The following is a 72,089-nucleotide window of genomic DNA, read 5'->3' as shown; positions in this document are numbered from 1 at the left end:
TAATTCTTTTGTATTGTAATAATAATAATTACCATTATTATTATTATGGTATTTGTTAACCACTTACTATGTGCCAGAAAAATTAAAATAAATAACGGTATTTGTAAGTGCTTACTATGTTCCAGGCCATGTACTAAATGCCGGAACGGATACAAGCAAATTGGGCTAGACCCAATCCCTGGCCCACGCGAGACTCACAGTCTTAATCCCCATTTTACAGATGAGGTAACTGAAGACCAGAGAAGTGAAGTGACTTGCCCAAGGTCACACAGCAGACAAGTGGCAGAGCAGGGGTTAGAACCCATGACCTCCCTGGTATTAATTTACTGTTGGACAGTGGGAGAGGGCAGAAATTTGGTGGTAAACGTCACCCGAGTCCAGGACTCATCATTGTCATCGACTAGTGAAAATCCGTTGACCGGCCGCAGAGGAAATTACCAACTCCTGCTTCTCCGATTTCTCAGGGGATGAACCGCATGGTCTAGTGGATAGAGCATGAGCCTGGGAGTCAGAAGGACCTGGGTTCTAATCGATCTTATTTATTGAGCACTTACCGTGTGCACAGCACTCTACTGAGCGCTTGGATAGTACAATTCAGCAACAGAGACAATCCCCGATCACAACGGGCTCACAGTTTAGAAGGAGGGAGACGGACATCAAAACAAGTAAGCGGGCATCGATAGCATCAATATAACTTAATAGAATTATAGATTTATACACATTAATACAATAAGTAGAATTATAAATATGTACATATATACACACAAGTGCTGTGGGGTGGGGGGTAGAGCAGAGAGAGCGAGTGGGGGTGATGGGGTGGGGGAGCAGAGAAAATGAGGGCTTAGTCAGGGAAGGCCTCCTGGAGGAGGTGAGCTTTGAAGGGGAGTAGGGCTTTGAAGTGGGGAAGTATGTTAATTTGGCGGATTTGAGTAGAGAGTGCATTCCAGGCCAGAGGTCGGACATGGGCCGGGGTCGGCCGCGGGACAGGCGAGAACGAGGTCGCACAGCAGACAAGTGACAGAACCAGGATTAGAACCCAGATCCGTCTGCCTCCAAGGCCCAGGCGCTACCATAGACCATGCTGCCATTCTTATCCTCATTATTATTATCGTTATATTAATTGATGCATTTGTTAAGCACTGGGAAACGTATGCCACCAAAGCAGACACAGTTTCTGTCCTAACTGGGGTTCACAGAGAGAAAATTGATTTCACCCCCCCCATTTTACAGTTGGGGTAATAGAGGCTTAGCAAAGTCAGTGGACTTGCCTAAGGTCAAACAATAGGCAAGGGCAGAGCTGGGATTAGAACCCAGGTTTCCCGAATCCTAGTCCCGCATTCTTTCCACTAGACCCGAAAGATGTGCTATCTAGAGATGTTAGCCCCAGTGCAGAGATCGTGGACAGCGTTTAATTAGATTGCAGCAGTGCCTCATGAATATTTTGCTATTACTCTTTTATTTATGGATTTTGCCATTTTCCTCTTTCAAGTCTGTGAATATTACATGGGCTGCCCACACAATCTTAGATTTGATTCACCTTTTAAAGTCTAGAAGCTGCATTAGGAGTTTCTGGTTTGTTTGTTTTTTTTTTTTAGTCCTTTGATTGTGCTTGTTGGTATTTATTGACCTTTGTTGTGTCAGAGCACTGTACTAAGTAATTGGGAGAGTAATAATAATAATAATAATTATAATGGTATTCGTTAAGCGCTTACTATGTGCCGAGTACTGTTCTATGCACTGGGGCAGATACAAGGTAATCAGGTTGTCCCACGTGGGGCTCATAGTCTAAATCCCCTTTTTACAGATGAGGTAACTGTGGCACAGAGAGGTAAAGTGACTGGCCCAACGTCACACAGCTGATAAGTGGCAGAGCCGCGATTAGAACCCACGACCTCTGACTCTCAAGCCCGGGCTCTTTCCACTAAATCACGCTGCCTCTCTGATTATGGTACATGTACTATGTGCCAAGCACTAATCTAAGCATTTCAGTAGATACAAATTAATCAAGTTGGACACAGTACCTGTCCCACATGGGGCTCGCAGTCTAAGCAAGAGAAAGTAGGATTGAATCCCCATTTTACGGATAAGATAACTGAGGCCCAGAGAAGATTGATTGAATGAATAAATGAATGATCTCGGGCAAGTCACTTCACTTCTCTCTGCCCCATTTACCTCATCTGTAAAATGGGGATTAAGACTGTAAGCTCCATGCAGGACAGGGACTGTGTCCAATCTGACAACTTTATGTACCCCAGTGCTTAGCATAGTATCTGTCACATCGTAAGCACTTAACAAATACCATAAACAAGTACTTGGTAAGTACTTTCCATTTGTCAAGTCTTGTACTCAGCAAACATACTCTTCCATACTCCAAGATAATCAGGTTGAACACAGTCCCCAGTCCACCTGGGGCTGACAGTCTAACTCAGAGGAAGTAGAATTTTATTCTCATTTTACAGATGAGGAACCTGAAACCCAGAGAGGTTAAGCGACTTGCCCAGGATCACCCAGCAGGCAAATAAGAAAGCCAAGATTAGAACCAGATCCTCTGACTCCCAAGCCTGTGCTCTTTCAACTGGACCACTTTGTTTCCAGTATGTATCGCTCTATATAGTGAGCCACAGAGTTATTCTCACTAGGGTGGCCAGTTAATCTGATTTCACAGTGGCCAGTCCAATATGCAGCTGTTCTGGCCCCTCCTTACTTGTGCTATGGCCTGGGGTGTTGTTTTTTTCCTTTATTCCTTTGGTCTTTTTTAACTTTTTTCAGGGCCATTCATTCATTCAGTAGTACTTATTGAGTGCTTACTATGTGCAGAGCACTGTACTAAGGGCCTGGAACGTACAATTTGGCAACAGATAGAGACAATCCCTGCCCAATAATGGGCTCAGAGTCTAAACGGGGGAGACAGACAGCAAAGCGAAACAGAACAAAACAAGTAGTCTGATGAAGATATCATCAAGATAAATAGAATCACAGATATATATATACGCATCATTAACAAAATAAATAGAGTAATAAATAATATATACAAATATGCACAGTGCTGAGGGGAGGGGACGGGAAAGAGCGGAGGGTGGGAGAAGGGGGGATGGGGAGGGGAGGAGGAGCAGAGGGGAAAGGGAGGGCTCAGTCTGGGAAGGCCTCCCGGAGGAGGTGAGCTCTCAGTAAGGCTTTGAAGAGGGGAAGAGAGTTAGTTTGGCAGCGGTGAGGAAGGAGGGCATTCCGGGACAGCGGTAGGACATGGGCCAGGGGTCGACGGCGGGACAGGTGTGAACGGGGGACTGTAAGGAGGTGAGTGGTGGAGGAGCGGAGTATACGAGGTGGGCAGTAGAAAGAGAGAAGGGAGGTGAGGTAGGAGGGGACAAGGTGATGAAGAACTTTGAAGCCAAGAGTGAGGAGTTTTTGTTTCATGTGGGGGTTGATAGGCAACCACTGGAAGTTTTTGAGGAGGGGAGTGATCTGCCCAGAGCGTTCCAACTGTATTAAGCGCTTACTGGGTGCAGAGCACTGTACTAAGCACTTGGGAGAACACGATACAATAACAGACACATTCTCTGCCCACAACGAGCTCACAGTCTCCTTGTTGACCTCCCTGACTCCTGCCTATTCCCACTCATTCCACACTTCACTGCCTGGTCATTTTCTACAAAATTGTTTAATCCACGTTTCCCCACTCCTCAAGAACCTCCACTGGTTGCCCATCCATTTTTACCCCAAATTCTTTGTGAATAAGAAGATGGTAGAAAGGGAACATAGCTCAGGGAATCGGAATTTGGATGATTTTACCTACATGCAAGAACTCAGTTCACTGCCTAAGAATCACCATCTTTCGCTTCTTCTGGTTTGTCAGACTCTGGAGTTTAGGCACCTTATTAATATTATTAGTAGTAATAATAATGACAATAATGACATTTGATAAGTGCTGAACTAAGGGCTGGGGTAGATACAAGATAATCAGGTTAAACAGAGTCCCAGTCCCACATCGGGGTCACTGCCTTAATCCCTGTTTTGCACATGAGGTAACTGAGGCACAGAGAAGTAAAATGACTTGCCCAAGGTCCCACAGCAGACAAGTGACGGAGTTGGGATTAGAACCCAGGTCCTCTGACTCTCAGGCCCGTGTTTGCTTCACTGGACCTCGCTGCTTTTTTTAGGAACTAAAGCAGCAAAGCCTGGAGGTTTTTGCAATTTTTAAGAGGGGTGGTGAAGGAGGGGTGGTAGAAAGGTGAGAAAGCTTTCAGAGAGGCTGGATCCACATGTCTACTGTGTGATCTTGGAAAAGTCACTTAACTTCTCTGTGCCTCAGTTACCTCATCTGTAAAATGGTATTAAGACTGTGAGCCCCATGAGGGACAGGGATTGCGTCCAACCTAATTAGTTTAGAAGAGCGCTTGACACATAGCGTGGCTCAGTGGAAAGAGCCTGGGCTTCGGAGTCAGAGGTCATGGGTTCGACTCCCGGCTCTGCCACTTGTCAGCTGTGTGACTGTGGGTGAGTCACTTACCTTCTCTATGCCTCAGTTACCTCATCTGTAAAATGGGGATTAACTGTGAGCCTCACATGGGACAACCCGATTACCCTGTATCTACCCCAGCGCTTAGAACAGTGCTCTGCACATAGTAAGTGCTTAACAAATACCGACATTATTAACAAATACCACGATTATTATTATGTGTCGTTTTCATTGTTATTATTATTATCCCAGCACCTGCTTTGTCATGGGAGCGAGGGGCTTCAGCGACAGGAGTTTCTCTGCTGGTTCCCAGCCCTCAGGAGGCTAGCTCTCCGTGCACTCTCTATTTGTGTCGTGGAAATTTCTGGAGTATTCTCCAACTCCAGAGGGGCCTATCTGCAGCTTAAAACCACAGAGGTAATTTGCAGGGTGAATGGAGAGACAGTCAGTTCCCACAGACTCCACGGAGAGGAATCTAACCCTAAGTCCTCACAGATGAGCTCATTCCTCCCCCACGGGAGAGACGCCATGGAGGTGTAGACCAGGAGTTCGGATCCAAAATTAGTTGCGATAATTTTCAGTTGCTCCTGCCAAGGAGAGTCACTCCTTCTGAAGCCCATCAGTCAATCAGTTGTATTCATTCTTTCATTCAATCGTATTTATTGAGCTCTTTCCGCGTACAGAGCACTGAACTCAACACCGGGGAGGGTACAATATAGCAATAAACAGACACGTTCCCTGCCCCTAGTGAGCGTGTTGAGCTCCTACTGTGTGCGGGGCACAGTCCTAAGCATTTGGGAGAGTCCAACAGAGAAGCGGAGTGACTCAGTGGAAAGAGCCGGGCCTGGGGAGTCAGAGGTCATGGGTTCGAATCCCGGCTCTGCCACTTGGCAGCTCTGTGACTGTGGGCAAGTCACTTCACTTCTGTGGGCCTCAGTGACCTCATCTGTAAAATGGGGATGAAGACTGTGAGCCTCACGTGGGACCACTTGATTACCCTGTATCTCCCCCAGCGCTTAGAACAGTGCTCTGCACGTAGTAAGCGCTTAACAAATACCAACATTATTATTATTAGAACAGATTTGGTAGCCGTGTTCTCTCCAGGATCTGGAGGTCCCGGTGGATTTCTCCTGTTGGTTAATCCAGTTGAAGGGAAGCGCGCTTTTAAAAACCATCCCCCTCCTTCATGGTAAAGTGAAGCTGCTGTTGGCCCAGTGCCCGTGGAGTGTTTTTTAATTTTTTTTTCCATTAATCTGGGCAGAACAGAAGTTTGCAGATGCAGACATAAAGTTGGTCCAATGGGTTTTGGGGCATTAACACATTTGAGGCAGACACAGCAGGAACACGTTCCAGTTCAGAGATGGAAAGGATTTTCATAAGCTTATTTAGCTTCGAGAGGCTTGACTGTGCTGTCTGGCTCACACCAAAAGCTTCTCCTTCCCCACCGAGTATTTTATTCTAAAATAGCAGAACAGAATAAAGACTCGATACAGAAGCATCATGGCTTACTGGAAAGAGCATGGGACTGGTGGATGACCTTGGGCAAGTCACTTTAATTCTCTGTGCCTCAGTTTTCTCAACAGTAAAATGAGAGTTAAACCTCTGTTTTCCTTCCCTCTTAGACTGTAAGTTCCTTGTTGAACAGAGACTGTGTCTGATCCAACTGTATTATGTCTACACCGGTGCTTAGCTCAATGCTTAGCATATAGTAAGCACTTTACACATACCATTATCATTAGTGACTATGATTGATAATTAATGATTAATAACAGAAAAAAGAATTTTGAAATAAAGTGTTACATTTTAGACCAGTTAAAAATTGCTAATTATCCATTCACTAATTCCGGCATACATTTAGAAGCACAACCCGTTAGCTCATTGGAATTTGTATTCACATTTTGTAATTCAATCCAGCAATCATTAAATCATATTTATTGAATGCTTACTGTGTAAAGAGCACTGTACCAAGTGTTTCGGAGAATACGGTATAACAGAGTTGGTTCCCTGCCCACAATGAGTTTACAATCTAGAGGGGAAACAGACATTAATATAAAGAAATGAATTTAGGGGATGTACCTAAATGCTGTGGGGCTGAGGGGTGAATAAATGGTGCAAATCCAAGTGCAGGTTTGACACAGAAGGGAGCGGGAGAAGAGGAAGGGAAGGCCTAGTCAGGGAAAGAATCTTGGAGGGGATGTGCTTTGAATAAGGCTTTAAATTTGGGGAGAGTGATTGTAGGATATGAAGGGGACGGATGTTCCGGGCCGGAGGCAGGATGTGAGTAAAATGTCGGCGGCGAGATAGACAAGAGCAAGATACAGTGTGAATGTTGCCATTAGAGGAGCATAGGTGCAAACTGGGTTGTAGTAGGAAAGAAGTAAAGTGAGGTAGGAGGGGGCAAGGTGACTGAGTGCTTTAAATTCTATGGGAAGGAGTTTCTGTTTGATACAGAGGTGGATGGGCAACCACTAGAGGTTCTTGAGAAGTGGGGAAACAGGGATTGAATAGTTTTGTAGGAAAATGATCCAGGCAGCAGAGTGAAGTATGGACTGGAGCGAGGAGAGACAGGAGTCAGAGAGGTCAGCAAAGGGGCTGATACAGTAATCACGGTGGGATAGGAAAAGTGCTGGGATTAACAAGGTAGCAGTTTGGATGAAGAGAAAAGGATGGATTTTAGTGAAGTTGTGAAGGTTGAACTGAGAGGAAATAGTGACAGATGGAATATGTGGGTTGAATGAGAGAGATGATTCGAGGATAACGCCGAGATTATGGGCTCGTGAGATGGGAGGGATGGTGATGCTGTCTATAGTGATGGGGAGTCAGGGGGAGGAAAGATTTTGGGTGGGAAGATAAGGAGTTCAGATTTGGATATGCTCTGTTTGAGGTATTAGCGAGACATCCAAATAAAGCTGTTCTGACGGCAGGAGGAAATGTGAGACTGCATAGAATGAGAGTGATCATGTAGAATTGGAAACCATCCACATAAAGATAATAGTTGAAGCCATGGGAGTGAATGAGTTCTTCAAGGGAGTGGGTGTAGATGGAGAGTGGAAGGGGACCCAGAACTGAACTCTGAGGGACATCCACAGTTAGGGGGTGAGAGACAAAGGAGGAGCCCACTAAAGAGGCTGAGAATGAGTAGCCAGAGAGATAGGAGAAGAACCAACAGAAGATGGTATCAGTAAAGCCAAGGTTAGATAATATTTCCAGGAAAAGGGGGTGGTTGACATTGTCAAAGTTAGCTGAGAGGTTGAGGAGGATTAGAATGGAGTAGAAGCCATTGGCTCTGATAAGGAAATCTTCTGTGACCTTTGAGGGGGAAGTTTCCATGAAGGGGATGGAAGCCAGATTGGAGGGAGTCAAGGAGAGAATTGGAGGAGAGGACCTGGAGACAGCAGGAGTTGTCAACTCACACAAGAGAAGCAGTGTGGCTCAGTGGAAAGAGCCTGGGCTTTGGAGTCAGAGGTCATGGGTCCGACGCCCGGCTCTGCCACTTGAAAGCTGTGTTACCGTGGGCAAGTCACTTAACTTCTCTGTGCCTCAGTTTTCTCATCTGTAAAATGGGGATAAAGACTGTGAGCCTCACGAGGGACAACCTGATGACCCTGTATCAACCCCAGCGCTTAGAACAGTGCTCTGCACAGAGTAAGCGCTTAACAAATACCAACATTATTATTATTATCACAAGGGATTTGGAGAAGAATGGTAGGAAGGAGATGGGGCAATACCTGGAGGGAGCCTGGGGTCAAGGGAGGGATTTTTTAGGATGGGGAGACTGGAGCATGTTTGAAGGCAGTGCAGTAAAAGCAATTAGAGGGTGAACAGTTGAAGATGACTGTCAGGGTCAGGGAGGGAAGAAGGGAGTGGGCAACTACCTTGAAAAGGTGAAAAGGGATGGGGTCAGATGTAGAGGTGGAAGTGGTAGATTTTGACTGAAGGCAGATAACTGCTTTTGAGATACTGCTGGGAAAGATGGGAAGGTTGCAGAAGGGGCAAGAGGAGGGAGGGATTGGAGAGAATCCGGGCGATTTCAGGGACATCACTCCTGATACTTCAAATTTTCTCAATAGAGTAGATGGCCAGATCGTTAGGGGCAAGAGATGGGGGAGGCTGGTGGAAAGGGGGTTTGAGGAGGGAGTTAAATGTCTGGAACAACTGGAGAGGCCAATGGCCATGGGAGTCAATAAAGATGGAGAAATCATTTGGCTGGGCAGAGGAGAGGGCAGAATTAAAACACGCAAGGATGAACTTGAGGTGACCGAGGTCGGCCTGATATCTGGATTCCTGCCATCAGCTCTCTGAAGCTCACGCAGAGAATCGAAGGAAGTGGACCGTGGAGGTTATGCAGAGCTTAGGGTAAACGGTATGATACTGAGGAAGGGATAGTGCATTAGTGAGTTGAGTTCTATAGAGAGGGAGGTGTTGAGGGTGTCAATTTGGTCATCAAGGGAAGGTGGTTTGGGTAGGGAGACTAAATAGAGCATGACAACTTGTCCTCAAAGTTGACAAGAGATTCCAACTATAATATCCCCTATCAAAAATGAAATAAAATTATCATTGCCCCCCGCCATAGAGGGTACATTTGAATATTTGCTTATTCATAAATTATCACATTTGATATCATTTGACATAAACTAATTTTCATTACGATCACAAGCACTAAAGAATTCCCACAAGGGAAACTTCATCTCGCTCATGACTAACTTGGCCCTGAGTAAACGCACTGTTCTGAAAAAGTTAGATCTACATATTAAAACCCTTTTTATATCTGTTGAAAAATGCATATCCTTTTTTATTTCGAATGTAGTATTTATAAGTTCTGTGAGCAGTGAGATTTCTTAGAAGAATGTTAAAATGAAACCAGCATTTGGGCATAAACCTTCCTGTGTTGGTTAAACATGACAATCTCTTCCCAGTTAGTGGAAAAACTAGTTTCTATCCAGAAAGTGCTTTGATATGTGGCTTCTAGACACTTGCGGCTTGACTTACATTCAGAGAAAAAATGTTTTCCTAAAGATCTGCCAGAAAGTAATACAATTGCCTGGGTTTATTTCTACCAAAAAATAGTCTACTAAGAGAAGAAGTGAGGATATTTATTAAGCACCTACTGAGTGTCATGCCCTGGATTTAGCACTTGTGAAAGTACAACAGAAGACAAGTTCCCCGCTCCCAGGGATTCTAACTCCAAACCACGTGCTGCTAATTGACAAGAGAAGCATTTCCAGGGTTGGAAAATAGGTTCCTTTGCAGGAAGGTTAAAGAAATCAGTGGGGTTCATCTTAGAGTAGAAACATATTTCCTTTCTTTGCTATTACTAAAACTTTCCATTCTCTTCTCTTGGAACAGAATAGGTGAAAGGTTACCTTCGTAACTCTTCAAGTTTATGAAGGTTTCTTCGGGGAGGAACATGACTGCTTATTTTGAGTTCACGGAGCACTTTATGGGCAAAGATTTTGGAAGAGCTACTAAACAGGGAGATTTTGCCGCAAAATGGGCTACTAAAGGAGGTTAGATATTTTCCATCCATGGTGTGTTTCAGGAAAGTGTCCTTGCTTCAGATTGATTGCGCTAATCCCAATCTCTTCTGTGTTATCTATGTACTTGGATATCATCCTTTAAGCACTTGATATCCACACTGACCCTCAGTCCCACAGCACATATGTATCCATAATTTATTTTAGAGTCTGTCTTCCCCTTTAGACTGGAAGCAGCATGGCTCAGTGGAAAGAGCTTGGGCTTCGGAGTCAGAGGTCATGAGTTCGACTCTCAGCTCTGCCACTTGTCAGCTGTGTGACTGTGGGCGAGTCACCTCACTTCTCTGTGCCTCAGTTTCCTCATCTGTAAAATGGGGATTAACTGTGAGCCTCTCGTGGGACAACCTGATTGCCCTGTATCTACCCCAGCGCTTAGAACAGTGCTCTGCACACAGTAAGCACTTAACAAATACCAACGTTATTATTATTATTAAGCTCCTCGTGGGCAGGGATCTCTTTTGTTTTTTCTTCAGTGGTATTTGGTAAGTGTTTTACTGTGAGCCAGGCACTGTATTGAGCGTTGGGATTCATTCATTCATAGATATAAGCTAATCAAGTTGGCCCCAGTTCCTGTCCCACATGAAATGGGAAGCAGCGTGGCTCAGTGGAAAGAGCCCGGGCTTTGGAGTCAGAAGTCGTGGGTTCTAATCCTAGCTCTGCCGCTTGCCAGCTGTGTGACTTTGGGCAAGTCACTTAACTTCTCTGTACCTCAGTTACCTCATGTGTAAAACGGGGATTAAAACTGTGAGCCCCACATGGGACCACCTGATCACCTTATATCCCCCAGCGCTTAGAACGGTGCTTTGCTCATAGTAAGCGCTTAACAAATACCACCATTTTTTATTTTATTTTATTTACGTGACTCACAGTCTTAATCCCCATTTCACATATGAGGTAAATGAGGCACAGAGAAGTGAAGCGACTTACCCAAGGTCACACCACAGACAAGTGACTGAGCCGGAATTAGAAGCCAGGTCCTTCTAACTCCCAGGCTTGTGCTCTGTCCACTAGGCCACGATCGCTCTACCAACTCATCGTACTGCCACTTGAGAAGCAGTATGACCTAGTAGAAAGAGTGCCTGGGAGAGTACCGTAACCTGAAGTGATTGAACTTGCAGCGGATGTACTATGAAATGGAATAGAGGAATATCCCGACTGCTATGTGGAGAGAGACAAAATGGAAGATGAGTGGGGACCACCAACTTCTTGCCCACGTCCTCCCTTGAAATTCCCTGCCTCTTCATATCTGACGGTCCAACATCCTCTCCACCACCAATACCCTCCTAAAATCACATCTCCCACAGATCTTCCCTACCTGTGCCCTCATTTCTCCTACCTACCTGTATTCCCTTCACTCTGTACTTCTTAAGTACTTGATACCCTAGCCCTACAGTACATGTGTCTTGCCTTATGCCATCAAGTCGTCTTCGACCCATAGCGACTCGATGGACACATCTCTCCCAGAACACCCCGCCGCCATCCCCCACCGTTCTGGTAGTGGATCCATAGAGTTTTCTTGGTAAAAATCCGGAAGTGGTTTACCATTGCCTCCTTCCGCACAGTAAACTTGAGTCTTCGCTCTTGATCCTCTCCCATGCCGCTGCTGCCCAGCACAGGTAGGTTTTGACTTGTAGCAGATCACCTTCCACTCGCTAGCCGCTGGCCAAGCTAGAAATGGAATGGGTAGGCCTCTGCTTTACTCTCCCTTCCCTAGCCAAAACTGGTAAAGTACTGGAAACTCTCCAGGTGTGATCCTGAGAGGGGAGTACTTATGTGCATGTCCTTATATTCTACAATTCTTCCTATCAGTAATTTATTTGATTGTCTCTCGCCCGCTGGAAAATGTAAGCTCCTTGTGGGCAGGATTTGCATCTCTCAACTCTACTGTATTGCACTTTCCTAAATGCTTAGTATACTTTTCTGCACCCGGTAAATGCTCAGTTAATAAATGAATTGATTGGAAGGGGAGAAGAGGGATAAAGGTGGGAACAGAGGGGGGGAAACGAAGATGAAACTCATCCTCTGCCTTCCACTGTTGGTTTCCACCATCTTCTCTCACACTGGCCAATTTTTTTTTCTTTTAAAAGGGCCTGCATCCCAGTATACTTTGGTCTTTGGAGTGAGAAATGTGCCAGGAAAACCCTAAAATGGGTGAGAGCAGACATTTATATTTTTAAGTTTATCCTGCTGAAATCAGATCATCTGGTCACTTTGTAGCCGTCTGCTTGGGGTGTTTTATACCCACATCGCAGCTACTCAATTATTCAATAAATACTATTTATTGAGTACTTACTTTTGCAGCACACTGTACTAAGTGCTTATTCATTCAATCATATTTATTAAGCACTTACTGTGTGCAAAGCACTGTATTAAGCACCTGGGAAAGTAAAATCCAACAATAAACAGTGATAATCCCCGCCGACAACAAGCTCACAGAGGGAGGGAGATAGACATCAAGTTACAGATATGTATGTAAGTACTGTGGGGCTGGGAGGGAGGAAGAGCAAAAGGAGAAAGTTAGGGTGATGCGGAAAGGAGTAGGAGATGAGGAAAAGTGGGGCTTAGTCTGGGAAGGCCCCTTGGAGGAGAAGGGCTTCAATAAGGTTTATGAGTGGGGGAGAGTCACTGTTTATCGGATTTGAGGAAGGAGGACATTCCAGGCCAGAGGCAGGAGGTGGACCAAGGGTTGGTGGTGTTATAGGCAACGGGGAAGTGTTAAAAGATCTGTCCAATTGATATAACAGACCAGGGACGCAGATGGGATTTGAACCCAGGTGTCTTGACTCCTAGGCCTATGCTCTTTCCTCTAGGCAGTTTTGCTTGAAGAACGGGATGTGGAGCAGCGTGGGATCGAGAAGCAGCATGGCTCAGTGGAAAGAGTCCGGGCTTGGGAGTCAGAGGTCAGGAGTTCAAATTCCGGCTCAGCCGCTTGTCAGCTGTGTGACTTTGGGCAAATCACTCACTTCTCGGGGCCTCAGTTACCTCATCTGTGAAATGGGGATGAAGACTGTGAGCCCCATGTGGGACAACCTGTTCACCTTGTATCCTCTCCAGTGCTTAGAACAGTGCTTTGCACATAGTAAGTGCTTAACAAATGACATCATTATTATTATTATGTGGACCAGACAATCCCAGAAGAGGTCATTTCCAGCCCACTGTTTCTTGGACTCTCAAATTCCCAAAACTCAGTAACGACCACTGATCCATCTACTAGAAGAAACATAAATGGACAAGTTGAAGAATAGGTAGTAGGCCTAAAAATACAATCTTTCACTTTTCTGTGGCAGTTTTAATTTTTTCCATGTGGACAGAGACAAGTGTCTCTCCGCACCTCCTCCCCCGGTCCCCCGACCCTGGTCCAGGACGTATATGAACCCTTACTTTCACCAGAGAGAAGGGAAGTTTGAGAAACAGGTCTTATTCGTGTGATGGAAAGCTGGAGCCCCTATTTCCCTAGACGTGGGACCTCCCACTGCAGAGACAAGGTCATTTTCTCAGGAGCGAGTATGCGCTGAGGGATTCGATAGTCATTTACTTAGGACATTATGGACAAAAAAGGTTTTTGATATGGGAGGGGAGGGAAGAGAAAACTCCAAGGAGAGATTTAGAATAAAACTGAACCAGCAAAAGAAAGCACCTTAGCCGGGTCCCGGCACTGAACTGAAATTACGAACTAAGATAATGATCCTCTGTAAAACGAAGGCGAGATGTGAGAGCACCCGAGGTCGGCGGTTCATTTTCTAAATATTCATTTCCTTCTGACATTTTCACTGGGTTTGGGGGGTGTTTATAGATTGGCTCGACGACTAGCTACTTACCTGCTTTTTGATCTGAAGACACTGACGCCGCTCTCAAAATTTAGCGGCCCAATTAGATGGGACCAAAACTATCCCCCTTGTGAAGGCGGCCAAGGCGTGTAGAGGGCAGCAGCTCTCCTTGTCACGTCCGGACCCGACTGAAAGCGATCCATCTCCCCAGAATGTGTCCCAGTCTTCTTGCCGGAGGCCTCTCCGTGCTCTCCTTAAATGTACCAATTATTCCCTGACTTCCTAAGTGAGAACATATGGGAGCTGTTTGCCAGATGAGCATTTCTGCTTTAAAAACACAGTACGAGGGCTGAGGCACCATTTGCTGAAATCTAGGTCTAGATCAGTCTTAGCAGTCAGTGTGTCTAATACAACACACCTCACTGAGATACAGTAGGTGGAAAACCTTGCGGGGCTGTGACCCCTTCCCTCTGACCATTTTCAATTCCTTCCATATCTTCCCCATTCCTTGAAAACCTCCAGGGGTTGGTTGCCCAACCACCTCCGCATCCAACAGAAAGTCCTTACCGTGGGTTTTGAAGCACTTAGTCAGGTCTCCCCTTCATACTTTAGTCAGTCCATTGTATTTATTGAGTAATTACTATGTGCAGAGCACCACCCTGAGCGCTTGGGAGAGTACAGTATAACAACAGAGAAGCGGCACGGCCTAGTGGATAGAGCCCGGGCCTGGGAGTCAGAAAGACCTGTGTTCTAATCCTGGCTCCTCCCCTTGTCCGCTGTGTGACCTAGGACAAGTCACTTTGCTTCTCTGTGGTGCCCTCACCTCATCCGTAAAGTGGGAGTCGAGACCGTGAGCCTGCTTTGCTTGTATCCACCCCAGCGCCTAGGTCACTGAAATCACATGGTGAGCACTTCCCAGATACCACACTTATCATCATAATTATTACAATATAACAGATACATTCCCTACCCAAATCGAGCTTACAGTTTACAGTCTACCTTACTTCACTGGCCTCCTAATACAACCCAACTGAGGCACTCTGCTCACATTTCCCACTTCTAATGCCAACCTACTCACTGTACTACTTCTATTACTAGTAGCAATTCTAATCATCATCATCATATCACTATCTGTTAAGGGCTTACCATGTGCCGGGCACTGTGCTAAACTCCGGGATTGATGCGCTCAATAAATTATTGGTATTTATCATTTATTACGTGCAGAACACTGTACTAAGCATTTGGGAGAGTACAGTGCAACAGAATTAAGGGCATGTTCCTTATCCATAAGGAGCCTACAGTTTAATAATAATGTCGGTATTTGTTAAGCGCTTACTATGGGCCGAGCCCTGTTCTAAGCGCTGGGGTAGACAGAGGGGGATCAGGTTGTCCCACGTGGGGCTCACAGTCTTAATCCCCATTTTACAGATGAGGTCACTGAGGCACCGAGAAGTTAAGTGACTTGCCCACAGTCACACAGCTGACAAGTGATTAGACCGTAAGCCCGTCGAACGGCAGGGACCGTCTCTATCTGTTGCCGACTTGTTCATCCCAAGCGCTTAGTACAGTGCTCTGCACATAGTAAGCGCTCAATAAATACTATTGAATGAATGAAGTGGCCGAGCTGGGATTCGAACCCATGACCTCTGACAGTTTAGAGGGGAGACACGCATTAATATAATATAAATTAATAATGTCTACTATATAATGTAAAGATATGCGGTCAGTCAGTGAATCATATTTATTGAGTGCTTACTATGTGCAGAACACTGTAATAAGCACTTGGGAGAGTACAGTAAAATAAGAAACAGACACATTCCTTGTCCACAATGAGCTTACAGTCTAGAGAAGGAGACAGGGATTCCTATGATATAAATTAATAATGTCTACTATAAAATTTAAAGATACACAGTCAGTCAGTGAATCGTATTTATTGAGTGCTTACCGTGTGCAGAGCACTGTAATAAGCACTTGGGAGAGTACAATAAAACAAGAAACAGACACATCCCCTGCCCACAATGAGCTTACAGTCTAGAGAGGGAGACAGGCATTAATATGATATAAATCAATAATTTCCACTATATAATTTAAAGATACGCAGTCAGTCAGTGAATCATATTGAGTGCTTACTGTGTGCAGAGCACTGTAATAAGCACTTGGGAGAGTACAATAAAACAAGAAACAGACACATCCCCTGCCCACAGTGAGCTTACAGTCTAGAGAGGGAGATAGGCATTAATATAAATAAATTACATATATGAGCATAAGTTCTGTTGACCTGGGAGGGGGGAGGAATAAAGGGAGCAATTCAGGGCCACCGTGAAGGGAGTGGGAAAGAAGAAAGGGGGGCTTAGTTTGGGAAAGCCTCTTGGAGGAGATATGCCTTCAGTGAGGCTCTGAAGGTGGAGAGAATAATTATTGGATGTGTACCTAAGTGTTGTGGGGTTGGGGATGGGCCAAATATCAGATGTCCAGAGGTCGCAGATCCAAGTGCATAGATGACACAGAATGGAGAGCGAGCCGGGGAGAAGAAGACTTAATCAGGGAGGCCTCTTAGAGGAGACGTGACCTTCCTAAAGCTTTGAAGGTGGAGAGAGTGGTGGTCAGGCATATACGGAGGAGGAGGATGTGGAAAAGGGGTCACCGGTGAGATAGACAAGATTGTAGAGTGTGAGTAAACTGGCATCAGAGGAGTGGAGTGTGTGGGCTGGGCTGGAATAAGAGAAATACCAAATAACCTGAACAGCTACAGTCCCTCTCCCCCACAGGGCTCTTAAAAGGCAGTATTGGTTCATTTTAGGCTGACAGAATGCTTCTTTGACAAACTCACGAGGAGCGAGCTCACAGAGGGGCCTGTTACGCACAAACAGCGGTGAGTCCTCAGAGCTCGAAGGTGGCGTCCCCGCAGCCGGAGGAGAGATAATCCGGCAGGGGAGACGTCTTTTCAGCATCATAAAGCATGTTAGTTCACGAATATGGGAGGATTAGCTTCCACAGTCTTAATGGAATAAATGACTGGCTACAGTAGGACGCTTGTCTAAGGCATTCTGCTCGACAGAGTGGAAATTCAGTGGTTGGGTTGGGATTAGAATCCGCAATCCCTAAATTGGAGTGGAACCACAGGTCAAGCGCGTCAATTCCTTTCACCTTGAGTGTTCGTCTGTGGGGCTCACAGTCTTCCTGCCCATTTAACAGATGAGATAACTGAGGCACAGAGAAGTGAAGTGACTTGCCCAAAGTCACACAGCTGACAAGTGGCGGAGCTGAGATTAGAATCCATGACCTCTGACTCCCAAGCCCGGGCTCTTTCCACTAAGCAACACTGCTTCTCTAGACTCTATCCCTTTCAAGAAAACCGCATGGGAATAGAGAATGAGTGGATCTAAAGCGAGGGAAGGGTGCTTGAAGGTTCTCTTTCTAGTTGGAGAACCCTTCTCCACTACCAGTCAGTCAATCGATCAATCATTTATTGAAAGTTTACTGTGTGCAGGGCACTGTACTAAGCACTTGGGGGAATACAATATGACTGAGTAATAATAATTGTGGTATTTGTTATGTGCCAGGCACTGTACTGAGCGCTGGGGTAGATCCAAGGTAATTGGGTTGGACACAGTCCCTGTCCCACATGGGGCTCCCACTCTGAATCCCCATTTTGCAGATGAGGGAACTGAGGCACAAAGAAGTAAAGTGACTTTTCCAAGGTCACACAACAGATAAGTGGCGGAGCTGGGATTAGAACCCGGTCCTTCTGACTCCCGAGCCCGTGCTCTCTTCCCTCGGCCAGGCTGTGAGCCCCACGTGGGACCTGATTATCTCGTATCTCTCCCAGCACTTAGTTCGGTGCTTGGCTCAAAATGAGCACTTAACAAATTCCATTCTTATTATTATTCTTATTAAAAACAAGTTTCCTGCCCACAGAGAATTCACAGTCTTGAGGGAGAGCTACCAAGGAGTCCTATGCCACTACTTTGTTAAAATCACATCCCCTTCAAGCCGTCTTCCCCCCAGATACTAATCCCTCTCTCTCCTGCATTGCCTTTCACCTTTGCTCTATACCCTTTATTCGTCCATCCTCAGACCTACGGCATTTTGGTACACAACCATAATTCATTTTAATGTCTGCCTCCCTCTCTAGGGTTGTAAGTTCTTTTTTGGGCAGGGAACATGTCTACTAACTCTGCTATAGTGTACGCTCCCAAATGCTTTAAAGAGCTCTACACACAGTAAGTACTCAATAAATATGATCTCTTAATTATATGAAATGAATCGCCATGCGGACATCGGTAGACTCATATTAATAGAGCCGGTGGAGGGGTCAGTGACTCTGGGGTGAGGAGGCGGACACAGCAGCGATGCCAAATTCACGGAAAATTCCAAGTAGCATTTTAAAGTGTGAATAAATAAGGGTCCCTTTCTACTAGTCTACTAACTGGAGACAGTGGAGGATGCTTTCAAACCTCTCTGAGCCTCTGGCCTCCTCCTCCTCTTCCAAACCCCTCTCTTAGGTCTGGGAAAGGAAAGCAGCGTTAACCATTTTGTTAACTACTAATTATGTTGAGTTTCATTTTCATCGCTCCAGACGGTGAGCGCTTTGTGGGCCTCGACTGTTGCCTATCAACTCGATTGCATTGTATTTTCCCAGCGCTTGGTAAAATACTCTGCACGCAATAAGAGCTCAGTAAATACCATCGATCAATTCACTATCTGAATAAAAAGTGCTTACGAAGCAGCACAGTGGAGTGATGAGAGCGTGGGCCTAGGAGTCAGAAGGACCCGGATTCTAATTCCGGCTTTTTCACATAATTGCTGTGTGATCTTGGGCAAGTCACTTCACATCTCTGGACCTCAGTTCCTTCATCGGTAACAGACGATTAAAACTGTGAGCCCATGTGGGACGGGGACTGTGTCCAACCCGATTTGCTTGTATCCACCCCAGCAGACAAGTGGCGGGGCCGGAATTAGAACTCAGGTCCTCTGACTCCCAGGACCCTGCTCTTTCCACTAGACCACACTGCTTCCCATTAAAGTTGTGGTCTGTGTTTAATTCCCACCTGTGGATTTTCTCTGAGCGCTTAGTACACTGTTCCGCACACAGTAAGCACTTAAGGAATACTTTTACTACTAGTAGTCATACCAATAATAGAAGTGGTGAGGGATTATGCTGGTAGAAAGGTTCAGATGCTGAGTCCATCACTAGGTGGAGATTAAAAGAACTCCGGAGAAAATTCTTCAGGGTGCAGCTTTTCGTCGAAATGTCTATCACACATCCACTGGCAGATGTATCTATCTGTATTGGTGTCTATCTCTCCCCCTCTAGACTTTGAGCTTGTTGTGAGCGGCGAATATCACCGTTTATTGTTGAATTTTCCTAAGCTCTTAGTAGAGTGCTCTGCACTAAACGCTTAATTGAATGAATAATAAATATTTACTGTTGTAGTCTCCCAAACACTTAGTACAGTACTCTGTGCATGCTCAGTAAGTACAACTGAATGAATGAAAAATGGCCCCACCCTTCTCCAGGGCACTATTAGAGAAGCAGCGTGGCTCTGTGACAAGATCCTGGGCTTGGAAGTCACAGGTCATGGGTTCAAATCCCGGCTCTGCCACTTGTCAGATGAGGGACTGTGGGCAAGTCCCTTAACTTCTCTGGGCCTCACTTCCCTCATCTGTCAAATGGGGATGAAGATTGTGAGCCTCACGTGGGACAACGTGATTACCCTGTATCCCTTCCAGCGCTTAGAACAGTGCTCTGCACATAGTAAGCGCTTAACAAATATTATTATTGCACAAATCAAGCAGAACAGTAAGCACTTGAAAAGAAAAGCCCCCTCGTTTTCCTGCTTTGAAACTAATTTCGCACTGAGATGTTTTAACTAGGGAAATCACATTTCGTTCACCTCGATTCACACCCTCGGAGCCGCATCTAATTGTCCGTGCCCCGGCGGAAAGGTGTCGGCAGAGGGACCCGACCCCCATCGACACTTGCAGGGGAAACAAAGCGCGCCAGAGTCCGAAGCCGCGCGCCAGCCCCAACTAGACATTTAATTAGCGGGAGCCCGGATGTGTCCACGGCGAGATGCATAAAATAAAGGAAAACCTAATTGTTCCGCTGCATCTGGTTTGGAAATTAAACCTCCAGAAAGGGAAGGAGCAAAAGGAACCATATGGTTTGGAAGCATAAGGTAACGTTTAGTGGGAGAGTACTGCATCATGATCTAGTTGTGAACATGATTTCTCTCTGTCATCGGAGCCCGGAGCCAGGCTTCTAGCTGCCGTATCGGTGATTATGACACTTCCACGTTTATGGGAACGCTTGGGAGGGTGAGTATCCTTCTTGCAGAGAGCCGAGAGCGTTTTTGCAAGAATGAGCCCCCAGTTGCAAGAGTGAGCCCCTTCACTGCAAGAACGAGCCCCCCGCTAAGTCAGCCCCCACAACAGACATTCGTCCCATCATTTATAGAGCGCTTATGGGAGAGTGCAGGGTCACAGAGTGGGTAGACACGTCCCCTGCCCGCTACGAGCTTACAGCCTAGAGGGGCCGACGGACGTTAATAGAAAGAAATAAATTACGGTTAGGGAATAAGTGCTGTGCAGCGAGGGAGGGGTGAAGAAAGGTTGTAATACCGGAGACGGCGCGGAGAGCGACAAACCCTCGGCAGGTGGAAGCTGATGTAAGTGAAACTGACCATCCGAAGCTGCCCAGAGGCCTTCCCGGGGGAAGGACTGAACACATGGTGGCGAAGATGTTTATTAATAATAATAATAATAATAATGTTGGTATTTGTTAAGCGCTTACTGTGTGCCGAGCGCCGTTCTAAGCGCCGGGGTCGATACAGGGTAATCGGGTTGTCCCACGTGGGGCTCACAGTCCGAATCCCCGTTCTACAGATGAGGGAACCGAGGCACCGAGAAGTCAAGTGACTTGCCCAAAGATTGCAGGAGACTCAGTTGGACGGTCGTGCCGAGCCTAAGTAACACACAACTTCACACTGAGCCTGGGCAAGAGAGGCGTGGGTGAGAAGGGAAGTGAGCACTGTCTCTCTGACCTTTGGGCGGCAAGCTCATCAACTCCTGGAAACGAGAAGTGATCCTAAACGGGGCTCGGGATCTATCGGTGGGCTGTTTCGCAAGCAATGAACTCAGAGGATAGAGCACGGGCCTGGGAGTCAGAAGGTCATGTGTTCTAATCCTGGCTTAGCCACTTGTCTGCTGTGTGACCTTGGACAGGTCACTTCACTTTTCTGGGCCTCAGTTCTCTCATCTGTACAATGGGGATTGAGAGCGTGAGCCCCACGTGGGACAGGGCCCGTGTCCAGTGTGATTGCGTACCTAGTCCAGAGCTTAATAAAGTGCCCGGCGCGTAGTAAGTGCTTAGCAAATGTCACGATTATTATTGTTGTTATTATTATTAATAATCCTGTTCACACAGCCAATGTCTACCGCCGTCAGCTAACCTGGGGAAGTGAATTAACAAGCAGTGGGGCCTAGTGGAAAGAGCATAGGTCTGGGAGTCAGATGACCTGCATTTTAACCCCGGCTTGGCTACTTGTCTGCTGTGTGACCTCGGGCAAGTCACTTCACTTCTCTGTGCCTCAGTTTCCCTCACCTGTGAAATGGGGATTAAGCCCGTAAGCCCTATGTGGGACGGGGCCTGTTTCCAACCTGATTAGATTTTATCTAACCCAGTGCACAGTGCAGTGGCTGGCACACAGTAAGCACTTAACAAACATGAAACAAAACAAAACAAAAACAGCCAGTACCTAAAGCCACACTACCTTTTTCCGTGACAGGGAAAGGCTACTGCCTGACACTTAGTAAGGTCCTCTGTACACAGTGGACATTCAATAAATACCATTGGTGACGATCCACATAGGTAATAATATTCGTAATCATTATTACGGTATTTGTTAAGCACTCACTATGTGCCAGGCACCGTTCTACGCGCTAGAGTGGATACAAGTGATAATGATGATAATGTTGGTATTTGTTGAGCGCTTACTATGTGCAGAGCACTGTTCTAAGCGCTGGGGTAGGTACAGGGTGATCAGATTGCCCCACGTGGGGCTCACAGTTTTAATCCCCATTTTACAGATGAGGGACCTGAGGCACAGAGAAGTGAAGCGACTTGCCCAAAGCCACACAGCTGGCAAGCGGCGGAGCCGGGATTAGAACCCACGACCTCTGACTCCCAAGCCCGGGCCCTTGCCACTGAGCCACGCTGCTTCTCATAAAGCTCTCAGACTGCTCTGCTGGGAAGGTTGGAAGTGATCTGAGATTGTACTAGGCCGACACGGAGGAACCCAAAATGCCAACGACCAGGCTGCCACTTGAGAAACACTGTATTAACCAAGAAGGTCTAAGGACAGTAAGGAGAATAATAATGTTGGTATTTGTTAAGCGCTTACTATGTGCAGAGCACTGTTCTAAGCGCTGGGGGAGATACAGGGGAATCCGGTTGTCCCACGTGAGGCTCACAGTTAATCCCCATTTACAGATGAGGGAACTGAGGCACAGAGGAGTGAAGTGACTGGCCCACAGTCACACAGCTGACAGGCGGCAGAGCCGGGAGTCGTAAGCCCGTCAAACGGCAGGGACCGTCTCTATCCGTTGCCGACTTGTTCATTCCAAGCGCTTAGTACGGTGCTCTGCACGTAGTAAGCGCTCAATAAATACTATTGAATGAATGAATGAATGACCTCTGACTCCGAAGCCCAGGCTCTTTCCACTGAGCCATGCTGCTTCTCTAAGGAGAAAATGAGAACCAGTGTGGACTAGGGGAAAGGGAGTAGGACTGGAAGTCAGGAGACCTGGATTCGAATCCCACCTCGGTCATTTGCCTGCTATGTAAGTTACTGTTACCTTCTCTGGGCTTCAATTTCCCCATCTATCAACTGGGGATGCGATGTCCATTCTCCCTTCCCCCTAGACTGTAAGCCCCATGTGTGATGGGGACTGGGTCTAATCTGATTAATATTTACCAGTTAGGGTACTTCATTCAATAGTATTTATTGAGCGCTTACTATGTGCAGAGCACTGTACTAAGCGCTTGGAATGCACAAATCGGCAACAGAGACCGTCCCTGCCCTTTGACGGGCTCACGGCCTAACCGGGGGAGACGGACAGACGAGAACGGTGGCGATAAATAGAATCCAGGAGATGAACATCTCATTAAAACAATAGCAAATAAATAGAATCAAGGTGATGTACATCTCGTTAACAAAATAAATAGGGTAATGAAAATATATACAGCTGAGCGGATGAGCACAGTGCTGAGGGGAGGGGAAGGGAGGGGGGGAGGAGCAGAGGGAAAGGGGGGAGAAGAGGGCTCAGCTGAGGAGAGGTGAAGGGGAGGGTAGAGGGAGCAGAGGGAAAAAAAGGGGGGGAGCTCTGTGTGGGAAGGCCTCTTGGAGGAGGTGAGCTTTAAGTAGGGATTTGAAGAGGGGAAGAGAATTAGGGTATTAGGGTATTAGGGTACTTGTTAAGTGCTTATTAATTGCCAAGAACTGTTCTTAGCTCTGGAGTAGATACGAGTTAATCAGGTAGGACACAGTCCCTGTCCCACATGGGGCTCACACTCTTGATCCCCATGTTACAGATGAGATAACTGAGGCCCAGGTCGTGATTCCCCCAAGTTTTAGTCTGGTGCTTGGCACACAGCGGGCGCTTAACAGATTCCACAGTCATCATTCCTAAAATGGCAGGAGCGTGAGAATTGATTGCATTACCCAAACGTCGCTCGCCTATGTTTTTAAAAGAATCTCGGGGGAGAAGAGCGGGATGAAAGGTGAATTGTTCTTGAACTCTCCAATATGAATTTTGAACACAAGTAAAGGGTTGACTCTTAATAAAAAGTGAATGTTAGACTTTTCCTCCTGTCGCCTAGGTTGATTTATGATGTCTCTGATCATTGAGAAAAAGCTTAAATTCTGGAATATGGCGATGAATACCAAGAGGAAAACCACCAGAAGGGAGATTGTGCTCAATCTGGTGCCTCTCTGTGCACTGAAATGGTCCTTGTTTTCCACGTCTCGTGAATGCTTTAAGATTCTTTTTTACTTCTCTTCTGTGTTTTATGATGAATATTTGTATGAAAAGACTCATTAAAGGCATCATTATTCTACCTTTATCTGTAATGAACTGTCTGTGGCACCTATTAGCTGCAAAATGGTCCAAGTCCTTTTATGTATCCCTCTACATTCTTCTTCATTATTCATTGTTCAACTCCCATCCATTTCAGATGGGTTCTGCTAGATGCAATTTTTCCCCAATTGTTCTTTTATTTGGGAGACAAATATTAATGGATTCATAATCCTTAAGGTGTCCATTTTGAATATCACCAAGATGAAATTGATTTTTTTTTTTTATTTAGCAAATGCAGCGGGGTTAAAGACTTCTGCTGTGATTTCTTTGATTTAAGCTATGCCTTCTGCTGAGACTTCCAATGGCTTTTATGAATTTAAGCATCTTGTGCTTAACCTGCTTTTATATTTGGATCTTCAAATGATGCACATAACTATCATTGGCTCTGGCTGCCTTCCTTCTGGAAAACAAGCCCTCACATTTTGTTCATTCTTCTCCTTATGGTTTAATCTTTGCACTGCCCCCTTTCTGAATTTTAAACTTGTTTACTGGGAAAACAGATTTCCGTTTCTGCACTTTTTCTCTTCTCCAATCTCCCTCCCTGTGAGCCATCTTAATTAATGTGATCCTGTTGACCGAAACATGTGGGATCCCTTATTAAAACCAATTTTAAAGTACTACATTGTATTGACGAGTATGAACTATCATATGACCTCTCTTAAATACGATGCCTTATGCAAGTACTTTTCTGAACAACTTTAGCAGCAAAGAAATAACATGGGGTTATGAAATAAAACTTTGAGCATCTTGGAGCCTACTAACATTATTATTCTTATCATTATTATCATGAAATAAATTAAGAAGATAAACCCTAGTTTGTGACAAAAGGAGGTAGGGAAGATTGAATGACATCATGGCCTAGTGGATAGAGCGCAGGCCTGGGAATCACAAGGGCCTGGGTTCTAATCCCAGCTCTGTCATATGACTGCTGTGTGACCTTGGGCAAGTTACTCAACTTCTCTATATCTCACTTCCCTCATCTGTATAATGGGCATTAATAATAATGTTAGCATTTGTTAAGCGCTCACTGTGTGCCGAGCACTGTTCTAAGCGCTGGGGTAGATACAGGGTCATCAGGTTGTCCCACGTGGGGCTCACAGTCTTCATCCCCATTTTACAGATGAGGTCACTGAGGCCTAGAGAAATGAAGTGACTAGCCCACAGTCACACAGCTGACGAGTGGCAGAGCCGGGATTCGAACCCATGACTTCTGACTCCCAAGCCCGGGGTCTTTCCACTGAGCCACGCTGCTTCCCAATTAAGATTAAGACTGTGAGCCCTGTGTAGGTCAGGGACTGTTTTCATCCTGATTAGCTTGTATCTACCCCAGCACCTAACACGGTGCTTGACATGTAGTGAGTGCTTAACAAATATAATAATGATAGTAATAATAATGATAATGGTAATAATAAGCAGCATGGCCTATTGGGAAGAGCAAGGGTCTGGGATTCGGAAGAACCTGGGGTCTAGTCCTGGCTCTGCCACCTGTCTGCTGTGTTATCTTGGACAAGTCACTTAACTTCTCTGTGCCTCAGTGACCTCATCTGTAAAATGGAAATTAAGGCTGTGAGCCCCATACGGGCCGTGGACTGTGTCCAGCCTGATTAGCTTGTGTCTACCCCATTGCTTATTACAATGTCTGGTATATAGTAAGCACTTGACAAATAACTTAACCTTCCCCCCCACACCCCCCGATTCTCCTTCATAGCTCCCTTCCTTTAGTTTCTGCTGAAATCTGTGAGTTGTTGATTATATGTGTCTTACCCAGATGCTCTTCTTTTCTTTTCATTTGAATTGTGCATATTCACGTGAATGGGAACACAACATTATTGAACTCAAAAATCCAAGATTCTGATGTGTCTAAACCTTATTTATTATTCTTTCTGTGGAAACTGATGTTTTTTTCAGTAGTGTCCTTTAGGAGTCACCCATTCGATGTTTTGGCATCAATCAATCGTATTTATTAAGCACTTACTATGTGCAGAGCATGGTACTTAGTGCTCGGGCATCAAAGGAGAAGATGCAGCTGGATCTTTGAGAGAAAAAAGCCAGGACACTCTTTGCCATCTCTTCAAGCGATTCCACTCCAGCAGGAAAATCGGAAACTCCTGAAAAAAGTTAGCCATCCCCCTTCTATTCATTCATTCATTCATTGGTATTTATTGAGTGCTTACTGTGTGCAGAGCATTCATTCATTCAAGCAGGTTTTTTGAGCACTTACTATGTGCAGAGCACTGTACTAAGTGCTTGGAAAGTTCAATCAGCAAATAAAGAGAGACAATCCCTGCTCACACCGGGCTTACGGTCAAGACAGGAGAAGACAGGCATCAAAACAAGTAAACAGGCATCAATATAAATAAATATAGTTATAGATATATGGTACCTTGTCCAAGTCTAAATGTTGTTTCTAACTTGGACTTGGCTCTCAGAATTGACTCAGCCCAATCCCAGCCAAATGAGCACTGCAAAATCCAACCCAATCCCCAAGTTTAACCTTTAAATATTATGTAGATATCTGTAATTTATTTATTGACATTAATGTCTGTCTTCTCCTCTAGACTGTAAGCTCACTGTGAGTAGAAGCAGCATGGCTCAACAGAAAGAACACGGGCTTGGGAGTCAGAGGTCGTGGGTTGTAATCCCGGCTCCTTACTTGTCAGCTTTGTGACTTTAGGCAAGTCACTTCACTTCTCTGAGCCTCCGTTACCTCATCTGCAAAATGGGGATGAAGACTGTGAGCCCCACGTGGGACAACCTGATTACCTTGTATCTACCCCAGCACTTAGAACAGTGCTTGGCACATATTAAGTGCTTAACAAATGCCATCATTATTATTAGAGAATGTGCCTGCTAGATCATTATGTTGTACTTTCCCAAGGGCTTAGTACAGTGCTCTGCACACAGTAAGCGCTCAATAAATACGATCGAATGAATGAATGAATCCCTCCCAGAATGTCCCACTTCCATCTGCAATTCAATCATGCAATAGTATTTATTGAGCGCTTACTACGTGCAGAGCACTGTACTAAGCGCTTGGAATGGACAATTCGGCAACAGATGGAGACAATCCCTGCCCGTTGACGGGCTCACAGTCTAATCATTCTGGTACTGCTCTGCCACTAGTCAGCCGTGTGACTTTGGGCAAGTCACTTAACTTTTCTGTGCCTCAGTTACCTCAACTGTCAAATGGAGATTAAGACTGTGAGCCCCACATAGGATAATCTGATTACCTTGTATCTACCCCAGCACTTAGAACAGTGCTTGGCATATAGTATGCACTTAACAAATACCATTATTATTATAATTATAGAGTTTTCTTGGTAAAAATACAGAAGTGGTTTACCATTGCCTCCTTCCGCACAGTAAACTTGAATCTCTGATTTGCTGTGTCACCTTGGAAAACTTATTTACCCTCTCTGTGTGAGCCCTGTCTGAGATACAAACTCGTTCCAATTTGATTATTTTGTATTCAGCTCGGCTCTATGCAAATGCTAGACGCTTTGTAAAGTGCTTAATAAATACTATCACCATAACTGGTTGAGAGTTAATATCTACAAAAGAAATAGACCATAGGTCCCTTTCTTCTATCAGCTCTTGGGGAAAACAATATTCTTGTTTTTTAAAACAAATTGAATTACTCTTCCATGCCTCTAGTTGGATGGTTCGAGTTTTTGTAGAGTGAAATGCTCTAAATATTCTAAAGATAATTGCACAGTGCCTGTCAATCAACCAATCAATGTTTTTTTATTGAGCGCTCACCATGTGCAAAGCACTATACTAAGCACTTGGAAGAGTGAACTACAACAGAGTGGTAGATTTGTTCCCTGCCCACAACAAGCTTAAAGACTTCAAGTTCTGATGGGAAAACTGGCACTGCCAAGCTAAAAGAAGAAGATAACGAGTGAATTATTTGCTAGTATGTCCTCTTCTAGACCCTAAGCTCATTCGCTGGGGACAGGGAATGTGAGTATTATATTGTTATACTGTACTTTCCCAAGTGCTTAGTACAGTGCTCAACAAATACAATTGATTGATTGACTAGTAAAAAAAAAAAGGCAGAGAAACAAACCCCCCAAATTGCAGGTTTCATCTTTTGAATAAACCAGAGTTATCGGGGTGAGACTGTTTAGTCCCTGGCTACCTGTCGGGGTGACCTTATTTTCCATTCAAGACTGTCACCGGACTAAAGCTCTGGGACAGGGGAGCCTCTGAGGACTCATTTGCCTATCTTAACCTACCCGATGGCACTGGCTAAATTAGCCAGGGTCCCTGAGGCAGGCTTGGCATGCAAATCATGGTCCATCCAAAGCAATCAATCAGATGACACCTCCAACCCTCCCTATCTTCCCCCCAGTGATATAACTAATCTTACCAAAAAAAAAAAAAAAAAAGACTGATTCTGAGAAAGGTGTTGATAATCTGCTTCAAACTTGATCAATTTCAACTTTGATCCAAGGTAGCGCTCCATAAATTAAGTAGAAGAGCTCCCCACAGCATCTTTACAGCTCTTGACCAACCCGGGGCATTTATTCACTTTGTGTATTATTCATGTTTTTCCTCTCTCTTTCTGTGCCGTCCTGCCGCGTGCTTGACTTTTGTCCGATTCTTGACCTGAATTGGGCAGGAGGAAGGAAGGGAGCAGAACAACAGTAGGGTCAATTTGGCCGTTGTCAATGGCTCTGGTTTAAAGTTGAAGCAATGGTCTGAAGGGAGGTTGTGGAATATCCATACATTTTAGTTTCCCATGGTATGTACCTCGACAGATAAGTGACAAGTCTTCTGTTTGTTCTTATTTTCTCTGCGTGGTTGTCATAGTCGATAGGGCACAGGCCTGGGAATCAGAAGGTCATGGGTTCTAAGCGGCTTAGTGGAAAGAGCCCGGGCTTGGGAGTCAGAGGTCATGGGTTTGAATCCCGGCTCTGCCACTTGTCAGCTGTGTGACTGTGGGTAAGTCATTTAACTTCTCTGTGCCTCAGTTACCTCATCTGTAAAATGGGGGTGAACTGTGAGCCTCACGTGGGACAACCTAATTACCCTGTATCTACCCCAGCACTTAGAACAGTGCTCTGCACATAGTAAGCACTTAACAAATACCAACATTATTTAAAGAGCACAGGCTCGGGAGGGAGGATGCGGGTTCTAATCCCGTCTCTGCCAGTGACTACTGTGTGGCTCTGGGCAAGCCACTTAACTACTTTGTGCCTCAGTTACCTCGTCTGTAAAATGGAGATTAAGACTGTGAGCCCCACGTGGGACAACCTGATTACCTTGTGATCCTGTTGTTGGGTAGAGCTTGTCTCTCTCTCTTGCCAAATTGTAAACTTTCCAAGCACTTAGTACAGTGTTCTGCACACAGTAAGCGCTCAAAAAATACGACCGAATGAATGAATATATCTACCTCAGTGCTCAGAACAGTGCTTGGCACATAGTAAGCGCTTACCAAATACCCTAATAATTTGGGACAGGGACTGGGTCCAACCCAATTAGCTTGTAATAATAAAGATGGTGTTTGTTAAACGCTTACTATGTGTCAAGCACTGTTCTAAGCTTGTAAGCGCCCAGCACTTAGTACAGTGCACAGCATATAGTAAGTGCTTAACAAATACTCTCATTATTATTATCATTGTTACTAGAAAACAGGAGGCTGGTTTCATTTTCAGAGAGAGTTGGAGACGGTTGGATGTCCTAATGTGAAATGGTCCCATTGTCTCATGGATGGCTTTTGAGAATGACTTCATGCTAACTGGGATCACTGATACATGGAATATGAGGGAGGTCCTAGGAGGAACTGGTCCAGGAGTCCTATGTTCTGTGGGATGGAAACCCACGGTGGACTTCCATCCGACTGCGTGAAAGGCCTCTTTGGGGATTCACTGGGCACCCACTTTTAGCCAGAGTGGCAGAGGAGATCTGATTGCCTGTTTTCCATCTCTCCACTTCCCAGGGTTCTAGCAACAGATGGCCCTACCATTCTAATAGAAAGAGAAGAGCAGGAGGAGGGATATTGAATTTTTAGATAACACACCAGGGACAGATCAGCATAAAACAGTCCTCCAACTCAATCATGTCTATTGAGTGCTTACTGTCTGCAGAGTACACTAGAAGAGAGTTGATAAGAAAATAGAAAATCACTACTCAAAGTAGCAAAATAGTCTCCTAATTGCTCTTCCATCCATATTCTGTTACTCTCCAATTTTTCCCTCGTTTCTTATAATTCCTGCCATTTCATTTTTTATCATCATCAAGTACCTCCCCTGTTTCCTGAGCATTGTGTTAAGCACTGGGGAAGATACAGATTGTGCAGATAAGACAATGTCCCTGGCCCACATGCATCTCACAGTCTAAGAGGAAGTGAGAACAGGTATTTTATTCCTATTTCAGAGATGAGAAAACTGAGACATGGAAAAGTTAAATGACTTGCCCGAGTTGACACAAGAGGAAAGTGTCAGAGACAGGATTAAAACTCCGGACTCCTAATTCCCAATCTTAAAATCTTTCCAGTAAGCCACGTTCTTGTCTCACATTTCCCTCAATTCCCAATATTTATTTCCCAAACTTGTCACTAACTAGCCTTTACTACATGCAGGCTGTTGACTTAAATCTGGTATTAAAGAAACCAACGCGGATGGGAGCATTCATTTATTCCTTCCAGGACGGGGCCCTCCAGATGTCTAATGAATCGACCTGTTTCACCAGTCGCTTTTGTCATGTCTTTTCATCAGCCTTCTTGGCCGACTCACATTTGCTGTTGTAGCTTTCACTGCTGTGTCTTCGCCTGGAGCTAATGAGCTTGACAGATGAGAGATCCAAACTAGGTTTTAAAAGGCTGTTCTTTAGCAGGAGCTCTTGATGCATAAATCTTTGTTTTCATCTCTCTCTCTTTTCTCCCTCTAATACCAAGATTCCTCATTGGGCCCGAATGCAACTTCTGTAGCTGTTTTGATTTCCTGAAGTGGGGTGATTTTTCTCTCCATCATGGTAGTGACTGCGGAGTTAATTGTGAATTCATTTGTTAAGTGCTTACTATGTGCCGGTGCTAAACACTGGGTTGGATACAAGCAAATCGGGTCGGTCACAGCCCCTGTCCCACATGGGCCTCACGGTGTTTATCCCCATTTTACAGATGCGGTCACTGAAGCCCGGAGAAGTGAAGTGACTCGCCCAAGGTCACGGAGCAGACGAGTGGCAGAGAATAATACAGAATAATGTGAATAATGCACAAACCCAGGTCCTTCTGACTTCCAGACCCCTGCTCTATCCACTAGGCCATGCTGCTTCCCATTGACTCCTGCCTTCAGATGAGTTTTTCTCCCCTATCTTAAATGCTTAAATGTGATATAAAAGGAAATATGAGGTCAGGACATGGAGCAGAAATAGAGGAGAGCAATTACTGGTAGAGGAGCAGCATGATATAATGGAAAGAACACAGGCCTGGGAGTCAAAGGACTTGAGTTCTAATCCTGGCTCCAACACATGCTTGCTGTGTGACGTTGGACAAGTCACTCGACTTCTCAGTGCCTCAGTTGACTCCTCTGTAAAATGGGGATTCAATGATCTGTTCTCCCTCCTACTTAGATAATGAGCCCTGTGTGAGCCTCGGACTCTGTCCAACCTATCGACCCGTATCTTCCCAGTACTTAAAATAGTGCTTGAAACATAATAAGCGCTTAACAAATACTACAATTATTATCATTATTGTTAGACAGTCAATCGTATTGACAGCTTATTGTATGCAGAGCACTGTACTAAACTCTGGGGAGAGTACAATATGAAAATAAACAGATGCATTCCCTGCCCACAATAAGCATACGATCTAGAGGGGGAGGCAGACATTAATATAAATAAATACATTACAGACCCCCCCCTTCTAGACCGTAAGCCCGGTGTGGGCAGGTACAGTCTCTCTTTATTGGTGAATTGTGCTTTCCAAGCTTTAAGTACAGTGCTTTGCACACAGTAAGTGCTCAATAAATACAACCGAATGAATGAATGTGTGCATAAATGCTATAGAGCTGGGAGGGAGGAAGAATAAAGGGATCAAGTCAGGGAGACACAGAAGAGAGTGGGTGAAGAGGAGAAGAGGTTTTAGTCATGGAAGGCCTCTCGAAGGAGATAAATCTTCAATAAGGCTTTGAAGGCGGGGAGAGTCATTGTCTGTCGGCTGTGAAGAGGGAGGGCGTTCCAGGACAGAGGCAGGATGTGGGCGAGAAGTCGGCGGCGAGATGGATGAGATTGAAGTACAGTGAGAAGGTTAGGGTTAGCAATATTCCCCCTTCAACCGCAAGAGATCGCAAACCATCTTGGATGGACACAAGGCCTCCTGACACTCCCCCAAGCTGTGGTTCCATCTGGCTGCTCGGTCACGGTAGCTCATAGTCTAGCCTTGCTGGCTAGAGTTTGGGGAGAAGGACAAGCGTGCTAGTTTTTCAAAGGATTTTTGTCTTCAAAGGAGCTTTTGTAGACTAAGTATAGTCCGTGGCACCTCACTCTGCATGGGCTCCTTCTAACTGATTGCTGCGAGGCCTCACTCCCCTCTATTCCCTAAAGGATCCTGCAGCCGCTATGCGACTTCTTAAATATTGCAGAGCCTATTTCAGTGGAGAATACACTAAATACATTTCATCCTCATCAATTCATTCATTCATTCAATAGTATTTATTGAATGCTTACTATGTGCAGAGCACTGTACTAAGCGCTTGGATTGGACAGATCGGCAACAGAGACGGTCCCTGCCCTTTGACAATCATTGTCATCAATGGGATTTATTGAGCACTTACTGCATGCAGACCACTGAACTAAGCAATAGGTAGAGAACAGTACTACAGGGTTGGTGGACAGGTTCCCTGCCCACAATAAGTTTACAGTCCAGAGCAAATGCAGTCTCATTTACTGATTCCTAATCACTTCTGAGAAGTTTCCCAAACCAATGTATTTTCTCATGGGGTTATTATCCTCATTATAAACTGCACTGGACACTTATATTTAGAGACTATTTACCAGCTAAATTTTTTGAAAAATAGCTTCTAATTGTAGCTCTGCCAGATGTCTGCTGTATGATCTTGGGCAAGTCACTTCACTTCTCTGTACCTTAGTTACCTCATCTGTGAAATTGGGATTTAAGACCATGAGGCCCGAATAGGACAGGGATTGAGTCCAACCTAATTAGCCGGTATCTATTACAGTACTTAGAACAGTACTTGACACATAGCAAGTGCCTAACAAATGCCATTATTGTTATCATTATTATTAGTAGTAGTAGTAATATTGGTATGATTATGAACTAGTGGATAGACCCCAGACCTGGGAATCAGGACACCTGGATTCTAATCCCAGCTCTGCCACTTCCTACTGAGTGACCATGGTCAAATCACTTCACTTTTCTGTGCTTCCATTTCCTCTCCTGTAAAATGGGGATAAATTACCATATTCTTTCCCATAGAGTGTGAGCCCCTTGCGTGTGTGGTATAGACTGGCTGTCTAGACTGTAAGCTCTTCTAGACTGTAATCTTGTAGAGGGTAGGGAATACATCTGTTATATTGCCGTGTTCTACTCTCCCGGGGGTTCAGTTCCGTGTTCCCCATACAGTAAGTTCTCAATAAATAGGACTGATTAATTTGATTACATTGGATCTACCTGAACTCTTAGTATATTGCTTGGCACATAGTAAGAGCCGTACTATATACTTGTTTTGCATGTTCTTTGAATGCAATAATATTCTTATTGCTATTATTACATTCAGAGGACATGCAAAACATGTATATAGTATGGTCCTGACCTTGAAGAGCACACAGCCTAAACAGAGGAAACAAACCATTGTCGTACATCGAAAGTAACAGTAGTTACTGGTACTGTACTTTCCCAAGCACTTAAATATTGCAGAGCCTATTTCAGTGGAGAATACACTAAATACATTTCATCCTCATCAATTCATTCATTCATTCAATAGTATTTATTGAATGCTTACTATGTGCAGAGCACTGTACTAAGCGCTTGGATTGGACAGATCGGCAACAGAGACAGTCCCTGCCCTTTGACAATCATTGTCATCAATGGTATTTATTGAGCACTTACTGCATGCAGACCACTGAACTTTAGCAATGCTAAATGCAGACATTTAGCAAACAGTAATGCTCAAAAAATACAAGTGACTTAGTGAATGAACGTTGACTGTCAAGAATGTAGATAAATGAGTGTGTGATGTGTGTGATGAGCCAAGAAGGGCAGAAGAGCATTCATATTGAACTGAAATTTCTGTGTTGTGGAATCAGTATATGGATACAGCTCAATCAGTTGACCAATCTGTGGTACTGAGTGCCTACGAAATGCAAAACATGCGGTGTAGGGGAAGCAGGTTGATGTAGTGGATAGGGCACGGGGCTGGAAGTCGGAAGATTATGGGTTCCATTCCTACCTCCATCACTTGTCTGCTGTGTGACCTTGGGCAAGTCACTTCACTTCTCTGGGCCTCATTTCCCTCATCTGTAAAAGGGGGGATCGAGACTACGAGCCCCACGTGGGACAGGGACACTATCCAATCCGATTTGCTTTCATCTACCCCAGCTCTTAGTATAGTGCCTGAACACAGTAAGAACTTAAATACCATCATTATTATCATTATTAACTAAAAAAACTTGGGACAGACCAACGAAAACAAGATACGTATTCCCTGATCTCAGGGATCTTACAGTTTAATGCGGAAAACCATGAGGCAAAAGCTATTGACACATATTTTGTGAATTGCCTCCTCCACATGCTCAGAGCGGGGCTCTGCAAACTTAGCAATCAGTAACTACGTGGATTGTTTCAACTGGTTGATTGACAGAGGATATAATTGAGGAGGTGGCATTCAGGAAAGCTTTAAAGGAGAGGAGGGACAGGGATGGCCAAAGCTGATGTCAGGTAGTCAGTCGTATTTATTGAGTTCTTACTGGGTGCAGAGAACTGTAGTAAGTGCTTGGGAGAGTACAGTGTAACAATAAACGGACACATTCCCTGTCCACAGTGAGCTTACAGAAGTGGAGAAAGTCTCAGGTGTGGATGCCCTGAGTCAGATGTTGGAGATTTGAGAGAGATGATCAGGAGAATTACTTGACAGAAGCACTGAGTTGGAGCTGGGGTGCAGTGGGAGAAGATAATTGTAATACATCAGGAGAGTAGCTGATGGAAAACATCTATCTTGCAGTGTTCTGCTCACAGTAAGCACTCGGTAAATATCACTGATTGATTGTCCGGAGTTTTGGGTTTATATGGACAATGGAGAGGAATTACGGGAGGATTGTTGACAAGGAGTTGGGTAACTAAGATCAGAACCGGAAATCCATTGTGCATCGTCCTAATCTTCTGTTTGTTTGTGGTATTAATATAGGTCAACAAATCAATCCTATTAATTGAGCTGTCTACAGTGATGGGAAAGTCAACGGGAGGACGGGGTTTGGGTGGGAAGATGACATGTTAAACTAGAGGTGTCGGTGGTACATAAAAATAGAGATGTCCTGAAGGCAGCAGGAAATGTGAGACTACAGAAAATGAGAGAGATTAGGGCTGGAGATGTAGAATTGGAAATCTCTGCATAGAAATGGTAGTGGAAAGCATGGGAGCGAATGAGTTCTCCATGGGAGTGGGTGTAGAATAGAAGGGGACCCATTGATCACATCCAAACCAGTAGTTCAACCTTCAAATTAAACTGTTTGACCTTCCACTGTCTCAGACTCTTCTTTTATAATGGCAGCGGCTGTCTCTCCTCAGATTAAACCAATAGCACAGTCGTCATTGGTTAACCGCTCGAAGTAATGGAAAGTGTTCAATATTGGAGTTGGGTTCCATTCCAATCCAGGTTTGATGGGAAGCAATCCAAGATTCCTTCTCTGTATTAAAAATCTTAAACAATAAAATTCTTCTTTAAAATCCCAGAAGACCTGTGCATTTTACTAATAACTAGAAAGACACTCACTTTGAATATTCTGTGGGTTAAAAGCTAATGTGGATTGAGCCTTAACTCGCGATGATTCGGCCTTCGAAATCCTGATGGGTCTGAAGGATCTGGGTGTCTAAATAGTAGGAGATTAATAATGATTTGCATCTGACAGAGTATTGGTGGAGGAGCTATACCACGATGGTTATGCAAAATGCCTTTTTATATGAAGTTAGTTCATAATTTACTAATTGTTTGCCCTATTTGTCGCTCTAGGACAGGGTAATAGTCTGTTCTAAAATTTGCCTTTGACAGTTGAAAAATTGTTTTTAATAATGTAGGCTTTTCTTCAGTATTAAACAATATAAATAAAAAGTTAAATTTCGGATTAAAGAATCAAGAGTCTCTACCACATGCAATTTTGCTCTTGGCAACGTAACTTCATATTCATCCGTAGATCATCTCTCTCATTCAACCCATATAGTCAATATGTCACCAAATCCTTTCATTTCTGCCTTCACCGTTTCACTAAAATCAACCCTTTCCTCTCCATCCGAACTGCTGTTACCCTGACCTGAGTACTCATTCATTCTCATTACTTATTATTCTTAGTACGTAGTACAGTACTTAATACTGTAATTATTCTTAGTATTTATTCATTCATTCAATCGTATTTATTGAGCGCTTACTATGTGCAGAGCACTGTACTGAGCACTTTGGAATGTGCAATTTGGCAACAGAGACAATCCAACCTTGATTCCTGAATCAGCCTCCTCGTTAATCTCCCTGCCTCCTGTCTCTCCCCCACACCCCACACCTGTCCTCATTTCACTCTGCTGCCTGGATCATTTTTCTAAATAAAGTTCAGGATACATTTCTCCACTCATCAAAACCCTCGAGTTGTTGCCCGTCCACCTCAGCATCAAAAAAAAGCTCCTGTCCATTGATTTTAAAGCTCTCAATTAGCTCTCCCGAGTGCTTAGCACAGCACTCTGCTTACAGTATGCATTCAGTAAATACCACTGATTGATTGAGTCTTTTAAGGACTTCCAGGTGTCTCAAATCTTTGCCCATCTAACCTTTTTCTCCCCTTTCTCCCACTTCCAGTTTGATCCTGTGCATGATTAGTGTTGATTTTGCTTCTCCTCATTTTCTTTGCTAGTTCATCTTCATTTCTTCTTCAAATGCTGTCGAGTCATTTCTTATCCTTAGCGACTCCACGGGCGGACCGCTCTTCAGAATATCCCATCTTCTGCCATACAGACATTCTGGTATGTGGAGCTGTAGAGTTTTCTTGATATAGATATGAAAGTGGTTTACCATTGCCTTCTAGAAGCAGCGTGGCTCCGTGGCACGAGCCCGGGCTTGGGAATCAGAGGTTATGGGTTTGAATCCCAGCTCTGCCACTTGTCAGCTGTGTGCCTGTGGACAAGTCACTTCACTTCTCTGTGCCTCAGTTACCTCATCTGTAAAATGGGGATTAACTGTGAGCCTCACGTGGGAGAACCTGATTAGGAGAAGCAGCGTGGCTCAGTGGAAAGAGCACGGGCTTTGGAGTCAGGGCTCATGAGTTCGAATCCCAGCTCTGCCACTTGTCGGCTGTGTGACTGTGGGCAAGTCACTTAACTTCTCTGTGCCTCAGTTCCCTCATCTGTAAAATGGGGATGAAGACTGTGAGCCCCACGTGGGACAAACTGATTCCCCTATGTCTCCCCCAGTGCTTAGAACAGTGCTCGGCCCATAGTCAGCGCTTAACAAATACCAACATTATCATTATTATTATTATTATTACCCTGTACCTACCCCAGCCCTTAGAACAGTGTTCTGCACATAGTAAGCGCTTAACAAACACCATCATTATTACTATTATTCTTCCGTGCAGTAAAAACGTGAGTCTCTGCTGTTGTCTTTGATCAACGTTTTGATCACTTGATCATCAGCCTTTGATTCTTTCCCGTGCCGCTGCTGCTCAGCCCAGGTGAAAGCTGTAAGCACTTAATACCAAAATAATTTTTAAAATTATCTGTAATTTATTTATTTATAGTAATGTCCATCTCCCGCTCTAGACTATAAGCTCACTGTGGGCAGGGAATGTGTCTGTTATATTTTTATATTGTATTCTCCCAAGTGCTTAGTACCGGGCTCTGCACACAGTAAGCACTCAATAAATACAAATGACTGATCGATTAAAAAATATAATCAGCATCAGTATTCATTATGCAGACCCTCACCTTCTAGGTAGAGCACTGTACTAAGCACTATAAGCATACAGGGGGAGGAGAAGACTTGGTTTTTGCCCTCAAAGGGTTTCCAATCTACCTGATTCCCTATGTGACACTTTCATCTCTCCCCTATCGTCCTCATCATAAATGTGGAGCACTTGCATATGCCAAAGAACAGTGTCCCTAATTTCCTTCACTTTGGATCTCTCTTTATCCTGGTCTCAATCAATCGATCAATGGTATTTATTGAGTGCTTAATGGGTGCTTAATACTATTCATTCGTCCGTTCATTCAATCATATTGTATAATCATATTTATTATATCTTATTTATTAAATCATGTTGTATAATTGTATTTACTGAGCACTTGGAGAGTGCCATGTAATATATCGATCAATCAATGGTATTTATCAAGCATCTACTATATGCAGAACACTATACTAAGTGCTCGGGAGAGTACAATACAACAGAATTAATAGACACATTCCCCGTCCATAATGAGTTTACAGACTAGAGGTGGATATGGACATATAAATAAAATGTTATTTCTACTATATGATAAGTATATAGTACATAATTTGAAGAGATGTACAGAAATGTGGGGTTGAGGGTGGGGTGAATAGCGAATACCCAAAGATCACAGATCCAAATGAATAGAAGATGCAGAAGAGAGAGGCAAACTGGAAAAATTGGGAGGGGAGGAGGGAAGAGGGTAGTTGTAGATATAATCACTACCCTCAAGGTTAACTGCTTTTACTAGATTTCATCTCTTCTAAGAAACATTTGGAAAAACTGCTGCATCCTAGTGGATGGAGTTTGGTCTGGGAATCAGAAAGACCTGGGTTCCAGTGCCGCTTGTGTGCCGCGTGACCTTGGACAAGTCACTTCACTTCTCTGTGCCTCAGTTTCTTCATCTGTAAAATGGGGATTGAGACTGTAAGCCCCAAGTAGAGCATGAACTAAGTCCAACTTGATTAGCTTGTATCTACCCTAACCCTTAGGACAGTGTCTGGCACATAGTAAGCGCTTAACAGATACCATTTTCTAAAAAAAAAGGAAAAACAAAGCACATGGCAGTAAGAAAGTCAATTTATCATCATCCTCAACAACGATATTTATTAAGCATCTTTTAAGTGCAGAGCCCTGTACTAAGCCTCTGAGAGTAAACTAGGTTTACTAGACACAATCCGTGCTCTCAAGGAGCTTATAAACCAGTGGGGGAGACAGACACTAAAATTGCAATTAGAGGAAGAAACTGAGTGTAAATACTGGGATTTAGGGGTTAGAATCCAAGTGCTTAGAGGGTAGGGGCTCAAGCGTTAAGTGACACAGTAGGAGGGGGAAATAGCGATTAATAAAATACCCTAAATTTGGAAGATCTTTACAAAGGGTCTTCTATTTTCCCTTTGTATATTTTTGTGCTTCCAAACCGAACCCCTGATTTCAGCTTGTTGTGCATAGACTTTCAATCTTAGACAAGGGACTAGGCATACCTTACATCCTTTAAAGGGACTCTGTTCACCTCAGACACTCGGAAATGCTAAATTTTAATCATCATCCTACACGATGATAATGTACGCACACATTATGTAGTACATTATACAATATGCTCTTATAAAAGGAAGTAATTAGTGGGCAATTTAGCAGATGCTAAATCTCAATTTAACAAGCATATGCTAGCTCTCAAGCTCATAGTTTCAAGAAGCCTCAAATTCTACAAGTGTAAGATAAACGACGATTCTCAGGATACCTTATCAGATTACACATACTATTTATGAATGTTTTCCCCTAGGCTGAAAGGATGAAATTCCGGATTATTTTAATATTTTCTTTCGGTTGGGGGCTGATTATGCATTTGTTATGATGTCGGCGTTTGTGGCTGTCACCTCTACCCGTCTCTCTAAAGTGCTTAGTACAGTTCTCTGTGCAGAGTCTGGGCTCAGTAAATGCCACTGATTGAATGATTATGTGCTAGGCACTGGGTAAGATGTTAGACAATCAAGTCACACAGAGTCCCCATCCTCCATGGACTTACCTTCTAAGAGAGAGGGAGAACGGATATTTAATCCCTACTTTCTAGTTAGGAAATTGAGGCAGAGAAAAGACACATAACTGACCCAAAGTCACACAGCAGGGATGTTACAGAGAAGGGCTCTTAAGCCATTTCCCCTGACTTGCAGTCCTGTGCTCTTTCCACTGTCCACGTTGCTTCTCTATCGATTATGAGGTTGAAATTTATCGGTTGCTCTCGACACAATCCTTACTTTTCATTTAGTAATTTTTCGGTGTGAAGATAATATGAGGAATGTATTGAAGTGAAAAGTATTGCAATTTTTCTTCTGTGCTTTCTCCAGTTTGATCTTACAGTGCTCTGCACATAGTAAGCGCTCAATACTGGCTGGGTCTACTGCTTTCAAAATTTCAGAACTCTCCCACTAAAATTACTAGTCCAATTGGGATCCTTGAAACCATCAAGGTTAGTTAGAAAGAAGTGCATCAGAACTATTTTTGTAGGTTGACTGTGAAGTACCTGCTTTAATGAGAAGCAGCGTGGCTCAGTGGAAAGAGCACGGGCTTTGGAGTCAGAGGTCTTGGGTTCAAATCCTGGCTCGGCCATTTGTCAGCTGTGTGACTTTGGGCAAGGCACTTAACTTCTTGGTGCCTCAGTTACCTCATCTGTAAAATGGGGATGAAGAATGTGAGCCCCACGGGGGACAACCTGATTCCCTTGTGTCTACCCCAGCGCTTAGAACAGTGCTCGGCACATAGTAAGCGCTTAACAAATACCAACATTAATATGACAATAATATTTGTGATATTTATCTGTTTACTATTTACCAAGTGCTGGAGTAGGTATGATACAATCAGATCAGATTAAAGTGCCTGTCCCACATGGGCCTCTCAGGGTAAGGGGGTGACAGATGAGGAAACAGGCACAGAGAAGTTAAATGAGTTGCCGAGGGCCACACGGCCGGCAAGTGATGGAGCTGGGATTAGAACCCAGGTCTCCGTTCATTCATTTATATTTTCTGAGCACTTACTGTGTTCAAAGCACAGTACTAAGTACTTGGGAGACTACAGTAGAACAATAAACGGACACATCCCCTGCCCACAACGAACTGGCAGTCTAGAGGGGGAGAAAGACATTAATAGAAATCAATAAATAAATTAGACATGCATACATAAGTTGACTGACTTTCAGTCCTGTTCTCTTTCCGTTAAATCACGCTGCTGCACAGAGTGTCTTGAATACTCTGGCCCTTGCTTTTCCTCCCTCTTTTCTGTGCTACTTTCCAGCCATTAAACATTTCGAGGTGAATTCCAGCTTTCTATCATTAATGATCATTTGCGACTGGATTATGAAAACATCGTGCAAATCAACTGTTATCCATAGCTGTCAAAAGTTATGTGAGGGGGAAAAAATCAAATGAGTAGATTTGGGGATTATCTAGCTTTTCTTTTATTCATGCTTATTTCTTTCTTCTTCCTCCCAGGTCATTATCACCTTATCACCTCAAATCTTGTCTATTACTGCATTTTTGTATATTATATAATTTTGTATCATAATATCGTATTATGTATGATATAGTTGTTGGTGTTTATTGAGTACTTTGCCCAGAATGCTGAACTGAGCACTAGGGAAAAATGCAGTTGATAGTCACAGATTCTGCTCCCAAAGGATTTATTGTCTAACGGGGAAGAAAATTATTTTAAAATAAATCACAACTAGAGGAAGCAACTGAATGTAAGGATAAATATGTAAGTGCAGTGGGAGTAAGCATGGGTAGGTACCTAGGCTCTTATGGGACAGGGAGGAGAAGCAGCGTGGTTTAGTGGCAAGAGCCCAGGCTTGGGAATCGGAGGTCATGGGCCCTAATCCCAGCTCTGCCACTTATCAGCTGTGTGACTTTGGGCAAGTCACTTAACTTCTCTGTGCCTCAGTTACCTCATCTGTAAAATGGGGATTAAGATTGTGAGCCCCATGTGGGACACAAAAATAGTTCTGATGCACTTTTTACCCCAGTGCTTAGAACAGTGCTTGCCACATAATAAGTAGTTAACAAATACCATCATTATTATCATTATTATGTACTAAAATGCATGGGAAAAGCAGAGGGAGGGAAAAATAGGGTGGGGATGAAAGTTTGGTCAGGGGGAGGGAGTTCCAGGCAGGAAGGAAGGTGTGAATAAAATGCAGATGGTGGGTGAGTTGAGATTGAGTCACAGTAAATAGGGTTAGTATTAGAGTAGCAAAGTGTGTAAACTGGACTGTTTTGGAAAAGGAGCAAGTTTAGGAAGGATGGTGAGAGCAAATAGAACACCTTAAAGCCGATGGTGAAGAGTTTCTGTTTGATGTGGAGCACGGACAACCATCGGAGGCATTTGAGGAGTGGGAGGATGTTTGAAGAAAGTTGAGAAAGATTATCCAGGGAGCAGACAGCAAAGTGAAATATAAAGTGAAGAGGGGAAAGGCTGGAGGCAGAGATGTTAACAAGAAGGCTGATTCGGTCGTCGAAATAAGATATGGCAACTGCTTGAAACAGTATGGTGAGAGTTTGGATGGAGAGGAAGGAGCAAATTCTGGAGGGTTGTGAAAATAGATTCAACAAGATTTAGTGGCTGACAATATACGGCGTGAAAGGAAAGAGATGAGGCAAGGATAATGACGAGATTATGAACTTCCTGAGGCAGGGGAGAGGGGTTTTTACGATATTTATTGTTTATTGTGCGCTAGGCACTGTACCAGGCGCTGGGGTAGCTACAAGCTAATCAAGTTGGGCACAATCCCTGTCCCACATAGGGCTCACACATAGGGGAGAAGTGACATGGTGTAATAGATAGAGCAGAGGCCTCGGAGTCAGAAGATCATGGGTTCTAATCCTAACTCTGCCATTTGTCTGCTCTGTGACCTTAGGGCAAGTCACTTTACTTCTCTGTGTCTCAGTTACCTCATCTTTCAAATGGAGATTAAGGCTGTGAGCCCCAGTGGGACAGGGACTGGGTCAAACCCGATTTGCTTCTATCCACCCCAGCGCTTAGTACAGTGCCTGGCACACAGTAAGTGCTTAACAAATGCCACAATTATTACTATTATTGTTATTTTATAGATGAGATAACTGAGGCCCAGAAAAGTTAAGTGTTTTAGCCAAGGTCACCTAGCATACAGGCGGCAGAGTCAGGATTAGAACCCAGGACCTGTGCTTTATCCATTATGCCACATTGCTTCTGTTGCTTGACTACAATGATGGAAAGTTAGAGAAAGAAGAGAGTTTGGAAAGGAAGATGAGAGGTTCAGTTTTGGATATATCAGTTTACATATAAAATGCATGCTCTACAATTTAAGCGCTATTTGTTTGCCTATCTATTGTTCCATTCTCTTATTCTTGAACCAGAAGGGAATTTTTTTAAATTTTTCTCTCTTGTTAGAATGAACATTTTTTGAGGGCAGGGATTGTATCTTTTACCTCTAGTTTACTCTCTTAAGTACTTAGTACAGTGGTCTGCACCCATTAGGGGCTCAATAAGTACTATAGGTTGACTGATTAATGGATCTCGGTTCCTTCGGCATAGATAACAGAGTTGACTATACTGATGAACTTCATTTCATTTTTCTAAATTTTTTGTTCAGCTTTGGTAATCTTGACTTGAATTTACGGAGCCAATAAAATATCTTGACTAGCTCTAAAGAAGATGAATGAAGATTCACATCCTTTGGACCAAAGTAGAATAAGCTACGCTGCGGACCTCATTTTGAATCAGAATAATAGGATCAAAGGATAAGAATGATAATCAGGAGATCGATTCCCTTGCCACATAATGTCCTTAAGACGCCCACACTATCTAGCAATGAAATTTGAGGGAGCCTCACATGTAAACACCATTGTCTATCATGACCTGCAGAGATCTTTCTAGGGAGCGATCTTTGTGACTGTATATCTGAGTTACCAGAGTATCTAATCAGGTCTTGCAAGTGCCGACCAGTCAAAAAGTTTTGAAAATAGCTGATGGATGGTGGGGAGAGAGGCGGAGCGGACATTTCGCCTTGTCCCGGGACCCTAAAGAGATCACCTGTGAAGAATGACTCTCCTTGGTTCCACTTTTGCATTCAGAAATGAAACAGATAAACCCTGCACCCCCAGGTACTGTTCCATGGCCACAGGAATATCAAGCCTGAGTGGTTATTTCAGGTTAAAGGATCAGTCCTTTATTTGGGGCCAGATAAAGGCAGCTGTTAGAATCCTCTCAACTTCCCTAACTACCCGTAACACTTCTGCACTTCTTAACATCCATTCTCAAATATTTAATCTTAGAACAGTGCTCAGTGCTTAGAACAGAGCTTCACACATACTAAGCACTTAACAAATGCCATCATTATTATTATCATTATTATTATTAAAAATCACTTGCTTTTCCATGTACTCCCTCCTTCCAGAGTCTTCTTCCTCTTCTCTGGAGTTTGTTTTGCATCTGTCTTCCCTGTGGGAGTGTAGGCTCCTTGAGGCCCGAGATTGTATCTTCTTTCATTCATTCATTCATTCAGTCATATTTATTAAGTACTTACTGTGTGCAGAGAACTGTACTAAGTGCTTGCAAAGTACACTAGAACAATGAACAGTGTCAATCACTGCCCCCCCAATGAGCTCGCAGTCTAGAGGGAGGGAGGGAGACAACAATACAAATAGACATCAATACAAATAAATTGACAGTTATAAATGTAAGTGCTGTGGGGCTGGGGGGTGGGGAGAGAGCAGAGGGAGCAAGTTAGGGCGAGGCAGAATGGAGTGGGAGATGAAGAAAAGTGGGGCTTAGTCTGGAAAGGCCTCTTGGAGGAGATGTGTCTTCAATAAGACTTTGAAGGGAGGGAGAGTAATTGTCTGTCAGATTTGAGGAGGGAGGGCGTTCCAGGCCAGAGGTAAGATGTAGGCCGGGGGTCGGCGGCAAGACAGGTGAGATCGAGACACGTTAATACCATCACTCATCCTATCCCACCTAGATTACTGCATCAGCTCCTTGTTGACCTCCCATCTTCCTGCCTTTCCCCATTCCAGTCCATACTTTACTCTGTTGATCAGCTTTCCACAGAAACGTTCAGGACATGTCACCGCCATGCTCCTCTGTTTTTCTTTCCCAAGTACTTAGTACAGTGTTCTATGTGCAGTAGGTACTAAATAAATGCTACTGATTAATTAAACCCACTCTGGGAGAATTTTCATCCACAGCATGGACCATACGCTTCTCCTGGAAACACTATCTTACCTCACTGTCTCTGTCATTCTCCTCTCCTGGTTCTCCTTCTCTCAGTCTCCTTTGCCGGCTCCTCCACTGTCTCCCACACAGCGAGATGTGTCATAAGGAAGCAGTGTGGCCTAATGGAAAGTTCACAGATCTGGGAGTCAGAGGAACTGGGTTCTAACCCTGCCTCTGCCGTTTGCCTGCTGTGTGACCTTGGGCGAGACCCTTAACTTCTCCCAGCCTCAGTTTTCTCAGCAGTTAAATGAGGATCCAGTACTTGTTCCCCCTCCTACTTAGACCATGAGCCCAATGCGGGATAGTGACTCTGTCCAAACTGATTACCATATAGCAAACCAGTGCTTAGGACGGTGTTTGAAACATAGTAAGTGCTTAATAATGATGGTAATAACCATCATGTTTATTATTATGATTAGTATCATTAATTTCAATTTTTGGAATCAGTATATTCCAGGACAGACCATGTAATTATATTCAAATTGAATGAAGAAACAAAATGCTAAATCTTCCGGATCATTCCCAACAGCCTTTCCTCAGCATAACAGACTCCATTCCATGCCAGAAATCTCTCTGAGCTGCTCTGAACCTGGAAACAGCTGAAACCCTTACAGTTCTCAGGCCCTCCCGTAGGATATAGTTGTCTTGTCTGCCTTGTCTATCTCGCTGCTGACCCTTCACCCACATCTTGCCTCTGGCCTAGATTCTCCTCTTCAATTTCCACAGACAATCACTCTTCCCACATCCAAAACCTTTGCTTCTTAATAGGGTCTGTGAAATGCTTACTATTTCCCAGGTAATAGTAAACACCAGCTAATCAGGTTGGACACAGTCTGTGTCCCATATGGGGCTCATGGGCTTAATCCCCATTTTACAGATGAGATAACTGAAGCACTAAGAAGTGAAGTCACACCGCAGCAAGTGGTGGAGCTGAGATTAGAATCCAGATCCTTCTGATTTCCAATCCCGTGATCTTTCCATTAAATTGTACATTCCAAGCTCTTAGTGCAGCGCTCTGCACACAATAAGCACTCAATAAATATGACTGAATGAATGTATTAGGCCACGCTGCTATTAAAAGCACATCTTCTCCAAGAAGCCTACCCCGACTAAGCCCTCATTTCCTCTTCTCCCACTCCCTTCTGTGTCACCCCGGCTCTCGGATTTGCATACTTTATTCACCTGTTTCTCAGTCCTGCGGTACTTATGTACATATCCATAATTCATTAAGTTATACTAATGTCATTGTCCCCTTCCAGACCAGCTAGTTCTGGGTGGGGAACTTGTCAACCAACTCTGTTATATTGTACTCTCCTAAACACTTAATACAGTGCTCTGCCCATAATAAGCTCTCAATAAATACAATTAAGTGCTTGATTGATTATCTCATGGCTTCTGTGTACCCAGGGCTCCCAGTTTATCTTTTATGCATCCTCATCTTCCCCCTCTTCCTCTTTCTTCTTCTCCTCCCTCTCCTCCTCTTTCTCCTCCTCTAGATTTTCCCTGCATCTTTGATGTAGGAGTAATAGTTCGCCCAGTGAGCTATGCAGTCTTTAGCTTTGCCTAATGACTGTCAGTAGCTTGAATCTCACTCGGACTTTTCTTTTTGGACTATTCAACTGATAGAATTGATCATGGGGTCCCAAAAAGTGGACTAAACTTGCAAGAAGAATTGCTGCAATGCTACAAAAATTACTGGAGATGAGAGGTTTAGAAAGGAAATATCCTGCATTTATACAAATTAACTGAGTGACTGGAAATAAAGAGAAATTCAGAAAATGTACAGTCTGCATATTATGTACTTCTCCATCAATCACTGGCATTTCCTCTGTGTACAGAGCAAAGAACTAACCTTATTTTATTATTTAAGCATTTGATTTTTTCACCTATCATTCCCATATCATACAAGAGAAGCAGTGTGGCTTAGTGGCCTGGGAGTTAGAAGGACCTGGTTTCTAATCCTGGCTCCGCCACTTATCTGCAGTGTGACCCTGGCCAAGTCACTTCACTTCTCTGTGTCTCAGTTCCCTCATCTGTAAAATAGCAATTAAGTCTGTGAGCGCCAAGTAGGAAATAGACTGTATTTCATCTATCCCAGAGCTCAGTACAGTGCCTGGCACAGAGGAAGGGCTTAACAAACAGTGTGGCCTAGTGGATAGACCACAGACCTGAGAGTCAGAAGGACGTGGATTCTAATCCCGGCTCCACAGCTTGTCTGCTCTGTGACCTTAGGCGAGTCACTTCTCTGTGCCTCAGTTCCTTCATCTGTAAAGTGGGGATTAAGACTGTGAGTCTCATGTTTTGTTTTGTTTTGCTGTCTGTCTCCCCCTTTTAGACTGTGAGCCCGTTGTTGGGCAAGGATTGTCTCTGTCTACTGCTGAATTGTATATTCCAAGCGCTTAGTACAGTGTTCTGCACACAGTTAGCGCTCGATAAATGTGGTTGAATGAATGTGGGACGGGAACTGTGTCCATCCTGATTAGCTTCTATCTACCCCAATGTGTAGAACAGTGCTTGGCACATAGTAAGTGCTTTACAAATACCATTATTTTTATTATTATCAAATACCTTTAAAATACGAGTCATTTCTTTTGCCCAGCTGTAAGTTCCTTGAGGGCAGGGACCATATCCTCTCCTAAACCCTTGATACAATACTTTGCACTCAATCACTTCTCAATAAATACAATTGATTATTTGGCTGGCATATGTGGATAAAACATCTCACCATTTCTGAGCACAGACGTCTGCTCCATGTTTTTGTTTTGGCAAACAAAAACAAGGATTAGGAATGGGAATGAGACAAGAAATCTGAATGGGAATTATTTTCCCAGAATGAGAGAGTGGTTAGGCCACCCCAAAGATGTCCTGAAACTGTACCAACCCACTGTTTTCCAAAACCCTCAGCATTCTGACTGGTGGCTCACTCCCGCCTCATTCCCACCTCACTCCATTCCTCGGGTAAAATTTGGGATTTGGGTCCATCACAATTTCCACAGATTCTCGTCTTATGCTGTCAAGTCGTTTCCGAACCATAGCGACACCATGAACACATCTCTCCCGGAACGTTCCACCTCCATCTGCAATCGTTCTGGTAGTGGATCCAAAGAGTTTTCTGGGAAAAAATCCGGAAGTGGTTTATCATCGCCGCCTCCTGCGCAGTCAACTTGAGTCTCTGCCCTCGACTCTCTCCTGTGCTGCTGCTGCCCAGCACTGGGGAGTTTTGATTTGCAGCAGATGGCCTTCCGCTCGCTAGCCACTGCCCAATCTAGGAATGGAATGGGTAGGCCTCTGCTTGACTCTCCCTCCTGTAGTCGAGACTGGTAGTGTAATGGAAACTCTCCAGGTGCGACCCTGAGAGGGGCTACCACATATTAGGTAGCTGTAAAAAGCCTACTGATTGTTGTAAGTTTGCCTCTAATTCACCTCTTTTAGACTGGGAGCCTCATGTGAGACGGAGACCGATTTGGTCATAATGCATCTATTCCAGTGCTTAGTACAGCGCTTGACACCTAGGAGCTTAACATATATCACCATTAGCGTTATTATCATCATTCATATTACTCCTAAGCTAGCGGTCCCTTTAAGATAATGGGGATTGACAATAAGAGGTTTTGCTGGAATGGAGCTGGCGAACATCCAGTAGGTAAGATACAATATTGTTTTCTCCTAAAGGGCTTTAATAAGACATGAGAAGACCTTGCCAGTAGATTCAAAACATCACGGAACAGATGAAAACTTTGGGAAGCAGTAGAGTGTAAAGATATGCCTGTGAGTGCAGTGTGAGAGAATGGAGAGGGAGCGTATATCCAGGGGCTTAAGGGATGTGGAAGTGCTGAAGTGGCAAGAAGAGGGAGTTGGGGAGAAGGGGGGAACCTGAGAGATTAATCAGGGAAGACCTAGCGGAGGACTGGGAAGACGGAAAGACTGGTGATCAACCAGATGTGGAGGGAGAGGGAGTTCCAAACACAGAATGTGTGAGCAAGACAGCAAGAGGTTAGCAGAGAGAAAAATAAGAGGTACAGCGAAAAGTAATAGTAGTGAGAAGACAATGATGAGGATGCCTCAGAGAAGTAGCATGGCTCAGTGGAAAGAGCACGGGCTTGGAAGTCAGAAGTCACGGGTTCTAATCCCGGCTCCGGTGTTTGTCAGCTGTGTGACTTTGGGCGTCAGTTAACTTATCTGTGCCTCAGTTACCTCATCTGTAAAGTAGAGAGTAAGACTGTGAGCCCCATGTGGGACAACCTGATCACCTTGTATTCCCCCCAGCGCTTAGAACGGTGCTTCGCACATTGTAAGCACTTAACACATACCATCATTGTTACCATTATCGTTATCAGAGGTAAGCTGGGAGTCCTGGGTTATCAGAAGCCATGAGTCAATCATTCAATCAATTAATTGTATTTATCGAGCACTTTCTATGTGCAGAGCAAGCACCGTGGCTCAGTGGAAAGAGCCCGGGTTTGGGAGTCAGAGGTCATGGGTTTGAATGCTGCCTCTCTCACTTCTCAGTTTTGTGACTGTGGGCAAGTCACTTCACTTCTCGGTGCCTCAGTTACCTCATCTGTAAAATGGGGATTAAGACTGTGAGCCTCACTTGGGACAACCTGATTACCCTGTATCTACCCCAGCACTTAGGACAGTGCCCTGCACATAGTAAGCACTTAACAAATACCAACATTATTGTTATTATTATTAAGCGCTTGGGAGAGTACAATATAACAGAGTTGGTTGACCAGTTCCCTGCCCGTAATTAGCTTATGGTCTGACAGGGAAGTTTGACATTAACATGAATAAATGAATTATGGATATGTCCATAAGAGCTGCAGGGCCGGAGCTCAAGTAATAATAATAATAATATTGGTATTTGTTAAGTGCTTACTATGTGCAGAGCACTGTTCTAAGCGCTGGGGGAGAGACAGGGTAATCAGGTTGTCCCATGTGAGGCTCACAGTTAATCCCCATTTTACAGATGAGGTAACTGAGGCACAGAGAAGTAAAGTGACTTGCCCACAGTCACACAGCTGACAAGTGGCAGAGCAGGGAGTCGAACCCATGACCTCTGACTCTGAAGCCCAGCCTCTTTCCATTGACTTCTCTGCTGAGGTGTAGTGAGAGAGAGAGGAGGGTAAGTGTGGAGGAGAAGACTGACTGGCTCAAAGACAGGTCTGGAGTGTCTCCTTGATGTGGAATGGATGATGGGATTTATTGATGGCATCGAGTATATAAAACTGGCAGAAAGAACTGTCTAGGAATACTAAACTAGGTTTCAGGAGTCAGGTTGGGGAAAATCAAACTTTATCTCAGGCAGATAAAAGTTTAGGAGAGGTTTCTAACTAGAGCCGTAGGGCAAACTTCAGCTGATAAGTGCAACCAACCAAAATTGCTTTTTTAGAGTGGTAAATGTGAACAATCTCTCTAGTTTCCACCTTAAGCTGGTGCGTGACATTCACTTGGATGCACAACAGTTCTCGCCACTGCTTTCATGTAGAAAAAGACACGGGGCTTGGTGGGGGAGGAAAAGGTCAAAAGTTGAACTTCAGCCCCTTCACCAGCCTCTCTACCTGGAAATGGTATAAACAGAGTCTGCCGGGATCACTATCGTAACAGGAACCTTTGATGGAGGAGGAAGCGAGCAGCCCTTGTCAAAGAGAAATCAGAAGAATCAGATCTTAAACGTTCGCCACACATAAGCAAAAAAAAAAAAGTCATTTACTTGTTCTTTGCAGTTCCGTTAGAACGGTGGTAATTATAAAAGCCCATTTACTCTTTGGAACTGAAATAGGGCACAGTGTGTGCTTAAAGAGCAGCTGATGGGGAGTGGACAACTTTGAAAAGCTTTCCAGTTAGCTACTGTTTTGCTTTGAGGCTGTGCATTTTCTAAATTTCCCTTTTTTATTTTCAGCAATAAGAGAATTTGCATGAAAACAGAATCTTTCTTTCCTAAACCTTAATCTAAAGCTATTTCTGTGGCATCGCAATCCCACTTGCAGGTCTATTTTAGTGTTTTGACACTATATTCAGAACCCAATGAATGTCCTGAAAAGAAAATTTCTCGTTGAGACTTTATTGGAACCAGTTTCTAGGGGTTCTCTACCTTCTCTTGCACCCCCCTTCCCCCAAATAAACCCTTCATATTTGTTTTTTCTGGATATCTCAACTTTCTCTTTACCCTTAATGATCCATAGAATATCAGCGTGAGCGGCGGCATGGCCTAGTGGACAGAGCACGGACCTGGAAGTCAAAAGGACCTGGGTGCTAATCCCGGCTCCGCCACTTGTCTGCTGTATGGTCTTGGGCAAGTCACTTAACTCCTCTGTGTCTCAGTCACCTCATGGGTAAAATGAGGATTGAGACTGTGAGCCCCATGTGGGACATGGACTGCGTCCAACCTAATTAGCTTGTATCTACCCTGGTAGTTAGTACGGGACCCGGCACATAGTAAAGGCTTAACAAATACCACTTAAAAAACAAAAATCAGTGGCATTTATTGAGCACTTACTGTGTCCCGAGAACTGTACCAAGTTCTTGGGAGAGTACCACAGAGCTGATAGATCCAATATCTGCCCTCAAGGAGACTTACATTACAGTCTAATGCGGAAGCTTGCATCCTCCTAGCTACCCTTAAGGAGCCTGTTGTCTGTGAACTCCTTGTGAGCAGGGATGATGTCTACCAACTCTGTTTTATTGTGCTTTTCCAAGCGTTTATTACAGTGCTTGGCACAGAGTGCACACTCAATAAATTTCATTTACTGATTGCATGCTCCTGAACACCCCTCCCTCTGATAACACCACATTTCAACCCCGTGTTGTAACCTCTCCCCAATCGTCTCAAACATGATTCCTATGTCAAAAAGAGTGAAATCATTCTCCTTGCTGCTTATAATAATAATAATGTTGGTATTTGTTAAGCGCTTACTATGTGCAGAGCACTGTTCTAAGCGCTGGGGTTAACACAGGGGAATCAGGTTGTCCCACGTGGGGCTCACGGTCTTAATCCCCATTTTACAGATGAGGGAACTGAGGCACAGAGAAGTTAAGTGACTTGCCCACAGTCACACAGCCGACAAGTGGCAGAGCTGGGATTCGAACTCATGAGCCCCGACTCCAAAGCCCGTGCTCTTTCCACTGCGCCACGCTGAGTGCTGCTTATACAGCCTTATGTATATAGATCACCTTACTACTAGAAACCTACAAAAAAATCAGCCCTCATGTCCTTGGGGGGCAAATGGGAGAATGAAAGTAATGGAAAAATTGACAGGGATACAGGAGAAAAGAAAGAAAAGAACCCTGTCTCCTGGTTCAATACACTTACAACTTGCCTCTGACATTTATTAATATTCTCAGGGAAGCCTCCCAACCACATACATCTCAGCCCTCTCAGTTTTTCAGATCTGACACCCTCTTTTTTTCCCTAAGAGATTTCCCATCACCTTCTGAGGCCTCTTTAGAGACCAGAGGCTTCTCTCTGCATTACTACCCCTGGTCTCATGTTCTTTGGCCTGCATTTAGGTTTCTTCTCGCAGAAAACCCTAGGCTTTCATCATCAATTCTCTCTTTGAACCGAACTGAAATCAATTTGCTACTTCATGGTTTTGAAAAGAATTCTCTTTGATTTTTTCTGCAGCCCTAAATCCAGTAGCAGAAGAACAGAAATGTCCTTAGTATTTTGTTCAGGGATCTGTTGTTAAATATAAGGGATGTTGGTAGAGGAGGGGAGCACATAAAGCAAGGAAGGACATCCTCAATTAGGGCACTTGTTACAGGAAGCGGCTTTCAGGTGGGAATGTTCCGAGAGGTCGAATAATAATAATAATAAATGCTTACTTTATTCCAGGCACTATGCTAAGTGCTGGGGTGGATACAAGCAAATAGGGTAGACACAGTTCCTGTCCCACATGGGGCTCACAGTATCAATCTCCATTTTACAGATGAGGTAACAGAGGCCTAGAGAAGTGGTGACTCCGCAAGGTCACACAGTAGACGAGTGGCACAATCAGAATTAGAACCCAGGTCTTTCGGGGTCTCAGGCCTGTGCTCTATCCACTATGCCATGCTGCTTCAGAGACTGTGGTGTACTTGCTTCACTGTTAACTCTGTGAAATCACCAGTAAGGCAGTAAAGTTTTAGTCTTCCGAGAACTACACAAATGCACATGGAAAATCTCCAAAATATTTTTCAAGACATGAATGAGATGTTTTCAAGTTACAAGTACCAAGTCAGCTGGACTGTCTGATGGTCACCCTAAGGAATTATTATCATTGTCATATTATTCATTAACAATAATAATAATAATAACTGTGGTATTGGTTAAGCACTTAGTATGTGCCAAGGACTGTACTAAGCACTGGGGCAAGTACAAGATAATCAAATCCCTCAAGGGGCTCACAGTCTAAGGAGGAGGGAGAGCAGGTTTTGAATGCCTATGATGCAGATGAGGGAACTGAGGCACAGAGAACTGAAGTGACTCATCCAAGGTCTCACAGCAGGTAAGTGGTAGAGCTGGGATTAGATCCCAATCCTCTGACTCCCAGGCCAGTAAGTCATTGCTAGGTTCATTCATTCATTCAATAGTATTTATTGAGCGCTTACTATGTGCAGAGCACTGTACTAAACGCTTGGAATGGACAAATCGGCAACAGATAGAGACAGTCCCTGCCCTTTGACGGGCTGACAGGCTAAGCGGGGCAGACAGGCGGACAAGAACAATGGCAATAAATGGAGTCAAGGTGTCAAGCACTCTACTAAGCACTGGGGTAGATACCAGATAATCTGGTCAGACACAGTCCCTCTCTCACATGGGGCTCATGGCTCATAGTCTAAACAGGAGGCGGGGCAAGGATACCAGGAGAACATTGGTTTGGAGAGAGGATATCAGAATGATAAAGTTTACTAAGTGAATACTAAGTACCAAAGTGTGTCCCAAGCACTGGAGATACAGGAAGATTTAATCAGAAACTGCCCTGGTCCCCCATGGGGGCTCTCAGTAAGAAGCACTTACGAACATATTGGTAATTTTATTTATTTGCATTAATGAATGTCTCCTCCCCTCTAGACTGTAAGCTTGTTTTGGGCAGGAAATGTCACTTTTTATTGTATTATACTTCCCAAGCGCTTAGTACAGTGCTCTGCACACAGGAAGAGCTCAATACATATGATTGAATGAATGAATAAGAAGAATCGTGGTATTTGTTAAGTGCTTACTATGTACAAGGCATTATATTAAGTACTGTGGTAGGTACAAGGTAATTGTTGGACACAGCCTCTGTCCCACAAAGACAGTCTTAATCCCCATTTTGCAGATGAGGTAACTGAGGCACAGAGAAGTGAAGTGATTTGCCCAAGTTCACATAGCAGACAAGTGGCGGGGCCAGGATTAGAATCCGTGACCTTAGGACTCCCAGGCCGGTGCTCTATCCACTAGGCCATGCTGCTTCTCTTCTAAGAGGAAGGGAGAGCAGGTCCCAGACCTCTAGACTGTAAGCTTGTTGTGGGCAGAGAATGTGTCTGTTTATTGTTATATTGTACTCTCCCACACTCTTAGTACATTGCTCTGCACACAGTAAGTGCTCAGTAAATACGATTGAGTAAATGAATGGCTTCAGGGCTACCTTGGGAGTTCCCAGCTTACGTATGCTGAAGCTTTGTTGGCCGGGAATGCTGCCTTAAGCCATCACCAAACCTCTTATAAAAGTATTATTAATAATAGTGGTATTCGTTAAGAGCTTACTGTATACCAAGCATTCTAATATGCACTCAGTTGTATACAAGCAAATCAGGTTGGACACAGTCTCTGTCCCACGTGGGGCTCTCCATTTTACAGCTGAGATAACTGAGGCACAGAGAAGTTAAGTACCCCAAAGCACATGTGTATATATCTGTAATTTATTTATTCATTTATGCATATTGTCTGCCTCCTCCTTTAGACTGTGAACTCATTATGGGCAAGAACCGTATCCGTATGTTGTACTGTACTCTCCCAAGCACAATGCTTTGCACACAGTAAGCCCTCAATAAATACGACTGACTGAATGAATGAAAGTGCACAGAGTCACACAGAAGACAAGGTAATACCACTGCTTGACTGATTGAGAGCCCAGCACCTCCTCCTTCTTGACCCCTTGGCTTTTAACTTTCCCTCAGAGCAAACCTTCATCTGCATTAAACCACAAGGCAAAAGTCTCTTCTGTCCGAAATAGAAAAGCACATCAGGAATCAATCAATCAATTGCATTTATTGAGTACTTACTGCATGCAGAGCACTGTACTAAGCACTTGGGGGAATACAACTGAACAGAATTGGTAAATGTGTTCCTTTAGCAATGGCATGGTTTAGTGGATAGCGCAAGGGCCGGGAGTCAGAAGGACCTGGGTTCTAATCCCGGCTCTGCCACTTTTCTGCTGTGTGACCTTGAGCAAGTCACTTATCTGTGCCTCAGTTACCTCATCTGTAACATGGGGATTGAGACTGTGAGCCTCACATGGAACAGGGATTTTGTGCAGCTTCATTTGCTTGTATCCAACCCAACACTTAGTATAAGTGAGAAGCAGCATGGCTCAGTGGAAAGAGCCTGGGCTTGGGAGTCACAGGTCATGGTTTCTATTCCTGGCTCTGCCACTTGCCAGCTGTGTCACTTTGGGCAAGTCACTTAACTTCTCTGTGCCTCAGTGACCTCATCTGTAAAATGGGGATTAAAACTGTGAGCCCCATGTGGGACAACCTAATCACGTACCCCCCCAGTGCTTAGACCAATGCTTTGCACATAGTAAGCGCTTAACAAATACCACCATCATTATTATTATTATTACAAGTGCCTGCAACACAACAAGTCCTTAACAAATACATTAATGACTATTATTATTATTATTATTATTATTAACAAGCCTACAGTCGAGAGGGGGAGACAGACGGTAATATAAATAAATAAAGTATGCATATGTACAAGAATGCCATGGGACTGAGGGGTCGGGGCGGGTGAATAAAAGCAGCTAAGCAGGGTGGCTGAGGAAGTGGGAGAAGAGGAAATGAGAGGCAAGAGGGTCTTTCAGCACCTCACCGTAGATGGCAGCTCGACCTTGGTTTTCCGCTATGATGACTGATCCTCTGACAACGCTGTAGCGCCCTGCCACTTTTCCAGCAGGCTGTGCCAGCAGAAGGCCGGACAACCCCAGATGGAGCCAGGGTCTGGCCAATCAAAAAGTCAGGAGGGGCCCAGCCTGGCTCCCTCCTAAGTGACGCCGTCCCCGAGGGCCCATCTGGAATATTGGCGGCCAAATTGGACCTAGGCCCAGAAGCGAGGAGAGAGATCAAAAGCGTATCTTTAAAATATAACCAGCTGGAATCCAAGTGAGATATAAATAGATTGCTAGGCAGGAGACTAATTGTAAATGAAATGAAAGAAACAGCACAGATGTAAACAATGAAGATGGAGGATTAGCTTCCTTTACGAAGAAGCCACGTGGCCCAGTGGATTGAACACAGGCCGAGAATTTAGGGGACCAAGGATCATTCATTCATTCATTCAGTCGTATTTATTGAGCACTTAGTGTGTGCAGAGCACTATACTAAGCACTTGGGAAAGTACAGTACAGCAATAAAGAGGGACATTCCTGCCCACAACGAGCTAACAGGCTAGAGGAAGGGAGCCAGATATCGATACAAGTACACAGTCATCAATATAAATAAATGCATCTGTATATGTGTAAATATTCACAAGTCCTGTGGGTTGGGGAGAAGAAGGAAGAGCAAAAGGAGCAAGTCAGGACGATGCAGATGGGAGTGGGAGATGAGGAAAAGTGGGGCTTAGTCTGGGAAGGCTTCTTGGAGGAGATGCATCGTCTGCAGGGCTTCGAAGTGGGGGAGAGTCATTGGTGGATTTGAGAAGGGAGGGCGTTCTCCAGGTCAGAGGTAGGACGTGGGCCAGGGGTCAGTGGTGAGACAGGCAAGAAAGAGACACATTGAGAAGTTTAGCACCAGGGGAGCCAAGTGTGTGGGCTGAGTTGTAGAAGAGAAGGGAGGTGAGGTAGGTAGGAGGGGACAAGGTGTTGGAGAGCTTTAAAGCCATTAGCGAGGAGTTTTTGCTTGACACAGAGGTGAATAGGCAACCACTGGAGATTTTTGAGGAGGGAGGTGACATGCCCTGAGCATTTCTTTAGAAATCTGAACAGAGGAGTGAAGTATGGATTGGAGTAGGGAGGCATGGGAGGTTGGGAGATCAGCAAAGAGGATGATACAGTAATTTAGGCAGGATAGGATAAGTGATTGTCTTAACGTGGTAGCGGTTTGGATGGAGAGGAAAGGGCAGACCTTGGCGATGTTGTGAAGGTGAGACCGGCAGGCTTTGGTGACGGATTGGATGTGAGGCCTGAATGAGACAGCAGAGTCAAGGATGACACCAAGGTTGCGGGCTTGTGAGATGGAAAGGATGGTTGTGCCATTTATGGTCACAGGAAAGTTCGGGAGAGGACAGGGTTTGGAGGGAATATAAAGAGAATATAAATGTCTGTTTTGGGCATTTTAAGTTTGAGGTGGCAGGAGGCCATCCAAATAGAGATGTCCTGAAGGCAGGAGGAGCTGGGAGCTGGAAGAGAGATCAGGGAAGGAGATGTAGATTTGGGTGTGATTACATAGAGATGATAGTTGAAGTTGTAGGAGCAAATAAGTTCTCCCAGGGAATGAGTGTAGATAGAGAATAGAAGGGGGAACGAGAAGTGAACCTTGCGAGACCCCCACAGTTAGGGGTCGGGAGACAGAGGAGCCCTTGAAGGAGACTGAGAATGAACGGCCAGAGATATAAGAAGGAGAATCAGGAGAAGATGGAGCCAGTGAAGCCAAAGTTGGATAACGTATTGAGGAGAGGGGGATAGTCCACAGTGTCAAACGCAGCTGAGAGGTCAAGAAGGATTAGGATGGATTGGGAGCCATTGGATTTGGCAAGGAGGAAATCATTGGTGACTTCTCAGAGGGAGGTTTCAGTGGATTTCAGTGGAGTGAAGAGGACAGAAGCCAGATTGGAGAAGAGGAATTTGAGGCCGTGCGTGTAAGAGACTAGCTCAAGGAGTTTGGAGAGGAGAGGTAATGGGGAGATGTGTTGATAACTGGAGGGAGCTAAGGGATCAAGGTAGGATTTTTTTTAGGATGGGGTAGACATGGGCATTTTTGAAGGCAGTGGGGAAGAAGCCATTGGAGAGTGAGTGGTTAAAAATGGTAGTTAAGGAGGGAAGGGGTGAGAATTTTTATAAGGTGTGAAGGAATGGGGTCTGATGCTGAATTGTACTTTCCAATGGATTAGTACAGTGCTCTGCACACAGTAAGCTCTCAATAAATGCATTTAAATCAAATGAATGATCCACATGTAGAAGGGGTAGCATTTGAGATGAGGCACGAGATCTCTCTGATGATACTGCTAGGAAGGATGGAAGAGTTGACGAGGGGGCCGGGCGAGGGTGAAGGGATTGAGGAGGGGGAGCGGTTCTAATTCCCTCTCTGCCTCTAGTCTGCTGTGTGACCTTGAGCAAGTCACTTCACTCGTCTGTGCCTCAGTTCCTTCATCTGCCAAATGGTGATTAAGATCGTGAGCCCCATTTGGGACAGAAACTGCATCCAACCTGATTAGCTTGAGTCTACTCCAGCGCTTAATACAGTGCTTGGTATATTAAGTACTTAACAAATACCACAAAAAACGACATTTTGGACTGGTCAGGTATCGTTCTAATTTGTGTGACTAGGGAAGTCTTTCTGAGCATGTTTAAATTCTGTTCCCCTGAGAACAGAATGAAGCTTTCTCTTTGGAGATGAGGGTTAGGGTTAAGGTTAGAACACTTCTCAACTGGCTGCAAGAGACACGTGGAAATCAGTCTTTGTCATTTGGTGCTGTGGACAGTGATGTCTATTCCACAGTATAAAAACATTGTTTGATAAATAGTGTTGGGTAGATCCCTGCTGTGGGCAGAGTACTGTATTGAGCACTTAGAAGAGTACAAAATAGGTTAAAGACACAGTCCCTGGAGGGTGAGAGATACGTTATTATGGTTTGGAGGAAATAGAGAATGGATGTCTCAACAGGTGAATAAGTAAGTGCTTAAATAAGAGAATACATGAAATAATGTGCAGATAAGGGCTATGAGTGTCTTTGCATATGAAAGTGCTAAGGATGGGAGGATGAATTTGATCGATCCATTACTACCCTGCATAGAGTTAAGGCTCAATAAATACCACTAATCTGTTTATTGAGTGCTTACTCGAGGCAGAACACTCTACTAAGGGCTTAGCACTGTAGTCATGCTTTGCACTGTACTGTGATCTGAGGAGAAGAAAAGTAGCTGAGTATGCTTTCTGAAATAGTAAGGAATGGGTTGGGCATTTCCAAAAGGCTCTGGTTCCCAATTAATCCCAAATGTGAACAAAATCTTCGCATTCGTGCACACTGAAAACCACAGTCCTGAGGAGACCATATTCCCATTTTGCAAAACAAAATAAACTCTCAATGAGCTTGGTAAAGCCTGGAATCTAAAACATATCACTTCACTTCTCTATGCCCCAGTTCCCTCATCTGTAAAATGGGAATTAAGACTGAGCCCACTGTGGGACAGGGACTGTGTCCATTCCAGTTACCTTATATTTACCCCAGCACTTAGTAAAGTGCTTGGCACATAGTAAGCACTTAAATACCACTGTTGTTATCATTATCATTATTGAATAAAAATTCTTCCTTTTGAGAAATATTTTTTTTCTATCCAGGTACCATTTCTGCAGACAAACTTAGAAAGAGGTTTCACATGATTGTTGTTCTTATAATAATTATCCTGGTGTTGATGTATTCAATATTTGTTGAGTGTCAAGTAACAACACTGCTGTATCTATAAGGGACATACAAGAAATCCAATCCTTGGTTCTTTGGTCAGCAATTTATGTTAGCCCAGTTAATTGAGGCTGACTCAGTTATTATGAGAAGTTATATTTAAAGAAATATAGATTATCTAACAGGGGGAAGAGTGGCTACGGAGTGTGTTTTTCTGCGCTCTGAGCTTTAGGGTAATAAATGTATTTGTACCGTTTTTCATGAGTCACTGTGACTTTTTTTATCCTTAGCAGAACTGTAAACTGACAGTGAATTCATACAGATGGACCTGAGTAAATGTGTAGCATAGTCAAGAAAGGAGTAGCTTATTTTGGGCAAAAGGACAATGAGACCAGGAGGGAAAAGTAAAAGCAGACACAGCAAACAATCAGTCAATCAATCCAGTTTTTTTGGAGGTCTTCATATATGTAGAGCACTTTACTAAGAGCTTGGGAGAGTTCAGTCTAACAAAATTAGTAGACATGTTCCCTTCCCACAGGGAGCTTACCGTCTAGAAGGGGAGACAGACATGAATATCAACAAATTACAGATGTGGACGTAAGTTCTGCGCCGCTGAGGGTAGGGTGAATAAAGGGCGTAAACCTAAGTACATGTAAATCCAAGCATGTCAGCATAACTAGAGACAGACTTTTGGTGTGCAGTGGGATCTATGATTTCTACTTCCTCTCATCACCACCTTCTTCAAGCTTGACAGGTAACTCTCGCTTCTTGCGTGAATACAATAACCACATCATGCACACATACATTCATAAAGTTTTACCTAGTTTAAAACTCAATCTAGTTTTACACAAAAGAAACAATTCCCATTTTTAGTGAATGAAGTAATGGGAATCTTATTTCCACAGATAATGAAAGATAAAGTTGTAACTACACTTTTAAAAAGCTTGAAGTTTTTAATTAAAAAAAAAAATCTTCTCATTTTCAGTGTTTGATAGCCTATATAGAACTGAAAACACTTTCCTTCACAGGTAAGCCTGGATTAGGCAGTGGAAAATGGGAAAATGAGTTTTAAAGTGTCTCGATAAATCATAGCACATAATTTTGCCACATGCATTTTATTCAGCTGCTTTGTAATCAGAAAAGTAGTAGAACAAATCATCAAAAAATCAATTTACATAGATCAAGAGGATCACAGGAAGTTTGCCAATTAAACAACCCAGCTTTGTGACTTTTTTTTTCAAACAGATGCATTTCCTTTTGTGATAGCAATTTACATCTTGTGGTTATGGTGAAGCAGAAGTTGCTTCTGTACATTATTTTGAAACCAAGACCACCTGAATTTAAGATGTCTCTTTGGTATCTCCTAAAATCTGACTCCTCAGGGTTAAAGTCACTTAGTGTGAGTTCATGTCTGACTATAGAATCAACCTAAAAGTTTAGTCACCACGGATTGATTGTGATCTTACCTGAAGTAGCATGGTCTAGTGGGAAGAGCATGGACTTAGGGTTGTAATCCCGGCTCTGCCACTTGTCTGCTGTGTGATCTTGGGCTAGTCATTTCACTACTTTGTGCCTCATTTACCTCATCTTTAAAATGGGATTAAGACTCTGAGCCCCACGTGGGACATGCACTACTGGAAAGAGCAGGGACCTGGGAGTCAGAGGACTTGGGTGCTAATCCTGGCTCCATCACTTTTCTGTTGTATGACTTTGGACAAGTCACCTCACCTCCCCATGCCTCAGTTACCTCATCTGTAAAATAAAGATTAAGACTGGGAGCCCTACGTGGTTACGGAGTATGTCCAACACAATTGTCTTGAATCTAACCCAGTGCTTAGTAAAGTGCCTGGTGCATAGTAAGTTGCTAAACAAACACAGTTGAAAAAGAGAGAGTGAGGAGAGTGTGGAAGGTAATGCATTTCACTCAAAAATTCTTTTGAAATCTTTCAGGATGATCACTGTTCCTTTAAGAAGCATGGACAGTTTTGTTTTTCATCTATTAGTGAGTTGTTTGAAGAGATCCAGCAGTTTCTCTAACCTACATTTGTCACAGAAAAAGAGAAGTGCAGGAGTATCGTGGGATACTTAGCGAAATCAGCAAGGATCAATACCAAGCACACAACCGTCAACCATTAAGCCCAAAGTATGTTGAGCTGGCGAATGCCTCGAGTGCTGCATAAACACATTTGGGAAAGGTAGATTTCCCAAACATAATACAATTCTGTTCTATTTATTTAATCAGAGATCCTGGAAAAATTCTTCATAAACCAAGGACTCTGATCCAAATTGATTGATGACTGAGATGATGAACCCTGACTCGATGGGTCAGCCATCTGATAATAATGACGACGGTATATGAGAAGTGTCCCTTCTATGCCAAGCACTGTGCTATGTGCCTGAGATGATAGATACAAGATAATCAGATCATTCTTAGTCCACATTTCTTATGGAACTCAAAGTTGAAGGAGGGAGGGAGAATATTTGTGTACACACACACACACACAAACTCACTCTCGCTCTCTCTCTCACATCCACACACAGAACACACAGCCGTCCTTATGTGAAGAACACTTTACTGATGGCGAAGTTCACCTTTGAGTACTCCGGTGGCTGAAGTGATCAACCTGGCGGAGATATTTAATCCCCATTTTACAGATGAGGAGCCTGAGGCAGGGAGATTTGCCCAAGGTCACCAGCAGGCAAGAGGACGGTAGCAGACTAGAATCCAGATCTCCTGAACCTCAGTTGCATGTTCTTTCCTCTAGGCAACACTGCAACAAGTAATTGCTCAGGAAATACTATACTACTATTCCCGTGGCTATAATTGCTATCAATCTGTTAATCAATCATTGGTATTTAGTGAGCACCTACTGTGCACAGACCAGGGTATAAGTGCTTGGGAAAGTACGGTGTAACAGAATTGGTACATGTGATCCCTGCCCTCAAGGAGCTTACAGTTTATAGGGGAGACAGACAAAACAAATTAAAGACAGGGGACATTCTAGAATATAAGGACATGTACATACAGGGGACATTCTAGAATATAAGGACATGTACATAAGTGCTTTGGAGCTGGAGCGAGTAGAAAAGTGCTTAATGATGACGATGATAATGGTGATGTTGATATTTACTATGTGCCAAGTGCCGTTCTAAATGCTGGAATAGATACAAGGTAATCAGGTTGTCCCACATGGGGCTCACAGACTTAATCCCCATTTTACAGATGATGTAACTGAGGCACAGAGAAGTAAAGAGACTTGCCCAAGGTCACACAGCTGAGAAGTGGTGGATCCAGGAGTAGACACACGACCTCTGACTCCCAAGTCCGTGCTCTTTCCACTAAGCCACGCTGCTTCTCAATAACATTGTATTTGTTAAGCGCTTACTATGTGCCAAGCACCATTCTAAGCGCTGAGGTAGACACAAGGTAATCAGGTTGTCCCTCGTGGGGCTCACAGTCTCAATCCCCATTTTACAGATCAGGTAACTGAGGCACGGAGAAGTTAAGTGACTTGCCCAAGGTCACTCAGCAAACAAGTGGTGGAGACAGGATTAGAACCCACGACCTCTGACTCCCAAGCTCATGCTCTTGCCACTAGGCCATGCTGCTCTTCCAGCAGAGGAGCAGCCTCACTTTAAAGTAGAATATTTCTGCGGCACCTTTCCATTCTATCGTCTTTCTCTTTAGAAATAATTCATTTCCAGTTAGCAAAGGGGTACGCAGTCAAGTGCATAATGAGGGCGAAGAGGGCTAATAGGGGAAATGAGGGCTTACTCAGGGAAGGCCTCTTGGAGGAAATGTGATTTTTGGAAGGCTTTGAAGGTGGGGAGGGGAGGGGATGTTACTACTACTAATTCTGCGAGGAGGAAATGTTTTCCTCCAAGCCAAGCTAAGTTATGACCTGACTTGACCTTACTCTAACCCGACCTGATCTCTGGAGGTGTCAGGGGTAGGGGGAGAGAAAAAGAGAGAGTGTGTGTGTGATAAGGATGTGGGGAGGGAAGTCCCCTCTCACCTCTCCCGCTACTCAGATAGGAGAAGCAGAAAATGCCGACAGATTTGTCCCCCAGCTCAAGAACCCAAATTCACATCCCGAGAAAGAGTTCCCAGCTCCTTGTCAGTCTAGCTTCAACTCCATTAAGAAGTGAAGCACTGATGTCTCACTCCCTAGACTGTAAACTCACTGTGGGCAGAGAACTTGTCTAGCAACTTGGTTGAAGAGTACTTTCCCAGGAACTTAATACAGTGCTTCGCACACAGTAAGCGCTCAATAGATGTAGTTGATGGATTGATCTACATAAGGAGGTGGGTTATCAGTAATTCCTGCTTCTGTTCCAAAATCACTGAGCTCAGAGAAGTAGTATGAGGTGAGGTCATTAGCATGCTACATTGTATTCCCCTCCATATTCATATCTGTTCTGGAGATTGGATTGGATCGTGATGGGAAATACTTCCCAGGAGGCCTGCACTGCTCATTGTGTATAATCAAAACCTGATTTTGACAATTCCCACGCTATTATAATTCCATCACGTAAATGCTGAGCAACGTCTCACCTTAAAATAGAATATTCCTGCAGCACCTTTCCATTCTATCGCCTGGCTCTTTAGAAATAATTCATTTCCAATTAGCAAAGCTATTTCTTCTCCAATGTGCACGATAGCCATTTTAAACAAACATTTCCGTGGGCTTGTTTAGAACAAGTCACCCTGCAACATTTCACTTAGTAGACTCTGGCCATAATGGGGAAAAATAGGACTTTTGATCATTTTTTATATGATTACTACTATTAATAATAATTATTATTATAGTACTTGTTAAGCACTTACTATGCGCCAAGCACTGTTCTAAGCAGTGGGGTAAGTCCGTATTCTACATGGAACTCATGCTCTTCATCCCCATTTAGACAGATGAGGTAAATTGAGGTCCAGAGAAGGTAAGTACCTTGCCCAAGGTCACCAAAAAGACATATGCTGGAGCCAGGATTAGAACACGGCTCCTTCTGACTCAGAGGCCTGTCCTCTATCCACTAAGCCAAACTGCAAAACCTGGTAGACTCTCTGACTTCATAAACACTTTCAGATTAAGTTAGTCTCTAAATAAGATTTTCAGACTTCCCTTCTGGACCTCCCAGGCAAGGTCTGGTACCCTACTCTCCATTAGTTATGTGAAGCTTCCTCCTGGCTAATAGTCATCTGTTTTCCTCTTTCATAATGATTTATTCATAGCTATTTTAGGGGAAACTTATCCTGGTACCCTACCTGAATTTCTCATGAATTATCTATGTAATTACTAATGAAATGCCAAGGTAGATTGCAATTTATTCAAAGAGCCAGTCCTGTTTACAAATAATTCCTCATTTTCCAGGCCACTCATAATAATGATAATAATAAATAACAATTGTAGGATTTGTCAAGCCCTTACCGATATGCCAAAAATCATACTAAATGCTGGGGTAGGTACAGGATTATCAGATCAGATCCACTCCCTGTCCCACATGGTGCACATAGTTTAGGAGGGAGGGAGAATGGGCATTTAATCCCCATTTTGCAGATGAGATATTAAGTGACTAGAACAAGGTCATACAGCCGTTAGTAGTGAAGCTGGAGTTAGCACTCAGATCCTCTGATTACCAGGCCCATGCTCTTTCTACTAGGCCGTGTTTTACGAGTGTGTACATCTGATGAACAAAAAAAGAAATAAATGAAAGAGGACAAAAACAAACACTGGAATGGGGGGATGGGGTGTGATGGAGAGATGAATGATTCTTTTATCACCAGTCCAACAGTAATAGTGAGTAATAGAACCTGGGGGTTTGGTGGAAGGTAAACTGTGAGCTTGTTGTGGCAGGGAATGTGTCTGTTTATTATAGTTATAATGTACTCTCTCGAGTGTTTAGTACAGTGCTTTGCACACAGTAAGAGCTTAATAAATATGATTGAATGAATGAGCAGGTTTTCTGGGACATTCAGAAACTCATCTGCCATATTTCCGCCATTTTTAAAGTTACTCCAAACTAGGACCGTGCTTGCTAGATGGGCTAACAGTCACCTTTGTTATGATGGGTTTATGGGAGAGACAACCAAAAATTTTACTTTGTCCCCACAGCACCCTCTTCTCATTGTCCCTTCTCCCTTTTACACTTTCCTTCTAAACTCTCCAAGCTCATGGTTTTACCCCCGCTAATTCCACTTCCTCTCCTCCAATTCTCTAATTGATCCCCTCCAATCTGACTTCTACCCTCTCCGTTCCACAGAAATTGTCTTCTCTAATGTCACCAGTGACAACCTACTTGGAAAATAAAGTGGTCTCTACTCCATCCTAATCCTCCTTGATCTCTCAGCTGCCTTTAACACAGTGGGCCACTCCTTTCCCCTGGAAACCCAATCTAACCTTGGTTTTATTGACAATGTCCTCTCCTGATTCTTCTATCTCTCTGGATGCTCGTTCTCAGTCTCTTTCGTGGGCTTCTCCTCTGCCTCCCACTTCCTATCTGGAAGCCAATCAAGGCTCAATTCTGGGACCTCTTCTAGTCTTCATCTACACCAACTAACTTAGAGAACTCTTCATTTGATTATGGCTTCAAATACTACGTCTATGCAGATGGTTCCCAAATCTATCTCTCCCGTCCTGGTCCCTCTCATTTTCTGCCATTTCAAATTTCTTTCAGGACATCTCTTCTTGAATGTGCTATTGACATCTCAGACTTAATATGTACAAACAGAACTCCTCATCTTCCCACCCAAACTCTGTCTTCCCCTTGACTTTCTCACCGTTCTAAACACCCCCACCATGTCTCACGAACTTAAAGCTCACCTCCTCCAAGAGGCCTTCTCAGACTGAGCTCCCCTTTTCCCTCTGCTCCCTCTACCCCCCCCTTCACCTCTCTGCAGCTAAACCCTCTTCTCCCCCCTTTCCCTCTGCTCCTCCCCTTCTCCTGTCCCATCCCCTCAGCACTGTACTCGTCCGCTCAACTGTATAGATCTTCATTATCCTATTTATTTTGTTAATGAGATGTACAACACCCTGATTCTATTTATTTCCTATTGTTCTAATGAGATGCTCTTCCCCTCGATTCTATTTATTGCCATTGTTCTTGTCTGTCTGTCTCCCCCGATTAGACTGTAAGCCTGTCAAAGGGCAGGGACTGTCTCTATCTGTTACCAATTTGTACATTCCAAGTGCTTAGTACAGTGTTCTGCACATAGAAAGCACTCAATAAATACTATTGAATGAATGAATGAATGAACCCATAAACGTGACATTAGGCTCAACTCATCTCACGCATTCAAGCCACATGTTCAATGTCACTAAGCCCTGACAGTTCTACTTTTAAAGCGTCTCTAGATTTTACCCCCCTTAGTGGACAGAGCAGGGGCCCGGGAGTCAGAAGGTCGTGGGTTCCAATCCCTGCTCTGACACTTGTCTGCTGTGTGATCTTGGTCAAGTCAATTCACTTCTCTGGGCTTCAGTTCCCTATCTGTAAAATGGGGATTGAGACTCTGAGCCCCACGTGGAACAGGGACTGTGTCCAACCTGACTTGCTTGTATATACCCCAGTGCTTAGTACAGTGCCTTGTACATAGTAGGCACTTAATAAATACTATAATTATTATTATTACAATATTGATCTGAGCACTTATCATATCCTGCTTTGCTGCTCTGACTACTGACTGCATCAGCTTCCTCACTGACCTCCCTGACTCCTCTCTGTCCTCATTCTAGTCCATACTTCATTTTGCGTCCAGATTGCGGGTTGTTTTTTTTTAATATTCAGTCCAAGCCTCCTCTTTCCTCAAAAACTTTCAACGCTTGACCATCCATCTCTTCAGCCAACAGAAACTCCCTGCCATTGGCTTAAGGAACTTAATTAGTTCTCCCCCTCTTATCTTACCTCACTGATTTCCTACTCCAACCCAGCCAGCACACTTGACTCCTCTAAAGCTGTTATGGGCAGGGACTGTGTCTGTTTGTTGTCGTATTGTACTGTCCTAAGTGCTTAGTACAGTGCTTTGTACGTAGTAAGCACTCAATAAATACGCTGAATGAATTAATAAAGCCTACTTGCCCACTGAAATCAATCAATCATATTTATTGAGCATACAAAGTGCTTGGGAGAGTAATCAATCAATGATATTTGTTGAGTCCTTACTGCGTGCCGAGCACTGTACTAAGTACTTGGGTGAGGACATTATAATGGAGTTGGCCCACAAAGGGTTTACAGTACTTGATATAAATAAATTATGGGTATGTACATAAGTGATGTGGGGCTGAGGGAAGAGTGAACTAAGGGGAAGGACAACAGAGAAGCGAGTGGGAGAAAAGGAATGAGGGCTTAGTCAGGGAAGTCCTCTTGGAGGAGATGTGCCTTCAATAAGGCTTTGAAAATGAAGCGAGTGATCATCTATGAGATATGAAGGGGCAGGTCATTCCAGGATGCGGGCAGGATGTGGGCGACTGCGAGCTAGACGAGTTCGAGGTACCGTGAGTAAGTTGGCATTAGATGAGAGTGCTGGGTTGTCGTAGGAGAGCGGCGAAGTGAGCTAGGAGGGGGTAAGATGATTGAGTGCTTTAAAGCCAATGCTGAGGAGTTTCTGTTTGATGCAGAGGTAGATGGGTAACCACTGGAGGTTCTTGAGGAGTGATCAAACATGGACTGAACGTTTTTGTAGAAAAATGATCCAGGCAGCAGAGCGAAGTATGGACTGGAGGGGGGAGAGACAGGAGGCAGGGAGATCAGTAAGGAGGGTGATGCAGTATTAAAGGTGATCAGTGTGATAGCAGTCTGGATGGAGAGGAACAGGAGAATTTTAGTGATGTTGTGAAGGTAGAACTGACAGGATTTGGTGACAGATTGAATATGTGGGTTGAATAAGAGAGATGAGTCAAGGAAAATGACGAGGTTGCAGGCTTGTGAGTCGAGGAGGCTCGTGTTGCTGTTTAAAGTGATGGGGAAGTCAGGGGGAGGATAGGGTTTGAGTGGGAAGATAAGGAATTCTGTTTTGGAAATTTTGGTTTTATAAATTTATATTAATGTCTGTCTCCCCCTCTAGACTGTAAACTCGCTCTGGCCAGGAAATGTTTCTGCCAGTTCTGTTGTAGTGCACTCCCCTAAATTCTCAGTTCAGTGCTTTGCATGCACTAAGCCTGTGATGGACAGGAAAAGTGTCTGTTTATTGTTACACTGTACTCTCACAAGTGCTGAGTACAGTGCTCTGCACACAGTAAGCTATCAATAAATATGATTGAATGAATAAATCTATTATATAATTGTGTTGTACTCTACCAAGCGCTTAGTACAGTACCCAACACAGTAAGCAGTCTATAAATAAGATTGATTGATCGATTGCACATGTTCAGTTTGAGGTGTCAGACATCCAAGAAAAGATGTCCTGATAGAAAGAGGACATGCGAGATTGCAGAAGGGGAGAGGTCTGGAGAAGTAGATTTGGGAATCCTCTGCATAGAGATGGTGGCTGAAGCCTTGGGAATGAGAGTTGTCCAAGGGAGTGGGTGGAGATGGAGAATAGAAGGGGACCCAGAACTGAGTCTTGAGGAACTCCCACAGTTAAAGGATGGGAGGCAGAGGAGGAGTCCAACAGAGTCTGAGAATGAACGGCCAGAGAGATAGGAGGAGAACCAGGAGAGGAAAGTGTCGGTGAAGCCGAGGTTGGATAATGCTTCAGGAGCAGGGCGTGGTTCATTCATTCATTCATATTTATTGTGTGCTTACTGTATGCAGATCACTGTACTAAGCGCTTGGAAAGTGCATTTTGGCAACAGATAGAGACAATTCCTACCCAACAGTGGGCTCACAGTCTAGAAGGGGGAGACAGACAACAAAACAAAAGAAATGGACAGACATCAATAGCATGGTTGGCAGCTAGTCTGGCAGCTCCTCTCTTAACAATGTTGGTATTTGTTAAGCGCTTACTATGTGCAGAGCACTGTTCTAAGCACTGGGGTAGACACAGGGGAATCAGGTTGTCCCACATGGGGCTCACAGTCTTAATCCCCATTTTACAGATGAGGTAACTGAGGCCCAGAGAAGTGAAGTGACTTGCCCACAGTCACACAGCTGACAAGTGGCAGAGCTGGGATTCGAACTCATGACCTCTGACTCCAAAGCCCGTGCTCTTTCCACTGAGCCACGCTGCTTCTCTCTTGACTGTAAGCTCATTGTAGGCAGGCAGCATGTCTACCAACTCTGTTGTATTCTACTCTCCAAAGCTCTGTGTTCTGCAGACAGCAAGTGCTCAATAAATACGATCAACTGTGACTTGATCTCTTTCTCACTGCCAACCCCTTGCCCGAATCCTCCCTCAGGCCTTGAACTCGCTTCCTGTTTTTAACTGACAGACCACCTGTCTCATCACATCGTAACCTATACTAAAATCTCACCTGCTCCAAGAGGCCTTCTCTAAGTCCTCATTTCCCATTTTTACCCTCTCCTCTGCTTTCCCTATGGACTTTCTTTAGACTGTAAACTAGACTGTATGGACTTTCGTCTCGACTGGAAGCTAGTTGTGGGCGGGGAATGTGTCTGTTTATTGTTATATTGTACTCTCCCAAACACTTAATACACGAGTAGCTGCACGCAGTGAGCACTCAATAAATATGATTGAATGACTTGGGTGTGAGACCCTTAAGCACTTTGATTTTCACCCCATCCCCCTTAGCACTTGCTCTCGGGATCACACCTGTGGAGTTTCCAGTACTCTACCAGCCTTGGCTACAGGAGGGAGAGTCAAGCAGAGGCAAACCCATTCCATTCCTAGTTTGGCCAGTGGCTAGTGGAAGGTAATCTGCTACCAGTCAAAACTCATCTGTGCCGTGCAGCAGCGGCATGGGAGAGAGTCGAGGGAGGAGACCCAAGTTTACTGTGCAGACGAAGGCAGTGGTAAATCACTTCCCTATTTTTTGCCAAAAAATCTCTATGCATAATACACTCCCAGAATGATTGCAGATGGAGAGCGGGGCATTCTGGGAGAAATGTGTCCATGTAGTTGCTATGGGTTGGAGATGACTCGACAGCATGAGACAAGACATGACCTTAGCTTTTAAGTAGATATGCCTCTGTAATATATTTGAATGTCTGTCCCTCTCTCTCTAGATTGTTAACTTCTTTTTTTATGGCGTATGTGAAGTGTTTCCTATGTGCCAGACACTATACTAAGCATTGGGGTAGATACAAGATAATCCAGTTAGACACAGTCCACGTCCCATGTGGGGCTTACGGAATTAAGCTCAATTTTACAAATGAGGTGGCTGAGGCTCTGATAAGTTAGAGGACTTGCCCAAGGTCACACAACAGACAAGCGGTGGAGCCGTCATTAAAACCCAACTCCTCTGATTCCCAGGCCCATGCTCTTTCTACTAGCCCATATTGCTCTTCTTGAGGCAGGGATCAAATCTACCTATCTCTTGTATGGTACCCTCAGAAGCTCTTAGTACAGGGCTCTGCATGCAGTTAGTGCTCAATAACTACCACTGATTGACTGACTAAAGCCTACACAGATAAACCCCAGTTTGAATTTTTTTTTTTCTATTTTCCCTATACATCCCTCTGAAATGAATGTCTGTGTCCCCCCTGGATTCATTCTGTTGTTTTATCCAATACACATTGACAAGAACTCTGAGGTTCTGTAAAATGCGGCACATCCTAGGAGAATTCTGGATTCGATCCTTCCCGAAAGACTCGGTGAACCTCTAACACTTTTGTCAAAGGACTCCATATGCCAGCTCATTCTGGAATCATGATTCTCCATCCCCAGCTTGCTATCTTTCTTGTCTCAGTCAAAAAGAATGAGTGTTCATTCAGGGTGTAACTTTTGAGCAAATGTTATTCATTTAGCATTGTAGTTTTCAGAGGATTCACTAGAAATGATAAGGACGCTAGGACCGCGTATCCCTTCTGCTCTTTGGTCAATGAATTTGAGAGTTGTGAGTCTCTCCCTGGACTTCACTGACAGCCTGATTGTGAATAAATCAAACAATTATTAAGGAGAAATTTAG

The 72,089-nt window shown here is 44.1% G+C and overlaps 2 non-coding genes across 2 annotated transcripts; both read right to left on the bottom strand.

Moving 5' to 3' along the window:
- Positions 1-11,616: 11,616 nt before the first annotated feature.
- On the bottom strand, positions 11,617-11,754 carry LOC114811532. Its single transcript, XR_003759229.1, has one exon. It is a non-coding gene; the product is annotated as a small nucleolar RNA SNORA7 (small nucleolar RNA).
- Positions 11,755-48,501: 36,747 nt separating this feature from the next.
- On the bottom strand, positions 48,502-48,639 carry LOC114811916. Its single transcript, XR_003759611.1, has one exon. It is a non-coding gene; the product is annotated as a small nucleolar RNA SNORA7 (small nucleolar RNA).
- Positions 48,640-72,089: the final 23,450 nt, after the last annotated feature.

The sequence above is a fragment of the Ornithorhynchus anatinus genome, chromosome 4 (genome assembly GCF_004115215.2).
Source record: "Ornithorhynchus anatinus isolate Pmale09 chromosome 4, mOrnAna1.pri.v4, whole genome shotgun sequence".
NCBI lineage: Eukaryota > Metazoa > Chordata > Mammalia > Monotremata > Ornithorhynchidae > Ornithorhynchus > Ornithorhynchus anatinus.
Note: the sequence above shows the minus strand (reverse complement) of the source record. Positions and strands in the feature narration are given on the sequence as shown.